The sequence below is a fragment of the Nesoenas mayeri genome (genome assembly GCF_963082525.1).
Source record: "Nesoenas mayeri genome assembly, chromosome: 7".
NCBI lineage: Eukaryota > Metazoa > Chordata > Aves > Columbiformes > Columbidae > Nesoenas > Nesoenas mayeri.
In genome coordinates this window covers 20,247,721-20,319,809 of record NC_137551.1, presented here as the reverse complement: position 1 = coordinate 20,319,809, position 72,089 = coordinate 20,247,721, and the positions used below count along the sequence as shown (strand labels likewise).

Genomic DNA, 72,089 nt, shown 5'->3' with positions numbered 1-72,089 from the left:
CTCTCGAGGGGGAAGGTAAGGGGCCCGCCGAGCCGGCCGGCGGCAGAAGCGGGCGGGGGCCGCCGGGCAGGCGGGCGGCGGCGGGGTGTGGATGTGTGCGGGAGGGGGAATCATGTGTCATAACAAGTTGTTGAACGTGACATTGCTCTTGAACTGCGCCGCGGCGGCGGCGGGGAGCGGGGCCGCCAGGGGCAGGGGCCGCCGAATAACTTTCTCCGCGAATTCTCCGCTAAGGAGGGAGGCGGAGGCGGCTGCGGCGCGGGCAGGGCGGCGGTGCTGGCGGCCGCGGGGACGGCGGAGTGCGCTCGGGAGAGGCTGATGCTGTTCGCGATGCTCGCTGCTTCCTGAAGGGGACGGCGCGCAGCGCGGCTGGTGACGGGCGCTTCGTGTCTGGCTGCTGCGGGAGCCGTTTCCACCCCGGGGAGGATTTTTCTAGCAAGGCGCCGGGGCGGCTAGTTAGCGATGTTCTGTTCTGGTCCTGCCGGCAGTTATCCCCGGCTAATGTTCCGTGGCAGTTTGGCTCGCTTCCGTCGCGATTAGCTTGGCTTATTATGTAAGATGTCACCGGCGGAGGAGAGGCACAACTCCTCATTGTGGCGGGAGGGCGGGGGAGGCTGGGGACACCGGTCCGCCGTGCCTTCCCGCACCAGGTACCGGAGCAGAGGGAGCAGCCCGGCCCGAGCAGGGCGGGGAGCTCACCTCGCAGCCCGCCGGTCAAACACGGCAGTTCATTTTACACGTGGCTTGGGTGTGTTTCCCAAACCTTGCCTTTGAGCAGAAACATAACCTGTTCTCGTTCCTCTCTACATGTCTGATTTCTTATATTCTCAAAGAAAAAAAAAATAATAAAAAAAAAAAGAAATCATCACGAAGTTTAAGAACTTGATTTTTGCTTCCTTTATGTGCATGTTCAGTATGTTAATGTGATCTGGAGACGATTGAATGAATCATCAGTTCCATGGAATAAAAGCAAGTGAATCATCACATACACACACACACAACTGTGGGGGAGTATAGTTATTGCTGTAGATAGTGAAAGGTTAGTGTCAATTTCTGGTACGCAATAGGATGTAAGAAATATAGACAGCGATCAGAAACCCACTAGGCTTCCTGGGGCTAGTTTGTGAGCTGTGAAAGTTTTGCAACACTCAATTTCTGTTTTCCTGGCTCAGTGGTTGAATGGTAACATTCTTCTGTATCAATTTGATACCCTTTATTTTAGTCAAATGCTTAAAAGGGGAATGATAATGTTAAAATTTAAGTAACTCAGTTATTCAAAGTGTATTAATTTACAATAAAATTTTAACAAAAAACCTGCAATGGTATCACACTATGCCCATACCCTGAAGCCAGAGACAGATCCTAGATGCTTTTAATATGAGATTTGTTTTGTTTATTTTTGTTAAACAAAAATAGTTAGTCTGTGTTATAGTAAAAATATATAACTACATGTTTGGAAAACAAACCAAGCTAGTTTATTTAATAAACACATTAGCGCTGTACCTAGGTAGACTTCCGTTGCTGATCCTCTTGCCTGTTGCTGTTTTAAATGGAATTGAGGCTGAGTCCTGTATGTAGTTTTTCTTTCAACTTCGACTTGATTCCAAAGTGGAATTTCCATCCTCCATGTTTTCCTGACACATCTGTCTCTTCCTGCACAGAGGCAGAATTATGAATTTTACAAGATTTTTTTTTTTTTTTGTCAGCATACCTGCCACTGTTGAGAAATTAAATCACTGTTTACAACAGGAAGGCAGTGCTTTACACATACTAGCACTTGGTTTTACAATATAAAAGTATGTGTGGATCTTTGCATATCTCACTGGTAAACTATTCTTTGTCCTTTGGCATCAGGTATCCTTTATCTTGCTGCCTGTGTTTTGTATCTCTAGTCATTCTCCAAACAGGAATAGAGAAATAAATCAGTCATGGAAAAGGGTTAGTTTGGGTATTTGTTAGTGTTGGGAGAAAGGGCATGTTACCATTTTTGCTTGTTTAGAACTGAGTGCAGTGGCACTTCAAAACCAGTTTTATAGCATTAATTACAGATTGGAATAACTAAGTGTGGGAACAATGTATTACTTCAGGGTTCACTGTGTGTCTTCTAACACCTCACTATTGGAAGGTTCTAAAGTCAACCAAGTTAAGACTGCATGTGACTGTGAACACATTGTGATAGAAATTCTCTTAAGTTAGGGATATTGAGTGGCCAAGTTAACAAACCGGAAAAAATGCTGCTTTATTTGTGCATTTAAATCAACAGTCAAATAGCATTGATGTGTTTTTATTTAGTTTCCTTACCAAAAAGATAGAACATACAGTGTGTATGGCATTCTATGCACCCAGACCTCAGCTGAAAGCAGTAACACAAATAATACTGAAAGTGGGGTCGCCACTGCTCCAGCTATTTTCTCCCACTCTATATGCACTCTGGGCTTCAAAGTAGGAGTGAAAAATTGTAGGTTTCACTTTTAAGCCTGCAGAATGTGCAAAATAAAGTGAGATAAAATGAATAGATTTAAGGTTGCTTCTGTGCAGCTCCATTTTTAGTATTGATAAGCAGATTACTGTAGGATGCACAGCAGAACTTTTAGAACAGTGGAGGACAATGCAGATAAAAGTGGAATGTCTGAACTTTGTATCTTATTTTTTGCTGTGTTGAGATACATAGGCTCTGTTCTTAGCATGATAAATTTATGAATAAACATCAAATCTTACACTGCCTTTTATCAAAAAGAAAAAAAGGAGGTGAAGTTATAATGTTTATTTGAAATGAATAAATAGTGCTTTGTTAAAAAATTTGTAATCACCTGCTTTTTAGAGTCTGTGCTCTGAAATACTGGTGCCAACAGCACTTTCATATGTTCTTCCAGGTATCTCAACTGAAACGAATAGTTAACTTCCCAATGGAAAAAAAAAAAAAAAATAATAGATTCCTTCCTTTTGACAGGTTTTGCTTTAAAGACCCATTCCAGACAGATGCAGCAGTCCCAAGCAAAGTTCTGAACTATTCCTGTAGAAAGACATACTGTTCATGTCAGAAAGAATCCTTTCTTCAACTGCTGAAAACTTTGCACAAAGTACTCATTGGCCTGAGGCTTGTTTGCTCCCAAATCCTCAGTTAAAAGTATTTGTTGCAGTTGTCTGGGAAGTTTAATTTCTATTACTGGTCTCAATAAATTTTCTGTTAAGAAAATAGTTAGAAAAAGTTCATACTATACCAAAGTATATTGCTTTGTATATTAGAGTTGTAGCTAATCTGTTCTTGGATGTTGGTGGGTAGTGCCTCAGACATGTCCTACAATGAAGCTTATTCCACTCATTGTGTTTTTACGTTTTTCCAGTAAATGCAGTGTCATGAAAAGTACCAGCTTGACAGACTTGGAGACTTCTGAGATCAAAGCCCTTAATGAGCAGAGCAGTTGTAGCACTGGCAGCAAGCTCCACCCATGCAATGACTAGACTGTGTATATCTGGCTGTGTGTGTCCACGTGGGAAATATCTGTGTTACTGTCTCTATCTTAATTATTGCTTATAAAATAAAAATTATCCACTGCTAAGTGTAGGACACTCCTAAAATTAAAGATCTATAGTGTTACTTGAGCACTGTGATCTCAATAGCCGTCACTATTAGTTCTTACACGTGAAACAAATAATTTTGACTGGTTACCTAAAGCTGAAACCACTTATCCCGTTATTAATAGTTCAATTCGTGCATGTCTCAGCGGGTTTCCTATCTGGCTAAACTGTTCATTTGCAACTATGCATTGGTCATTTCTTTCCTATAATGGAATTATTTTCTTCCTTTGTTTGTCATTGTTTTATATGTGTTTTGAGGTTTGGCTGAAATAAAAGAAAAAAAACACACACAAAAAAACCCCAAACAAAACAAAAAAAAAACAACAAACAAACAAAACAAAAAAACCCCTGCTTATTTGCCATAATAATCCTATTTTCATAAAGCACCTAACTAGCAAAAGTTGGGAAGACTTACTTTCTCAGAAGAGGTTAAAGATGAGAGTAGAAGTTATTAGGAGGATCTTCACTTCCTTAAGACACTGTCATATTGCTGACTGATGCATTGCAAAGAGGGAGGCACCAGGCTTTGAGTTGCTGCAATCTGTTATGGTTTGAGAACTTGTTTCCTATGCTGAGTCTTCACTGGCAGATGAGTTTGCCCATTGTTTTAAAGAGTGTACCATGTGGGCATGGAGCAGGGACTGCTGAAGAACCAGGTCTCCATACCTAAATGGGATGCTTTTGGTGACCCCTTGTGCACATCGTCAGTATTGGTTCTTCCACAAGGAGGAAACTCGCTTTGTACTCATAGCACTTCTACACAAAGCAAATTCTTCTTAAAAAAACCCCTTCCTACACACTGAATCACTCATGTAGATGTACCAAGAAATAGGGTTGGGACCTAAATGGTGAAGCTGTGTTTTTTCCCTCATTCATGGGTATGATTCGTTCTATGCATATTAGTGATGGCAGCATTACAAAATTATTTTCAAACAAAGATACATTGTTTCTGGCAACTTTCTGGCAGTTATCTGCTTTCTCAGAAAACTAGGTCTCTGTGCTTGTGGATAGCAGATAACTGAAATCAGTGAGTACAATCTGATACCAGCAGGGAGGCTTGTAGTTTGTAATTGCCATAGAATTGCTTGCAACCCATTTATTTTTCCCATCTTCCAAACTCCACCCTGCACACTTGTTTAGTTCACCTGTTACAGCTTAGTTTTTGTATAATGAGCTCTTGGGGAACACATTGTCATTCATTCTGTATTTATAAAATCTGCAGCGCTTCAGTATCCTGACTGATTTGGCTTCTGGTCTCTATGGAAATAAGTAATAAATAAGAGCTTTCATTTTAGATGTTTTTGCCTGAATCTTTACTGTGTTTCTATGCCAGTGCAAAGAAAACAAAACAATTCTTCTGCAGTTTTAATAGAAGTTTGTCCAAAACCCAACACTATAAGTAAAATATGACTCCAGATAGACAACAGTATGAATGAAAGAGAATAACAAATCTAGATTCACATTTTTGTGACTCATGTGAAGCTCCTGTGAGGGAGACCATGAATACCAACAAAAGAGCAAAATTAAGCCCTAAGAAAAATAATACTTCAGTTTTGTTTTAACATAGTTCAGCAGGAAAAACATCACAGGAATTCTCAAATGTGATGAACTTCTGTAAGAGACAGGTTGGTTGTAATTTTCTGAGAATGTTTTGTTCTTTCTTTTAAATAAATAAACGAATAAATAAATAAATAAATAAATAAATATTTTCTTCTGTAGCCAAAACACTCTGTGGCACCCTGAGTAGAGATTCTGGACTTGGAATCATACAGTTCTTTTTCTACCTGAGCGTAGTTCCTTTCACAGTGATGTGGAGTTAGAGACAGTTTACACGGATTATTGAGAGGCAAGATTGCTACAATTGACTTCCTCCACGAGTAACCAAATGCGGTTATAACGTGATGACAGGGAGGCAGTTTATCTTCACCCTGTGAGGATGATTTCACATTGGCACTCTATCAGAGTGTAGGAAATATATGGATTTTCAGTGTAGTGTTATTTGGTACATTTATATTAATTTCTCTTTGCAATGGTCTTCAAAAGCATTAATGTTCATGGATTACTTTTTCAGGACTAATATAGTTGTTATGTAGCAATTTCAGTCAGTACTAATGAATTCTATTTTACCGAAACAAGAAAATACCCAACTTAGTTTGCAAGAGCTGTGAACCAGTAGTTGTATGATCATATAGATGATGAGAGAGTAAAATGTGTTTCCCAGTGGCTGCAGCTGACAAATTAATTTGCAGAAGTAGAATAGCTGAGATTTCTCTCTAGAACTATAAAATGAAACATTTTAATATGCATTAACATTTACATTTTTTTAAGAGTTTGTACCATCATATAAGAAATCAAGGTATTTTAATATGTATTAATACAGGTAGTATGTGTGTATGGGAACACACTGGGATTAATTCTTGTTTTCATCTGCCTATAGACATTTCATTTTTGTTTTCAGTCATTTTAAAATGGTGATAATTTATGTAAATAAAAGCTTTTAAAAAGAAGCCCTAAGACAAGAACATAAAATGTATTCTGCCCCAGTTAGTTTGTAGCTTTCACTGAGTGTCCTAACCCATGAAAAAGTTCCTGTTATGTAACAGTCTTAATTTCCAGTCTTGGCATTCTTCTAATCCCTGCATTTTTCATAGTTTGTGAATTTGTGATGCAGAAAGGAAGTACCTGCAGATTGAAATTACTTCTATGGTCATAATTCCTATTTTAGCTTTGTCAGTACAGTGATAGCACTTATGGGCCTTGATCAGTAGCAGGGCTTGATTCATAAAAGCAGCTCTCTAAGTCTTAACATTGAGTCTCCTCAGCAATCGCTGACGTAATTATACAGTATAACACTGATGATGTGACCTATAACAAGATATTAATTTTCTGATTTGAAGCTCTACATAGAAGAAAGAAAAGGCACTGGAGTTCCTTTTGGTAGCAGAAGATTTCACGTTGTGCTTCCTAGTTCTGGTTCTTCTTTTTAGTGATACTGGAAAGATATCACCTTATTAATTATGAGTGGAAAATCTGTGTATTGTATTGTATTATTCCTTTTTGTGTGTGTGTGATGTAAAATGTCTCAGTGTTATCTGTTTATGTAAGTTTCTTAGACAGAATTTTTCAGATGACTTTTTGCATTGTGTTATATCTATTAAAATCTTTGTGTACTAACAAAGCACATTAAAGTAATAGAATCCAAAAATTAAATAGGCTGGTACAAAAGTAATTGCGGATTTGGACCATGAATTTTAAATCATTATAACTAGGCTCAAACACGTTTTTATTAATCAAAATAGGAACAATTACAATCATCACATTTTTTGCCAACATAAGTTTGTTTGTTGATATAGCATAAAAATCTGTGCTTTGGGATTCAGTGAAATCTTGGGAAGTATTTTCTGCATCCTGCTGGTTGTGGAAGCACTTACCCCGCAAAAAGTTGTCAAGATGCTTGAGGAAGTGGTAGTTGTTTGGCAAGTGGTCAGGAGAATATGGTAGATGAGGCAAAACTTCATAGCCCAGTTTGTTCAACTTTTGAAGGGTTGGTTGTGCGATATGCAGTTGGGCATTGTTGTGGAGAAGAATTGAGCCCTTTTGGTTGACAAATGCCGGCTGCAGACCTTGCAGTTTTCAGTGCATTGCATTGGTTTGCTGAGCAGACTTCTCAGATGGAATGGTTTCAGATTCAGAAAGCTGGAGTGGATCAGACCGGCAGCAGACAACCAAACAGTGACCATGACCTTTTTTTGTGCAAGTTTGGCTTTGGGAAGCGCTTTGGAGGTTCTTCTCAGTCCAGCCGCTGAGCTGGTCATCACCAGTTGTTGCACACAATCCACTTTTTGTCGCACGTCACAATGCAATCAAGAAATGGTTTGTTGTTGTTGTATAGAGTAAGAAAAGATGACACTTCAAAAATGATGAATTTTTGGATTTTCAGTCAGCTCATAAGGCACCCACTAATCAAGCTTTTTCACCTTTCCAATTTGCTTCAAATGCCAAACTACCGTAGAATGGTCGATGTTGAGTTCTTTGGCAACTTCTTGTGTAGTTGTAAGAGGATCAGCTTCGATGATTGCTCTCAATAGGTCTTTGTCAACTCCTGGTATCCGGCAACTATGCTGCTCATCTTCAAGGCTCTCGTCTCCTTTGCAGAACTTCTTGGACCACCACTCCACTGTACGTTCATTAGCAGTTCCTGGGCTAAAAGCGCTGTTGATGTTGTGAGTTGTCTCCACTGTTTTATGACCCATTTTGAACTTTAATAAGAAAATTGCTCAAATTTGCTTTTTGTCTAACATGATTTCCATAGTCCAAAATAAATATAAAATAAATAGCAAGTAATGTCAGTAGCAAGAAACATAAAACAAGAAAAGCTCATTAAAATTATGTATAACATAACCACATTTATTTAAGAATGTATTCCAATATCAAAGGGCAAATTTCAACAATGCAAAACCAGTGATTCCTTTTGCACAAACCTAATATTAAGAAGATAGATTTCAGGGCTAGTTACTACTGATCAGACCTGACAGACAGATAAATTCTCTCTACCACAAAAAAGTAGTTGATCTTGAGATAAAAGTCTTGAGTGATTCTTAGAGAAGCACCACCAGTAATTAAAGCAAGTGCAATTATATTTATTTCCTCCCTCAAGAAGAATAATAATGGAATATGTAAGAAACCAGGCTCTTGATTAATTTCATAATGAAAACACAGTTCTTTTTTCAGATGGAAGATCAGCTCTTAAATAGCAAATGTGTGGATTGAATGAAGTTAAAGATGTTTCTTTCATTCATGGTTTTATAAAATTGTTATTTACTTCTTTGAAGAATCATCAGTACTAGCTGCTGAGAGAAAAGATCCTTTATATGATATAAATGATATTTTGACTAAGTACTCTTGGTTGATTCTGGCTGTAGAATTTTCCTGCATGCAAAGTAATTTTGAAGAGCTGCTTAATCAAACCAATATTTTTCAGCTTTCCATCTTAACTCTTTTGATATATCATAAATAAAGTAAATTTTCATACTTTCATGCTAAATATGTATTTACCAAAATTTGCAAATGTTTTGTGTGGACAATGATCACAGAATGCAAATGGATTTATTTGAAATAGAGTACTCGGTGACAGTTGGTGCCTCACACAGGCAAGTGTTTAAAATCTGCTATTGATATGTAACTTTTGTGAATTCATTGCTGAAAATATAGAACGTAAATTTATGTGGGATTAGTCGACAATTCAAAATTTCCATTAATTGCAGAGGAGCTTTCCCAGTGAATTCCGTATGAAGCTGGATGAAACCAATCACAAACTTGTAACAGAGGCACTTTTCTATAACATCTGTTTTCTCAAGGTATAATAGCTCTTATTACATCAACTAATACAATAGGGAAAACCACATGAACTCTTGGGCATACAATCCCTTCTTCAGGTCTCAAACAACAGCAGCGAACCTTGAACCAAGGATTTGGTTTCATAAGGCATCTGTAGGCACTACTACTGAACAGGGGAAGTACTGCTACTGTCTCTAATGCTAACTGAGCCCTGGCAGTCATTGAACCCCAAAATAAATTCAGTTTAGCTTACCCAGCAAGAACCTAATAAAACCCAGTTTTCTGCTGGGCCACTGTGTTAAATGGACAAGCTCCAGAGTGGTGCTTTCCTTTTCTGGTACAACTGGTCCATTAGATCGGCTCTGCTGTTCAGTTAACTGTACATTTAGGACAAGTTGGGAATAGCTGCTTTGAGTTTATTGTAATTATGGCAATCAAATAGGTAATTTGTGGGAAATAGTGTGGTTACCATCTGTAAAGCAAAGGGAATATTATTATAGGGAGAAATTGTGAGTTAGTGCTCCATCACAGGCATAAAGGAAATGGGTCATTACCACCAGAAGACTGAAGGCTTTAGCTGGAGTGTCATCATGCGGTAGAGACAGTATCACCACTAAGTCTCTCATTTTTCATATCTACAAGATCTGTGAATCCTTGTTTCCAGGTTTGACTTAGTGATCAGGACTGAGAAGAGAGAGGTGAAATCTTCTGGTGAAAAATGTTGTCATGGAATTCATTCTGGCACCTAGACATCCTGCTACTATGTGTGCAATTACACTGACAAAAGAACAGTATGAATAGAACAGTGCGCATTAAGAAAGCAGTTTGCTAATATTTGTGTAAGATAATCTCTGGTCTTCCTTTCTTGGATAGTTACTCGGCTGCTGCACTAGAAATGGGTTTGGGTCACATGGAGTTACTGGAGCAAGTTTGATGTTCGCTGGTTGTGGAGTAGTAGGTGCAGACTCTGCATCTGACTTCTTTCTTGGCAGCAGAGAACCTTCCTTGCTCTCCCCTCCTAACTGTCCTATACCTAGATTTCTCAAGCATCTCTAATATATAAAGAATATTTGCAAAGGTCTGCTGAACATTGGGCCTTTGGATTTACAGTTTCCATCTCCATGGGTGGGGGAGTTAATATGTGATAACATTGATAGGCAATGTGCTGGCAAAATAAATTTCCTATATTTCTTACCAGTGATGATAGCAGTTTACTATGTCATTTTTACTGTATATTTTCCAAGGAAGTGTCTTGGGTCTCGCGAATCCAAGGTAGAATCCATAAAAATAAAAATAATTTAGAATTTAGCCTTAGCTGATGAAAACTGCTGTAACTTAAACTTCAGTTGATCTATTTGACTTCATGCCAATATTTAACATGGCTGTAGATAGAGGAAAGCCTAACCACAAGTACTGCTTGTACTTACCATAGTTAAGTTACCATAGACCTTGTCTTGAATTGCTTATAAAATTGTCGGGTTTTAAATAATTCCAAGAACAAGGTTAGGGAAAAGTTGTCATTTTGCCCAGTCAAACCATTTTTTGTAACCTTATCATTAAGCCATGACTTCAAATTTGACTTCATTATTGCCCTTGTATTATGAATGTATTTTTTCTTGTTATTTTGAAAAAAAAGAAGTGTTTGATCTAAGTATAAGCCTTTGAGGAAAAAAAATCTAAGTTTATGTATGTTCTTAGAAGAGGCTGGTGCGAGTTTGGCAGCAGCATTTTCCAAAGACAGCATCTGCAGCCACGTAGTTGAGCAGCAGTTTCCCTGTCATTGTCCTCCTTGAATCCTGATGTGCACCCTGATATAAGTATTAAAAAGGAAGAGATTAGCTCTGCTTTGACTGTTAGAGTCACAGATATAATGAAGGATAAAGAAGAGGTGACTGCTCTGCAGAGGAGTGAGAATTGCAAGTGTCTTTTGTTTGCAAGTAGCAGAGCTTAAAAGGAAGTCAGAAAATCCTCAGGGAGAGTCTGGGCACAGGGAAATGCAGAGATGGATGCTGAGTGATCTGGAGGGGTTCCCTGCTCGGGGCGGGGGGCGGGGGGGATAGGGGTCCAACACCAGTAAAAGGCATACTTCCTAAACCTTTTTTTTTTTTTTTTCTTTTTTTCCTTCTCCTTCCTTTCTCTACTATAAGCAAACAGCAGAGAGAACAACAGGCAAAGAACATCTCTTCCCCTCAGTGCTTGCTGGTTTGGTATTGATTCAGTTTGTTCATACATGTGAGGTCTGTTTGGCAGGTGCAGAATTCAGACTGCTGACACCTCACACTGCATGGATTTATACTGACTGAAGTAGGATTCCAGTATCTTGGGCACAGTTAAGTATAGAAATTAGACTGTTCTAATGTAGCTATTTTAAGGCTAAATGGCTAAAATGTTAGGACATTTCTTATTTTAGGCTGTTGGGTTGACCATAATTTATCCACTGTAGTGCTCTTCAGTTCGATTCTTAAAAGCCTTTCTTCCCATCAGCCCCTTATTCATTGCACAGTTATAAAGTGTTTGGGGATTTATCAGTAGAAGTTGTCTGCAGTAGGGTGTAGAAAGGGTGCAGAGCAATGCAGGAAGACAAAGAATGGTCTCAGGTTAGGAGAACTGAACACTGCCTTGGAGGACTGTTTCTGCTCATCGTGGATGTGACATGACTATTTTATGCTGAGCAGGTAATATAGGTCAGGAGTTCACAGGTGGCCATTGATTTTTTAACATTTGTGAGACACATGTAGCCAAATTTGCTGGTGTTCTGACATCACCAGTACAGCTAAAATGATGTGAAACTGAGCTGTTTACTGTTAAGAGTCCTGAGCATTCTGAAAAGTTGAATCTTAAAACTTGCATCAGCTATATGGAACTAAAGAGTACTTGGGACAGCTTGGACCTAGACTTCTATGTCTCCTTCTTCTGTATCTGTAAATTATGGCTAGCAGTGTTGTCTTGTTGAATAGGTTATGGAAAAGATTTTTTTTTTACTATTTGGGGAGCATTGAAATACTACAGGAATGAGTGAGTATGTATGTGTATGATATCAAACACCTAGGGTAACATTTTTTAAGAAAAGAATAACTGCCTTTTATACTAGATTGCTTGGTAGAAAATATATATTAATAGTATTAATATATAACTGATGTTATAGTTCATGTATATAAAGGCACAGATTTTTTTCTTCAACTCTTTTGAAGACTGTAACTTTTACTGAAGTTGTACTAATCTTGGAAGGCCCTATCTAGATATGGAGTTTTGTTGAGTTTGGTTTCATGGAGGTGTATGAGAGATTGTTTTTGCCTAAGGTTGTATATTTAGACAAAGAAATGTAGTAGACAAATTGGGCTCAGGGAGAGGCACTAGTCATACAGGTGTATTTGTCTGTAACGTACTTGGGTGTGCTGCTTGGAGGTACAAAGGTGCTATTTTCTTTCTTAAACTTACATTGGGGACATCTATGTGATTTTAAGCAGATATAAACTCCTGCTGTCTGTGCTTGAAGAAACTGAGAAGATATGTGCCTGTGGTTAGTGCAATATCAAGACACAGTGTATTAGCTGTGCCTCAGTGCCATGGTAACACCAGAATACGGTTTCTAGTCAGCTTACAGCACAGACATATCTCACTGCTAGTAGACCCAGCCTGCAACTTTTCTTGTCATTAAAACAAACAAGATTCATTAAAAATACTTTACTAAAACAAACAAACTGTTATTTCAGAAGCTGTGACAGTGATCTTATGGATGTGTTCTGAATGTGGTATTTGTGGGAAGAGACAGGCAGAGTTTAGGAAAGAACAAGTGTAACTGTAGAAAAATAAGCCCACAATTCTTAAAGCTGGACAATGCAGAACCTTCTCTTCTTTCATACCTCAGTGAGTGGGATGGTCCTGATCCTGCTTATTGGAGTGGGTGAGATTTACTTTGTCCTCAGCAGTAAACTGCACATTCATTGAAAGTGGTAATTGACAGTTAAATGTTGATTCTCATGCTTTCCTACCAGTAAGTAAACCATAAACATTGCCGAGCATCCTGTATTGTTGTGGTATTACTCGAAAAGTGAGTAGTAAAATGTTAGCATTAGTGATTTTGACTAGTCAGTCAGATGTCTGACAGGAGTTGCATCTCATGTCAGTTTCGCTGCTAAACTATACTATCTTTTCTTTTTAATCACTCCTTTCTATGTATCTTGTGGGCTGCACAAGTTTTAGGTAGTGGCTAAAAAACTTGATACTCCATGATGGCTCATTTTAACATGTTATCACGAGCAATACTCAGCTGGAAGTCACCAGGTCTGCATGCATCAGTGCCTGGACCTGTAGCAAACAGATCACCAAAAGCAGCAATTCCATAGAAGCTACAGAGCTAAACAGGCCAAGGAAATCCAACTGCTCACTGTGCAGTTGCTGCTCTTGTTTCACCATGTACCAAAATTAGTCACTGTAGTATACCCATAAACACAGTGTAGAGCACGAGCTCCAGAACTTTTTTGAGTGCTACCAACATAAAAAAACCCCTGTATGATAGTATAGTTACTTTAGCAGATTGTACTTTTTTGGGGATTGGGGGGGAACATGCACAGATGCAGGAGGAGATGTTTAGGCTGTATGGAGGAAAGGCCATAGATCTTTGCAGGGTATGAGTTCAAAGTACCTACATAATTAGGAGGTCCCTGCAGGAGTGAACTGCATTAGAATTATCTGTACAAGATATGAGTGGGCTTAACAACTAAGAGTCTTTTTCAAAATTTTCCTGTGAGCAAATAGGTGCTAAATATTTTCAGTTTGGGGGACTGAAGTTGCTGTCTATGTAAACATATGTTTTCAGTATTTTGGTTTTTAGGTCCTATCCTTGTGCTCTTCTCTGCAACACTTCTGTTTCTGAGTTAGCGAGGTTCTGTATTCAGGGTTTTATTATTTCATTATCTCTCTTTTTTTTTTTTTTTCGTTTCCTTCCTTTGCATGTTCCTGCTTATCTCACAAGCACAAAGAACTGATTGAAACTCCAGGTAGAAGATAAATTTCAGAATAAGAAGAAACTTGTGTACACTGAAAAGAAATCACAGAAGGATTGTGGAGAAGAATCTGGAGTACAAGTTCTGGTATGAAATTCTAAATATTTTCTTTGGAATTCAGGTGACTGCTCTAGAAGATAAACCTCACTTAGTATAGAGTATAGCATGTAAAGTAGTTCCATTGAGTCTGTGCTGGCCAGACAAAGATCACTTCTTACCAGAAAAACTGGGTTTAAATAGGTTCAGACTAGCATAGTTCCTACTCTGTTGTATGGCGTTATCTACTCAGATATTTTTCATGCTTTATCCAAATGTTGAAGTGTCTTATATGTAAGAAAACGTGTTTATATGAAAACCAGCCACAAAGTCAGGACAACTTTCTAGTACTAGATTTTTTTTGCTACTGTTCAGAATGTTTTGAGTATATTTTTTTTCTTCCTTATAATATCAGAAGGAAACCATATGTAAATACTTGAGATGCATTCTTCCATTTGCACAATGTGAAGTCAAAAGGCAATTCATTTTCTTACTACTGAAGATGCTGAAATCTTTCGCACGTTTAAAAAACACTGTATCAGTATTCACCCAGAGAATACCTTGGTCTGTTTCTGACTCCATATTTCCACTGATGGTACTGGCAAACGTTTCTGCTAATTTAAGGAGCCACGATTTGAATCCTTTATACTTATTGTGGAAATCTGAATTTAGACCTCTGAATTTGCACAAAGCAAGCAAGAAAAGGTATTTCCCTTGAAATCAGATTATGTTTAAAACCCAAGAAAGCTTATTAAAATTTGGAAAACATGAACTGCTTTTTTCATGTCTGTAGCATTACATTTGCATTTTTTTGTCTAGTAATTATTTCCAGAATTTGGCGATGTAAAAGCTCATCAGGTTAAAACCAGGTATACTTGCATTACAAGTTGACTGGCTGGAATCTGTCACCTAATCCAAGAGAAATAGCTTAATTATTTTTAGTCTTTTATAGATGGACTTACAGGTACTATTTCAAAAGTTTTCTCTTTGTAAGTGCCAGTCAGAAGACTGGAAAGTTGCCCCATATGTTTTCTAGGCCCATATCCTAGGTACTGTTATATAGAAACACCCATTTAGTACCCACTGAACTGAAATTCAGGTTATGATTTCGCTGTCGCTAAGTACCAACTTTGGCTGGTATAAAATGCTGCAGGTAGAAGTTTGTTAGTTCTGTGTTCAGGGTGACCAGAAGAAAGGACAGGGACCAGAGAGAGGAGAAACTCTTGTAATGTAATGTAATACAAAAGTATTTTAACGAGGTAACACAAAACCTCGAATAAGGACCAGTACATCAGCAGAAATGAAATGGAGATAAAATCTGGCAATATTCTTAAGGCAATATAATAATGATTTCCCTACAATAGACATTTGATTAAAATGTTAGACTAGAGTACAGCTTAACTGTGAATCAAAAAAGCATCACAAAGGAGAAGGAAGCCAAAGAATGCATATGGGGAGGGCTGGACATTCATATCCTTCCTCACTTGAAACTGCAGAAATAAGTATGTGGTGTTTAGGTGTTCATGATGGAAATAGCAAAAAACAACCCATGGGGGTATTTCTAAAATCAATATATTCCATGTAAATGTAATTAAGCTCCCTGACATAAGATAAGTTCAAATAGAAGTTTAATACATTTCCATGGGCATATTCTGGAGTCCTCAAAGATCTGAGATAATAAAATGGAAGGACAGGATAAATAGCAAAAGAGAAATCACAACATAGAAGCTGTTTGTATGTTCTGTTTCCATAGTGCCTTATTCTTCCCTTCTAAAGCACAGACTTCTGAAAGAGTTTTGAAGGGTCATAGTATCATCAGCTGCCAGTGTCAAGGGGAGACAAAAGAATGAAGGTAGTCTTGGATGAATGGGCAAAGGGAATATCTAGCAGTTGTCAAATTACATTGCTCTGTTTTTGTTAATGCTGTGATCACTACTCTAATACCGAACTTGGTTCTCGTAATTGCACTTCAAGGAGGATGCAGACAAATTGAAAACGGAACCTCGCTAACTCAGAAACAGAAGAGTTGCAGAGAAGAGCACAAGGATAGGACCTAAAAACCAAAATATTGAAAAGAAGGATACAGGACTTGGGACACATGCTTTATCATGAAAGACCAGAGACACAGCTTAGTAAAAGTAAAGCTAATGTGGCACTTCAAGCCAGTAACCAAGCCATCTCTTAATATTATTTTTGGTAAACTAAAGGGAAACATTTGAGATAAAGTAACTGATACTCAAAACCAGATCCTTCAGTCTTAAAGATTAAAAGAAAATCAAATGACTGTAGCTTAGCAAATGAGGTAATAAAAACCAGACTAATTCAGACCACAATTAAGGATTTATTATTATTCTTACTGTTTTACTAATTGGAACTACTAATAATTGTGGTAGAATCCTTGGCGCTGGTAATTTTGAAAATTAAGAAGGATGATTTAGTCAAAGTAATCCATTGAACTTCAGGTGGGAATTAGTACAAATATGTCCTATGGTTTGTGGTGTGTGGGGTTTTTGTTTGTTTGCTTTTAGTGCAGCTCAGACTAGATGATCACTCTGGTCTTTTTTGACTTATTATGTATTACAGTAAAGGTTGTGCAGTCAGTCTTTACTGTAAGATTTGGATTTTTAATTATGCCCAGCTGTGGCAGAGAATGTTCTGCATGCAATTACCTCAAATTCTCCAGAATTCAGCTTGCTAATTCAGTAAAAGCGGAAGAGGAGGCACGTATATCAAGGAAGTAAGATGTATTAGACAGATTAGATGTTTTCAAGTGTGGTTTGTCAGCACTTTATAAAGGTGTGACAGGGTCCCTTGTGAAATACCTGGCTATTTAAATTTTAAGTGACCTTGTAGCTTCTTTTGTGGTCCGTAGTATTCAAAATGTGCACGGGAAGTAAAGCAACAGCTAGCCCTGTAGCTCTGCAAAAGATAGCCCTTGGGTACAAGGGAGAGCTATGTACTGTCCTTGCATAACATCTTGGGCTTAAAGTAGGTTAGATATCTGCTTAGTTTTTTGTAAAAATACTGTTCCCTATTTGTTCTGTATTAAACCCTTCTCCATTTATATTTTTATGTTCTTTAATAATAAACATAGAAAAGATGTGTTGTTTTAACAACTGATAAAAGCAAACTAGCTAAAGTGAAGAACGGTCCAAGATCAGTGTTCCAGAAGAGTTCTTTCTGAAAGAAGAACGCCAGACTTGAGTGTATGTCTCAGATTTATTTTGCAAGTAATAAGGTTAGAGAAAATAAATATTGTGTGAAAGTGTATGCCTTAGCTCCCATAAGGTAACAAAAGGGTGTATGTTGTGTAAGTAGAAGTAACAGATGCTTGGGAATCCTAAATTCTCAGAATTCCAATCTTTCAGGCTTCTTCTCTTCATTTTGGCAGATTTTTTCATACCACTGCTAGAAAATGAATATTTTATTAAATTTGATAAACATCTTTGTCAATAACCACATTCTTTAAGTCATCTTTGTACTATATTCCAGTGCTGTGCAAGAACAAGCTTTGCCTCAGATGTACAGTAATCTTTAAGCCCCTGTAAGAGATACTCAGTTTAAGAACTAGATTACACTAGTTCTGCCTTACATAGTGTTTTTCATATGTGTGACTGTGATGCAGTGTTTATTTTAAGAGTCAAAAGCTACAGGTTCAAATCCCCCTGAAGTCAATATGGAATATTGCTTGCAACAACTTTTAACTTATAGCCTGTAAATTTTTATTTCTATTTTATCCTTAAAATTTCTGTATGAAAATCTACTGCTAAGAGGTTTTTTATTTTTGATGTAATACAGCATTTTCATGCTCAGAGAGAGGCCATTAAGAATATTCAGTAATACAAATGGTGCTTTACTATGAATGCAGTAAAAGTAAGAAGTATCCATGAGATGTCACTCAAAAATACTATCATTTGTATCTAGTAAATTACCATTTTTTTTAAAAAAAAAAGTTAATATCTTGATATAAATATGTATCTGTTATGAGATCCTGTCATTATTCTATATGGCTTCTTACACAGTGTTTATTGCCATATAAATGAAACCTTTCCCAGCAGTGTGTTAAACAATATGCGTAACATCTGTCACATGTTTTTAACACATCCTCTCCCTCCCTAAACTCCCCTCTTTTCCATTTTTATGGCTGAGCATGACATTATGTGGCATGGAATGTCTCTTTGGTTAGTTCAGGTCATCTGCCTGGTTGTGTCCTCTTGCAACATATTGGGCACCCCTCAATTTTCATTATGGTGGGTAGTGAGAAAGAGAGAAGGCGTTGATGCTGTGCAAACACTGTTCAGCAATAGCCAGAACATTAGTCTGTTACCAGCATTGTTCTGGTCACAAATCTAACACACAGCACCATATCAGCTGCTATGGAGAAAGTTAACTCTAGCCTAGTCAGGCACAGTATAGTTATTTAGCAGGATGACCTAGGAAGAATTTGAGACTTAAACTATAAAAAGCAATAGATAGCATCTGAATAACAAAATATTTGTCAGGAACGAAGTAGACAGTCTTTTATAGATAACCTTAGTGCTTTTGAACACATCGTTTCTATGATGGGGGGCATGATGAATATTTCTAACATTTACAAAGAAATCTACACATCAAAGATATTCAGGGTGTATATTTAAGCAGAGTGTCCCACTGAAGTTGTTCAAGATTTGAATGAATTGAAAACCAAGAGTTTAGGTTTGTCTTGGACACAAATTTCTACTTAGGTCAGTAAGTGCTCTGTTTCATTCCTTTTACTGCAGAAAGCAGACTACTTATACGGTTCTGTACATTGCGTAATGCTCAACTTTCTCAAACAAGAGTGTTTATTTTCTTGTGCAGGAGTCTTTTGGATGTTTTGCCTAAATGTCTTATGTTTCCACCCACTCCTGTCTAACATAATGCATTTCTTTTATAGAGAAATTGAGATCTGAAAGATCACATTTGGCATTAGTCTCTAGTGAAACTGAAATTTTGCTGGAATCTATTGAGAGTTTTGCAGGTTTACTAGCACTGCTGTTTTGGGAATAGAGCAAAAAGGTTGCTGTTATTTTTGTTGACATGGAGTCTGTAGGGATGTAAGCAGTCTAGCATTCCTCATGTGGGCAGTTTCCTTTCCATAACAATGTTTGAATATTGCACTGAAACCTTATTCTTTCTGTATCTCTGCTAACATGTCATTAGTGACATGAGTCACTGACTCCACTGTGAAGTAAAGAGTTCGCTTGAATGCTTATGAAGTGTCAAACTACTTCAGACAGAGTAGAAGGTATTTCCAGTATCTAACCATCCTGGGTTTGGGAGGTGTGAGGAAGGGACTAGAAAAAATAATGAAATTTGGCATTTTTATATGAGCAGTTTCTGCCTGTGCAGTGGTCATCACAACCTAACCAAAGAAAACGAAACATCCATGGGATTATAATGCAATCTTTGTGGATTCAAGACTAAGAAGTGTAATAGAGCAGTAGACCACAAGTCCACTTTAGTTCTTAGTAGTGTTCACATGCTTCTAGAACATTTTTATTAGATAATGTAGTGCTGGAATTTTCTCACCTAGGAATGCTTACAGGAGTTAGGATGAGTGACACTTTGCTCTCCCACTTATCAATGCACTAGGGACACCAGCAGTATCCTTTATTTGACATCTTCCCTCCTAGTTATTGGGAGACTGCAGTACTTGTGCATGTGTGGAATTAAGAGTAGTTTACAAATACACTTCTAACCATGCTGCAAAGAAGGGGCAGAGCAGTGGATGTTGTCTACCTTGACTTCAGCAAGGCTTTTGACACTGTCCCTCACAAACTCCTCATAGGCAAGCTCAAGAAGTGCAGGCTGGATGAATGCATGGTGAGATGGATCATGAACTGACTGGATGGCAGAGCTCAGAGGGTTGTGATCAATGGTGCAGAGTCTGATTGGAGGCCTGTAGTTAGTGAGGTTCCCCAGGGGTCAGTGCTTGGTCCAGTCCTGTCCAACCTTTTCATCAGTGACCTGGATGAAGAGACTGAGTGCACCCTCAGCAAGTTTGTTGATAATACCAAACTGGGAGGAAGGACTGACACACCAGAAGGCTGTGCTGCCATCCAGTGAGACCTGGACAGGCTGGAGGACTGGGCAGAGAAGAATGTGATGAAGTTTAACAAGGGCAGGTGTAGGGTCCTATACCTGGGGAGGACCGGGCACTAGTAGAGGTTAGAGGTAGACCTGCTGGAAAGTAGCACTGCAGAGAAGGGCTTCGGAGTTCTGGTCGACAACAGGTTCACCATGAGTCAGGGGAAAGGGACCTGGGGGTCGTGGTGGACAGCAGGATGACCATGAGCCAGCACTGTGCCCTTATGGCCAAGAAAGCTGATGGCATCCCGGGCTGTATTAGAAGGGATGTGGTGTTCCTGCTCTGGCAGGGGGATTGGACTAGATGATCTTTCAAGGTCCCTTCCAATCCCTAACATTCTGTGATTCTGTGAACAATGTGCCCTTGTGGCCAAGAAGGCCAACATTACCCTGGGGTGCATTAAGAAGAGTGTGACCAGCAGGTCGAGGGAGGTTGTCCTCCCCCACTACTCTGCCCTAGTGAGGCTGGATCTGGAGTACTGCATCCTGTCCTGGGCTCCCCAGTTTAAGAAGGATAAGGAACTGCTGGAGGGAGTCCAGCGGTGGGCCACAAAGATGATTACGGGCCTAGAGCACCTTTCTTATGAAGACAGACTGAGAGAGCTGGAGAAGAGAAGGCTGAGAGGGGATCTCATCAATGTTTATAAATATCTAAAGGATGGGTGTCCATAGGATGGGACCAGACTCCTTTCAGTGGTGCCCAGTGATAGGATGAGGGGCAATGGGCACAGACTGAAGCACAGGAGGTTCCATCTGAATATGAGGAAAAACTTCTTTACTCTGAGGGTGCCAGAGCACTGGAACAGGCTGCCCAGAGAGGTTGTGGAGTCTCCTCTGAAGACAGTCAAGACCTGCCTGGACACATTCCTGTGCAATCTACTCTAGGTGAACCTGCTTTAGCAAGGGGGTTGGACTAGATGATCTCCAGAGGTCCCTTCCAAGCCTAACCATTCTATGATTCTGTGAATGCAATGATGGAGATGTTCTCTTTAAATGTCACTGCAGAATATAATATGTGTGTGTGCTTGAATCTGTAATAACATTATTTTATTTGCAACCAAAAATACTTTCAGTTAATTACAAATACAAAGTGAGACAGTATTTCTGTTTCAGTGATTGTTCATATTAACTGCTGCTTTGGAAATGAGCATAACTGCATTTTTATTTCCTTTTTAATAATGAATGTGTAGCTGTAAAACACTCTATCAGTACTAGATGTGTATTAACCAACAACCTCTTCATCACAGCAGAGGTAAAAGTACATTTAATTACATCATAGAGACATAAAAATAACTTGTTTCAGGAAGTCATGGAGTTATCGTCTGAAACTAGGCTGTGGAAACACTGATATTCACATTCATGAGATGTCTGTTAATATGAAAAGGAAAGATGAGTTGATGTGTTTAGTTCTTTGTCATCTTAAGTGGTCATTTACTCTTGCTTAAAACTGAATGCAAAAATGCAATTGAGACACAACATCCTGTTTCATTCCCGTTTTGCAAGTGTGTAAAATTACATATCTATAAATACACAGACACATACTATATAAGGTATGAAATTCTGAAGAATCCAGCTTTTTATCTTCAAGCATTTTAGTTTGCAAAATGTTATACTTTCCTCCATATGCTGAAAATGTGAGACTTACCTTTTAATTCCTTATAAATCCTGTTCTAAAACTAACTGCAGATATCTTGATTAGAGCTAGTATCAACAGCAATATGAGGTAGTATGTAGGTTAAGTGTTCAATATGGCAATTTTTTTCAAAATAAAATCTCTCACCTCAGATATTAGGTGTCTGGTTTAAATGCATGTCAAGTGAACATTCAGATGAAGAATAAAGTTGTGATTAACACATTGTATTGGAATTTGAGAGCTGGAAGTTTAATTCCTAGGCAGTCATGTCTCTCTGTGTTACTGACATCAGAAATTTGTTAGGAAACCAGCTAGAAATATTTTACTCTTTGTGTAAAACATGCTCAGTAATGTATTCTTTTCTTCACACACTTTAGATTGGAGGCTTCTTAGACCAGATGTACTCTCAAAGGGTGTGTTTCCACTGCAGCTGAAGGTGTATTAGCTGAATTGGATATATTTGTGCCAAGTGTAATCTAGTCAGCTTTATTAAATAGCAATCAAAATAGAGTCAGGTGTTTCAGTAAATGGGACCCAGCTTGCCCTGGACCCTTGTGTGGCTAGGGTATGCTGTTGTATATTCTATATGTTCACTTCCATAATTACTGGAGTCAGCTACATTAAAAGTAGATCTGCTTTTCTCTTTCAAAAAATGTATTTTGATCAGCTTTTGTTTTAGTTCTTAACCAAATTAAACCTTTAGATTTTCTTCTGATTTGTTCTCCTGTAGAAGCAAGCTTTTTCCATGTCAAGTTTTTAGACATGTCCAGAGAAATGGGAATGGACATAGAGCTGCTGTGTAATATATACTGATCTGTAATGATCTTTAGGAAAACCCAGTAGCTTTTGTTTAGTTTACACTGTGGTGCTTACAACAATGGATCCCATAGGACAATGAAGACAAGGAGGCAACAGAGCAATTGCATGCTTGAGTGTATCCCTGGTATCCATGCCGCACACTTACCAGGGATCAACGTTATGGCTGTGAGACAAGAGCCCAGTATTCACCATGGCATACACCTCTGCTACAGTTCAGACTTAACTGGAATTACTAACGCTTTCAGTTCACAGGTAGCCTAGAACTGCATGTAGTGAGCATATTCCAAACCTATCGAGTAATTCTGGTTAGTATTTCACAGAATCCCAGAATCACTGAAGTTGGAAAGGATCTCTGGAGATCACTTCATCCACCGCCTCTGCTGAAAGCAAGATTGACTAGAGCAGATTGCTCAGGACCTTATCTGGTTGGGTTTTGAAAATCTCTGAGGGTGGAGACTCTGCAGCTGCTCTGGGCAAACAATTCCAGTGTTCAACTAACTTTACAGTAAAAACTTTTTTTTTTTTCCTAATGTTTAAATGTTTCCTGCATTTCAATACGTGTTCATTGCCTCTTGTCCTTTCACTGGGCACCGAGAAGACTCTTGCTCAGTGTTCTTTATGCCTCCCTCCATTCTCCATCAAGAATGTATAGACAATGACCAAGATCTCCCCTAACCCTTCTTTCCTGCAGGCCAAACACTCCCAACTCTCTGTCTGTCCTCATGTGATAGATGTGCCAATCCCCAAGTCATCTTTGTCGCCCTTCACTAGACTTCCTCCAATATGTCCATGTCTCTTTTAGTGGGGAATCCATAATTAGACACAGCATTCCAGATGTGTCTCATCACCTCTCTTGACCTGCTGATAATGCTCTTCATAATGCAGCCCAGGTGGCTGTTGGTCTTCTTTACTGCAAGAATGCGTTGGTGACTCATGTTTAGTTTCATGTCCATCAGGACACCCAGGTCCTCTACTATGAACCTGCTTTCAAGCCTGCCAGTCCCCAAGGATATACTGGTGTGGGGGCTACTCCTTGCAAATGCAGGACTTTGCATTTTCCTTTGCTGATCTTCATAAGAATCCCATAGATCCATTTCTCAAGCCCTTTGTGGTCCCTGTGAGTGGTGGCACAATAATCTGGTGTATTAACTTCTCCTCTCTGTTTTGCATCATCTGAAAAATTGCAGAGTATGCACTCTGTCCCATCACCAAGTCATTAGTGATGACGTTGAGCAGTTATCACCCCACTATCAACCCGTAGGGTACTTCAGTAGTGACTAAGTTCCAGCTGGACTTTGTGTTGCTGATCACAACCTTTTGAGACTGGCAGTTCAGCCAGTTTTCAGGCCACCTCATTGTCTGTATAGTCCAGCCCCTCTATTCAAAGCAGGCTCAATTAGACAAGTTGCCAAGGATGGAGTTCTCTGTTGATAAGTCTCTTGCTCTGTCTTATTTACTTCCCCCATCAGGTATTTATTTACATGGATAAGAACCCCCCTGAGTAAGGCTAAACAACCTCAGTTTTTTTCAGCCTCTTCTCATATGACAGATGCTCCAGTACCTTAATCATCTTAGTGGCTCTTCAGGCACTTGGTATCATAAAATCATAAGCAGAGGGATAAAATTATGTGGTAGAGTAGCAGTTACATTTATTTCACTCTTTATTGTCAATATTTGCATCTTGTCTGATTAATGTTACTGTATTCTGTAGCTTTGAAGAAGATACACTTATCAAAGAAGTAGGGATCTTCATCATCTTTTGTCTATGCTAAATAATATACGGTATTCTTGTAAGTGGTTACAAGTTTGTTATTCTTTGGGCACTAAGTACCATTTAAATTGGCTCCTGTTTCCATCAGTGCCACTGGTTTGGACAATAACGTCTCTAAGAGGTCATGTTCATAGTGAGGATTTTTTTTTTTTTTGTAAAATTAATAATATTTGCCTTGTTACTAAATAAAAATCATATTTCTAAAGATTTGGACAGGTGGTCCTAGACTCCAAACAAACTATGTTGCTACTTTTCTCCTTCATCAAAAAAGTGACTGTATGTAATCTATTTGCAGCAGAACTGTATACTTTCCATTTTTCTTCTCTGTAACAATCTTTGGTATGTGGCTTTGTTAGCACCACATCAATTGTACCAAAAATTGTAGTTTTCAGGAACGTTATTGAGTCTCTCTGTACTAAAATTCATTACTTTGTCCTTATTGAAGAGGGACACTAACATAAAATAAGATTACTAGGAAGCAGTTTCAATACCTCACCTTGAGGGTTTTCAACTGTTTTTGCATTTTTTATACTATTCACTGTTTTGTGGGTTTTGTTGCTGTTGTTTTTTGGTTTTGTGGTTTGGTGGTTTTGTTGGTTTTTTTTTTGTAAAGGGGGTGGGGTATGAATTGCTTCACTGATACAAATGCAGAGACCAACAGATGCAATGAATAAATTTGTACAATAGATTTAAAATATATCAGATAAAAATGTAAATTGGTAGTCTGTATTTGAAGGTATCTCTTTTTGATGTATTTTGTAACAATGGTTCCTCTCATGATTTTGGTAAGTCACTGCTTAGTGGAAGACATAGCCCCAAAATACATATTTTAGTTGCTGACTGATGAAGGGTTATGATGGCACCAGTGTTTCTGACAAGTTTAAAAGACAGAAAGATAAAACACTAGACAGCATTCCAGATTTCTCAGCAGGAAAATGTAAATCTCCTTAATTTTATTCCTACTGAGCTGTGGTAACTAAGGTCTTGTATTTAAATGTGGATTATAAAATAGACAGCATGATGATGATAGGAGCAGACTATGTGTTATATGTATGAACAAGTTCTCATAAGCCAAATACCTTGTCAAAAATTCATATTCCCATCTAAGCATTCGTGATAAAGGGAAATATTTTTAAGAGTATTATGCCTTTTATTCTTAAAGGCCTAGCAAGGATATTAGATTAGAGAATGGAGTGAGACTTGCCATGTCAATTGACAGGTGAAGCCTTCTAGCTTTAAGCCTCTAGAACCTAAACTTAAGATAGCACTGAAGAAAATAGTCAACATCTAAAAAAACTCTGCAAAGTGTATACAGGTTGTAGTAATGTAGAAAGGTCAGATATTGTAGGATATCCTTATAATAGTTTATCATTTACTTCAGAAAAACATCATTGAAATGTATTTAACAGGCAGCTCAGTTCATTACCAGTGGTGAAAAACTTTGAAAGTGAACAGTTTTTTTGTTTGTTTTGTTATTTTTTAAAATGTGTTGATACTGTTAAAAAAGGCAGCTGGCAACTTCAAGCTAAGGTATTATATCTGAAATAAATCTCATATCTTAGCATCTCTTAGTGTTTGATGTGATTATAGGATTCAGAACTCTTGCAATACAGATTAGTTAGAAATAGCAGTGAGGCATGAAACAATAGTAAAGAATGATGCATGCTCTCTGCTGATTTTATACACCTTTGTAAAATATAAGGAGGTAATTGTTACATATATATGTACACTCCTACCTGGACTTACATACTAAGCTTGATGCAAGTTGATAGTCAAGCACTTTAATCAGTTGGACTGTAAACTTGCATGGGCTGTGGGCACAGACAGTGAAGCATGAATGCTCGTGTTTATGGAATGGGGGCCTACACAGGAAATATAAACAGAGTTCACTTGCCATTTAAGTATAGATATCCCTGCAGGAGAATGTAGTGAATTTAGCAAGAATCTGATTCTTGCTCAATGGCAACTTTTTGAAGAGGAAATAAAGATCTGGTTTTATAAAGACAAAGCAAGAATATTAATAGAATGATCCAATTTGTGCATTTTCAGTAAGTGCCATTAGATATTTAAGGGCCCAAACAGACATTATTTTGTTTTTCTCAAACAACTGCATCTCTAGAAGGGTTTTGGCTATACTATTGTGCCTAAGAACCAATTTCTTAGACTCAAAAGCATGTAAACTCCTGAAGAACTGTCTACATTTCTTACCATAATTTTTTTCTACAAAAGTAGTTCATGATCCTGTCTAGTTGATGAGACTGGACAAATTAGTAATGTGAGCATGAACTTCCGCAGACAGTACAGCTTTTTGAAAGAAGGATTGTGTATATTCTGTATTCTGGGAGGCACTCAACCCAGCTCTTGTACAGACCCTAAAAAGAGAGTCCAAACTGCCGTAGCATACTCAGCTAAAAGCCATATGATCTCATCAGCACCGTGCTGAACCCAGACTTCCAAGCATTACAAAAAGGAAGCTCAAGATGCAAGGATGGTAAACATAGTCTCACAGATTTTGGTTGATTTTGTGCTCAATCTGATTAAATGCACATCAACCCAGAGTAGGCTGTTTACATGCAGGCAGAGTCTGAAGGCCATGATTTTGTAATTGCAAAAAAAATTCAAACTTTTTTTTGCATACTTGAGAACTGGTTTATACATATTTTCTTTAGAAAACTTGGTGATGATAATGTGAGATACAGGCACTGCATATGCAAACTTTTATGATTTACTGCCGTCATGGGACTGAAGTTGGGAAACCAGCACTGTCAACTTCCTAAGCTAATGTGACTGCTGAATTGGCATGTGATGCCAAGTTATGGGCTGAGGAGCAACTGCTCACTTGAGAATAGCTGCTGGCCAGAATCCTGAGCTTGTCTCTCCCTAAAGCTGGCATAATATTCAAATGAAGATTCAGTTAAAAGTATCAGTTTTGCTTAATCTGCTTCCATTAGCATATTGGATAAAAACTATTACTATTTCAAGATAATGCTTTCAGTAAAATGTTACCTGGAGTAACTCTAATTTGTTAATGTGAACTGTTATGTCCAAAATACATAAAGAACTTTTTTTGCTTAATCTTAGGGAAAAGCAGAGATAATGTCTTTTACTTAACTCAGTAAGCCAAATTCAGCTGTGACAATGGTCATATGATTGAATGGACTGGATCACATGGAACATGCTGCTCCACAGAGTTTGACTTTCTATGTATGCTAAATTGCTGACAAAATCAACCCTATGAGGATGTGAAACTAAGGTTGGAGTACCTTGGTCTGCCCTTTATTTTCTCTCAATTTATCCAGAAAAACATTCAATATTTATTTTACAAGTTAAAAATGAAATTCACAAGTATCTGTGTTAGGTTTCCTCCAATGAAGCCTACTGTTTTAATTGGCAGACAACGTGTTGGTTCCAATGAGTGAGAGTCTTCCCATGCAGTTCAAATGAAATGGAGTCCATCCAACATTGTGTTAAGTTAAAGATGTTATTCTTGAAAGAGCTGGAAGGAGAACTTCTGTTGAAAATCAATTGAAGTAGTTAACTCCCAAAGACATTGTGAATGTCTTGAATTTGTCTTGTAAAAGATGAAACTATTTGGTTGCTACATTTCTATTTCCTTTCAAGCCTCTTTGTTTGCTGGTCCTGGGCATCAGTAGATTTCTTGAGGATTGCTTTTGCCGAGCTTATTGGAGTTTTAAATTTGTTTTGACTTAAGATCTAGTAGCAAGTCTTGTTTTTAATTTGCAGTGCAAGTAGATTGCATAATTGTGAAGCTGTTTGACATGTGTGATACAATTAGATTTGCATTCCTGCCAGTTTTCAACTGTAAGAAACAAAATCTGTTAGTAACAATTTTAGCAGGAGTCATTGGAGGGTTCTTACAGTTTTCCATTTCCCAGAGACTGTAAGATGACATTCTTCTAAAAGTATTTGAACACTTCACATTATTGTCTAGCTGAGCTGTATATGTTGACGTATGTGACTTTGATATTTTCAGGGAAAAAAAGAGTAAAAGAAAAATATATATACATATATAATATAAAATACATAATATATAGCATATAATATGCAGAATGGAAGAAGCAATATAATGCTGACAGAAACAAGGATAAGGTAATTGGATTATAGGAAATAGCCATTAGGATGTCTTGTGGAAAAGCATATACTTAATTTTCATTGAGACATGATTAGAAAATTTGAAACCTATGATTATACTGGTATAGAGAGGTACCTTTCCCCTGGAAGTATCCATACATAGAGTCGGCAGATCCTGGAAATCCATGGAGGAGACATAGTCTTGCCCACACAGACAACTGCTATATTCAGGCTGGCCTATGCATGTTACACCACTTGAATTTGACAATGTCGCTCTGATTGTCACTAATTGATTTTTCTTTTTTCCCCATGGTGCAGTAGCAGGGAGACTTGAAAGAACACTAATTCCCAAGTAGATTTTCATTGGAAAAAGCCACAGAATAAGCAAGTGACATTATTGTAGAGAGCAGAGTAAAAGGAAACTGAACTGGCGGAAGCATATAATCAGATAGCAATAGAGGTAAAGTAGCCAAGAGATCCTAAATAATAGAAAAGGCAACACAGGTGTGATTTCCATGAGTTCAGAGAAAGTCTAATGAACTATGCAGTGGAAGTGAGATAACTGGCAAGAGACCAAAAAAGTAATTCAGAAGATGCAAGATCTTTGTGGTGCATGGAGTGCAGCTGATTTAGAACCAAGGTGGGCTGTTTCAAATTATGCATCTTCTTTTAGCTGTTACCAAAATGTGTGACTGTTACTTGCTCTAAGTACTTATACAGAATTGCTATAAATTTATATAAAACATAGGACTGCAAGAGACTATTTGGTCATTCTCCGTGGTTTCCCACAATTGCAGGTAAACATGAAATTATGCCTATTGCATGTCAACGGACAGAACATCATGAACCACAGAACATCTTTTTCAATACCCTATAAGAAACTAAAGGTGATGTAGTACAGGAGACCAAAGTGCATAGAAACTATAGTTTGCTGTAAGACAAAACCAGAGGAGGTTGAGGATACCACCAGTATTTTAGTTGTCTACAGTTCATAACCCCACTGCATATCATCATTTTGAAACTGAGCACAGAGGCAAATGGATTCTCGGAAGCCTCTTGATTGCAGGTCGTGTATCCTTCCTGCTGTTGTTCCACTGCCCGTGAGCAACATCTGGTGGTTCAAAGGCAAACCCCTCTCTCTCCACCTTGTCACCAAAAATCAATCACATCTGAAAAGAATAAAAAATATTGTTGTGGCACAATGCAAGGCTCTATACCATAATGATGAACCGCCTTTGAAGCCAAAATAATGTCAATAAGGTCATTTTCAGAGGAAGAATCAGTTCGGCTACATGGCAGCTTATAGTGTACCTTTACTGTGCTTAAAAACAAACAAACGAAAACCCGAACAAACAAAAAAACCCAAATAAAACAAAAAACAGAAAGCAACAGCTGATTACAGTTCATACAGCTGGACACTACAGTAACTGAACCAGGAATCTGGCCAGTGATATTTAAAAGTTTTTCCCACTTTCTCTGGGAAGTTTCTACAGATTGCTTTTTAAAATTCGCAGTACCCCAGACGCCTGTAACTACAGTTCTTAAATCTGTTATTCACAGGGAGATAGCCAAGCTGATCATGAGATCTTCCCACAGTGTGTTTAATAGTCAGATAATAATATGTTTAAAGCCAGGTGTTTTTTCACTTCAACCTCTGCATACAAGCGGCTAAAGTTAAATTGTCTCTTTCATGCAAGTCACAATTTCTAGTCAATTTTATTTCACAGTTGTGGTTTTTTTTTTTTCTTGTGGTGAAAATCTCCCTCTCCCACTGTTACGGCCTTGCTCCTTACTTGTTTTCTGTGTTTCTGTAGCTGGGAAGAGACAGCATGTGCTTTGGCTGATCAGTATTTTAGTGTGCCAAGGAAATACTTAAAAATACAGATCTGCTCATCTTTCCCTTGGTAAAGCCACTAATTTGATTTCTTCTCCCTTACTAGCAGCAAATTCTTGTAAAACCCATAGGAACTTTACGATTTCTCTTTTTAAAATTTGCTTGGAATTAGTTCAACAAAGTTGGAATGCTTTGTGACACAAATTTACCTTACTCTTGAATCTATCTTGAATGCATTTGTCTTGTTTACTTATTGGCATAATAATACAGATATTAGCATTTTGCAACCTGCTTTGCTACTTCAGCCTATAAAAGAAGAGTAAGCATAAAGAAAGAAATGCTGTATATATCCCAGATGTGCTATTATGCGCTAATATACAGCATCTTATATAGAGCTCACTAGAGATGAAGAAAAGCTCTTACAGTAGAAAATCAAAACTTAATTGCTGATCATTTTAACAAATTAGAGATGGGGATAAGAATGGCCTAATTCCTATAATTTCCTATCAAATCAAAGACAGTCTTCACACGGAGCAGAGTAATATTGTTTATACAATACGTGATCCCAATATAAGGGCAAAGATATTGACAATGACAGTAAGAATTAAGTTTACTTGCAGCTAGTAAATTATTAATATATGTAGGAAAGTACACAAGATGCAGCAAGGAAAGTTTCAACTAGACCTAAGGAAAAACATCCCCAATAAGGATTTCCAAGGGTCAAGGCAGGTTGTCTAGAGAGGCTGTAGAACTGCCATCCTTGGATATAGTCAAACTTTATTTGGATGAAGCCCTGAGCAATCTGATTTAACTTTAATGTTAGACCTGCTTCGAGCAGATGTATTGGACTAGATGGTTTCCAAAGGTCTCATCCAAGCCAATTAGTGTTTGGTTCTATTCTAGATACTGTTCTAGTGGATAGGGAATTTAACAGTGGAAGTAAAAGACCCAAAAGTGGTTATATTTCATCTGTTTTTCATACCTGAGTAAATATGCAGTAATTTCAAGTAAGTTGCCAGCAGTTTGAGGGAGGTGATCTTCCTCTCTATTCAGTACTGATGGGGCAACAGCTGGAGTGCTGTGTCCAGTTCTGAGCTTCTCAGTACAAGAAAGATAGGAAGCAAGTCCAGCACAAGGCCACAGAGATGGTTAGGGGACTGAAGCATCGTTCATATGAGGAGAAGCTGAGAGTGTGGGGACTGCTCAGCTGGGAGAAACGTAGGATTGGGGGGATCTTATCAGCATGAATAAATACTTGATGGGAGGGAATGAAGATGAAGATGTCACTGTTTTCAGTAGTGCCCACTGATAGAACAAGATGTAACAGGTACAAATTGAAACACATAAAACCCCATCTGATCACAAGAAAACATTTACTTACTGCGAGGGTGGTCAAAGCTGGAACAGGTTGCCCAGAAAGGTGATGTGGTTCCCACCTGTGGGGATATTCAAAACCCAACTGGACACCATCCTGGACAACCTGCTCCTGCTGACCCTGCTTGAGCAGAGAGGTCAGACTAGATGATCTCAGGAGATCTCTTATAACCTAAGCAATTCTGTGAAGTTTTCAGGATTTTAAAAGTCATATAGTGGCATTTCCATCAGATGTCTAGAGACTCAGTATTCAGTGAAGGTGAGTGCTGTGGTTCCCTCTAAGTATCACACAGATTGCTACACAATACCTGTTCAGAAAAGTAGGTATTTTTTTCATGATCCCCCCAGTTCAGATATTTCTCGGTAATTCTTCCATCTGCAAAATACAAGTAACTCTTAGGATAACTGGAGGGCAACTGGTGACTTGGCTAGAAACAGACTCCAGTGCAGCTCTAGAGCAGGAGTGTCAAACTCAATTTAACCGGGGGCCACATCAGCCTCGCAGTTGCCTTCAAAGGGCCGAATGTAATTTTAGGACTGTATAAATGTAACTACTCCTACATAGGATGTAAGGTTGTACTCTTGTGGATCTACTTGTAGAATTAAAATTATTCACTCATTTCAAATGTTACTGAGAACTTGGCTGTATTGAGCAATGTTTATTTTCAGTCTGGAATTTACCTGAGAACTGACATAAAACATTGGTATTTTTTGAAAATGTTGGAACTGTATTAATGAGTAAAATTAATGAAATGCTTGGAGTTCCCAAGTTCTTGTGCATCCTGGCTGTTCCTTTAAAAAGATCCATTTTATTCATATCAAATGTAAAGAATTACACTGTCTCACATTAGGATGATCCAGTAGTTTTTCCGGGATTTCAACAAACTACTCCTCTATTTTGATAATGCTTAGAAAGTAGCCTTTATTTTCTGTATGTTAGACAAGCTCATCTATGTAAAAAATGACTTAGTTTTTTTAAAAAACTTTTTTTAAAAAAAACTTAGGTTTTTTTTTAAAAACTAAGTACTGTGTTAGAGGACACTGAGAACTGCTGTGTATGAGTCAGTTGACAGGAAAGTCATAAGTTTAAGAAACAAGGAAAAATGAGAGCAGCTCTTCGAGTTGGACTATAATCACCCTCTCTGCAATACCATGTTTGCTGTCACTAATACATGATATTTACTCTAAATCAGTTTATTTTGTTAATTCTGTTTCATAATATGAAAATGACCATCTTGTTTGATTCAAACACTATTCCGCTCTTACGTTTTAACTGCTACAAGTAGACCAAAATGCTCACACTCTATATTTTTAAATAAACCTGTTGTATGCAATGCTAGGAGATAACTACCTTTGAAATTATAATTAATTCTTAAGCATTTATTAACATAATTAGCTTCCTCGTGATATAAAGTAGGAGTAAGGATCTTTGTTATACTACTTTGATCTAATCATGCAATGAGAGCTGCTTCTGCACTGCCTATTTGTTCTATTTGATGGTCTTGAGAGGTGCTGAATGCCTCAACTTTCATCATATTCAGTGAGAGTTAAGGGCACTCAGCATCTCATATATACAGCTTGGTACCAGCAGGAGCGAGCTTCTACACTGCGGAGAGACAAGGCAAGAATTTGTCATGTACGCTGTCACCTACCTGGTGGTCCTTAAAAGAAGGGCTTCCGCTTGATGCAATCTATATCAGCTGTGTGTGTTGGCAAGTATCACAACTGCTGTGCAATTACCACTGTATGGGTTACACAGCATAAAAAATTATGTAACTGTGTGTTTTTAATGTGCTTGGATAGAACACTGTGTATCCATTATTGTGTAAACATGAGCCTAGCTTATAAATTTGTTTAGAAAATGTTGAGGGTTTGTTTTGTTTTGTTTTTTTCAATAGGGACACTCGATAAACTATGCTTTGAAATCTCACTTAGAATCCACTGTATTTTTAAAACAAATTTTACCAGTCATTTTGAAACACCCAGAAGAACAACAGCAGCTGCTTGTTTTAAATGCGTATATATGTATAAGCTTAATAACACTGTATCAGGCTTAGTCCACATTCAAGCAGGGCCACTCTCATGCTCACTCTGAAAAATGTCAACTTCTGCTAAACTGACAGAATGTGACTAATTAAAATATTCCAATTAGATATATATGTAGTCTATGTTTTCTACTTTGTTAGAGTTTGGCATTCTCTAATCTTTTATTTGGCAGTGTGTATTTTATGGTATAATAACGGAAACAACGGCTAATAATAGAAACCCAAAACCATCAAAACACAACCTTTTGTTAAACTGTACTACTTGCTGCTTCAAAAGATTTTTAGTATTATAAACTTTTGTTCATGTTGTGGAGAAACAATCTCATACAAGATGAACGTTTTATCAGGAAAATTAGGCACGTTCTGTTGAATTACTCTATGTCAGGTTTATCGTGTATTCACCACTGCCTTGTAAATTCTTCAATGCACCTGACTCAGTTTGGCAATTGAATTCATATAAATTGAGATCTACTGGAGGGTAAATATTCCAGGAGCAGGAATGGATGGCAGATGCAGTCCAAAGTTATTAACGCCTTCTGCTGTTGCAGCAGGATTAAAAGGAGACTGCACTAGCAGGCCAATGCGAGTCTTTATTTCAAATGCAGAATGGAAAAGCAAAGACCTAGCACAGTCACAGGTAATGTGATGGTATTGCAGCTAATACAGGAAATGCTTCCTTGTATTTTTGTTATTGTGAAAAGGAGTGTAGAAAAAACGTTTTAGAAATAGTGCAACAGAAAAATACCATTAAGGCAGATTTAGTTTTATGGATAATTTCTAGGTAATACAGTGTACTTCTAAGAACAGGGCAGCAAGCAGCAGATGTGTTGAACCATGGAGACAGCTTTAACTTGTGTTTATCATTCTCTGGCTAGTTGGTCCTTGTTAGAGGGATGCACAACTGTTTACAGCATTTGGGCCTAACTTAGTCCAGTGGTTTAGTATTTGCTTTTAAAAGCTTTGGGGGATGAGGGAGGGCAAGGATTGGAAAAAAAGAGTTTCAGTTTCAACCTTCCACAGGCAGAAGCGTTAAGTTATTTTAAGAAACAGAGTTAAGGGCTTAAGCCGGGCGAGTAACGCGCCGCTGAGAATAGGCTGGGGGGCGCAGGTTGCGCTGCGACCGCTCCTGCGCTTACCTGCGCCCGGCAGCGCCTCCGCTCCCGCCTGCCCCCCGCTCTACCTCCACGGCCCCGGACCCCCGTCCCCTCTGCTCTGCCTGCTGCCCAGGCAGCGGGGCCGCCCAGGGGCGCCCGGCGGCTCCCGCTCCGGAGCGGCACTGCGGGCTGTGGCGCAGTAGGGCTCGGCCGGGGAGCAGCGCCTGCGCGCCCGTCCCGCCCGCCCTGGGACCGGCCGCGGCAGCCTGGCGGGGAGGGAAGGAGGGAGGGCTCGGAGGGGGCGGGCGGCGCACGCCGTTTCCCTTTCTCTTTCGCTGGGCGGCTGCCCGCCTGAGGCCGCTGGGCTGCGCCAGGTACGGTAGGGGGTCAAGGCGAGGCGGGGGGGGACCAGGACGCGCCGCAGGTGCTGTTGCGGGCAGATCCCGGCCGCCGCCGAGCTGCGCCGCCCGTTGCCCTCTCCGGCCGGCGGGCTCCCGCGGGGCTGCGCGGCGCTGGGGCCGGGGAGGGCTCCGCCCCGCGGGGGCCCGCCGAGGCCTGCGGAACGCGGCGCGCCTCGGGGGAGCGGCCAGCGGGGCGCTCGCGGAGCCACCGGGGCTGGGCAGCGGCCCCTGCACCTGTCACCGCTGCCCCGCGGCGCCCGGCAGCCCGTCCCACTGGCGGCCGGAGCCTGTCGGGGGCAGCGGCGCTGCCTCGGACCTCGGCTGCCGAGTGCTGTTATGTAAATAATAGCCCGGGTGCCCCCGCCAAGTTAATGGCGACACTTGTCCTCTGGGGCATCGTCACCGGTGGTGTGCTACCAGGTTTACACACCTCTCTCTTTCCACGTGTGTTACAGGTAGGAAAATGACTTGCCTGGTGCTGGAATTATGAGCCATGTCCCTGTGAGACCTCCAGAATTAAGAGCCAATGCCTGGAGAAGTCCAGCTGCACAGAGCAGCGCCGCAGCTCTTGTGAACCACGGGCATCGACACCTCTCAAACTTGCTCCTCTGGCCCCAAGCACTCTGCCAGCATTTCCTGCCCCACGAATGGCTACTCAGAGGAAGCACTTGGTGAAAGATTTCAATCCTCATATCACCTGCTATATTTGTAAAGGCTACCTGATCAAGCCAACTACAGTAACTGAATGCCTCCATACCTGTAAGTAATCCTTTGCAAAATGTCCCTCCTTCATAAGTTACACTTCCTTGAAGCATTACGTGTTTGAAGTGTTGCATGAAATGCTATACAGTTTCTGGTGGGGTTTCCTACACACTGGTCTGCCATTTGGGTCATCCTGAGGGCACGTCAACTCTGCTTAACACCTTGTGGAGTAAAGGTCCTCCATTTTTTTCCCGGAAGCTAGAGCTGAGTGTGGAGGCTCTAGCACAAAACGTGTCACTGTGGCCTGGCTGATCTCAAATAAGATCATTAGGTCAGGTGTGGTATTTCGATAATATAACTATGCTTTTGAAACTTAAGCCAGTGGATTAGTTGGCAATGTGCATGATGGATACACCAGTTTGGTCGCTACTGGTGTACATATCTCTGTAATTTGTTCCATGACACAATGCATAGAAATACTTTAAAGTTGGCAAAATATTTATTTAGGGAGGAGATTTCTTTGAATGAAACTGACTCAGGGAAAATTATTCAGGTTGTCTTTTGCTCCTGATACTTCTAAAATATCAGTGTGTATGCATTATATTAAGCATATAAATGGTCCTATCAGACTCAGACATCATATTTCCACAAGCTATATTACTTACATACTTGATTTTTTTTACATTTATTCCTGAATAGAAGATGGTATGCCAAATTCTCAAAGTCCAAGCAAATTTCCAAATGAAACTTGAATTATTCTAAAAGAAGACTAAGGGAAAATATGCTTTGCAGTATATTTCTCATTTTTAAACCTTTACTAAAAAGCAATTAAAAGCCTTGTCTTAGTATATCCTGCTATTTCTGCATGGTATTGTTGCAGACTTTACTGTCTTCATTATTAAGTTTTACTTTATGGCGTTATGTCCCAGTATATCAAGAATATAGAAATTAAAACATATCATTCCTATATGTTGTTCATAGTACAAAGATAATATTGTTTACCATTATAATAATAATATTTTTAGTTTAGTTTTTTAGAAATAATGTTGAACTGACTTTTTCCAAGTCTAATATCAGCTAAGGATTATGTGTTTTGTGATACTATTCTTCTGTTTTGGGTTACTTGGTAAAGGAATTTAAGTTCAGGAAAAGAGAAGTTAAGCAAAGTGTCCTTATAAGAGCTTGGAATAACACAGGAGTGAGAGAAGTATATTAGCTACTATTAAATTATCTTTCCCTTTAAAGAAGATAGAAAAATTCCAACGTTAGTTAATTTCTTTATGGTTGAAGTGTAATGAACAGTAGTAACTTTTTAAAGGTTGAGGTGAGGGGAAAAAAAGTTGCATCAGAAATCAGATGAGACTTAGGAGAAATATTTTTATTACACTGTCTTTCTGTTTAGATAATTTATTTGTTTACTTTCACTCCCACTACAGAATGATAATTACAGAAGGAGCATTTTTTTTCTCAGAATCTTCAGTTTGTTTTGTTCACTTGTAGATTATGAGCTCTTCACTGAGACCTCCCTGTTACTGCCTAGTCCCCAAATTAATTTTACTGAGTTTCCATACAGTTGCATAGGTCTCCTCACAGAAAAGCTGCCACAAAATGCAGTTATTTTAACTGTCTATTGGTATGTGTCTTGTGCTACTAATTGCTGTAATTCAAAATAGTGTTGCAGAAGTGATAAAAATCTTTAGATATTAATGGTTTAAGAAGCAGCATAAATTCATTAGATTCTCAGAATACAATGTGTTACTCTGGATAAGATGGAAGGCATATGTTGACATAGATGTTCTCTAGTGATCACAGAGGAACTAATACGATCAATAGTAACCAAATCAGTGCTTAATTCACATAATCTGTGTTGCTGAAAATGCTAAGTAGTAAAGTTCTGCTCTGAGAAATGTGTACCTTTTTAATAAGAGATATTTCTGATGACATTTTTGGAAATTTTGGACAGACAACTCCACCATTTACTGGGAAGAATAAGTGCAACTTGGGCAATAGCAGTACAAACTTTCCTGTCTCTGTTGGGTAGGAAATGCTTCTATTACTGCAAAATAATTAATCTGCAATTTCAGTACTTTGTTTTCTCTATTGCTACTTGCAACAGAATGGTTTTGTCTTACAGACTGAGACCTTTTTTCTAGCCTGTTACACCATTGTCAAGGATGTTTAAGAATTACTGGTCAAAGCAGGCTAGCTGTGAGAGAAAGGGTATGTCCCGTTATCTGTCTCCTGAGTTGCTCTGTTGTTTAGTACCATGTGCACTTACAAAACTTGGGAAATGAACTTTCCTTGGGAACATTCTTTAGTGTTCTAAAAAATATCAGACTGTTGACACAGTCATAGAAATGGTTGGAAGGGACATCTGGACACTGTCTAGACCAACTTCATGTACGAGGCAGGTTAGTTGTCAACACTATACCAGGTCGAGCTATTGCTCTGTATAGTTGAGTTGTGAATCTCCAAGTGTGGAGTCTCCACAGCCTCTCTCAATAATGATTTCTAGTGCTAAGCTGTTTACCTACTGAAGAAGTATTTCCGAGTGTCCTACCAAACAACAACTTGTGATCATTGCCCCTTGTTACACTGTTTGCCACGACCAAGAAGAGCTGTGCTCCGTCACTGCCGTAACAGCTGTTCAAATGCTATAGGCTGTTATTAGATCACATATTAGCCTCAACCATGATTTGCTTTTGTTATATCAATATTGCCTATTCCTGATTACATTTTTGTCTGTTGTGTACTTGGAAATTGTTTCCAAAGGATCTGAAGAGATCTGCCATCTTTTCAGGGGGTTGGGGGAGACTGTTTAGCTATAGTTCCCTGGGTCATCCTTCCAATTCTTCTTAAAGGTGGGCATGACATACTACCCTTTTCCAGTCATCAGGCATGTCCCATAATCACCATGATTATGGTGCAAAGCTTTCAGCTTAGCGAATCCTACCTATCCTAGAGATTTGAATACATCCAGCTTTTCTCTGTAGGTGCTAACTAACTGCTCCCCGGCTGCTGGTCATCCGTCTCCTTCCCAAATCATGCTGCTATGCCTGGAGATCTGGGATCAGGCTCTGCCTGTAGACACTAAGGCGAAAAAGATGTTGAAGACTTCAAACCTTTCTATATAACCTGTTCCTTAAGTTGTTTCCCTCATTCGTTAACAGCCTCACATTTTGTCTGAACTTCCTTCATCGACTAGCATACTTGCAGAATGTCCTTACGTCCCTCATCAATTGTAGCTATGGCTGGGCTTTGTTTGGCCTTCCAGGTTTTGTCCCTAAGTGCCAGAGCAATAATTTTATCATTTTGTTTCCTATACTTTTTTTCACTTATAATGTGCTCTCTTTTTGCATATTAATTAAGAAGCTTGTGCACTAAGCAGTTCTTGTGCACTAAGCAGTTTTTCTGACAAAATTCCCTGTACAATGAGCTGGTTAGCTTTTGAGGTCTGAATACATTTTCTTTAAAATAATCCAGACAGCTCACCTAAGTACCTTTCTTTCTAATGATAGCCTCCCTGAGAAATCTGACTAGCAGCTGCTTAAACCAGCTGAAGTCCCATCTCCTGAAATTCAGAACCCTAACACTGCTGTTTCAATTTGTATCCTTCCTTGAGATCCTGGACTCAGTCATCTTTTGGTCACTGCAAGGCAACCTGCCATCTGCAGCTCTATTGATCACCGTTTTTTCCCGGTTTATGAATAGCAAATCAAGTGGTACCTTCCTCTAGTTGGTCTCTCTAGCATTTGCAATAAGAAATTGACAACCGATGCAATCTGGGAACTTTTAGAAATGCCCTTCTGTGGAAGAAAAAGACCAGATATGGAATTTTTAATATCAGACCAAGAACCTTGCAAGCAGAGTGTTTTTCAGATGTTACTATACAGTCCAAAAATGTATGCTTTCACCAGGAGATCCCAAAAGAACTTAACTGCAGCAAAACTTCCCACCCTCAGACAAGCAAGCGGCGCTGCGTTTGTGCTCCTTCTTCAGTCAATAGCATGCAGCAGGTCTTAAAGGTTAGCAGACCTGTCTTCTGTTTCAAAAATAAGCAAATAAGATTTTAACCCAGAAATCCTTTCTTAGTCACCACTTGCTGAAATTATCTCTCCCTTTTAACAGCAAGCATTCCAGACTGACTGTGTGTCAGTAATGGTAATTAACAATCAAGTAGTCTCACATGTATAGTTTCTGAGAAGGGTGGTTAGGTACATAAAACTTTTCTGTCCTGTTTTTATGCACTTTCCCTAAAAGTAAGTGCTTTTAAAGCAGGTTTAAGGTTGCTAATGAAATACTTCATTAAACATACCAAACAACTTGTTACATCTCTGTGCCGTCACTGAGATGGGTTTGATGTTCCACTGGCTGTGCATATGCTGTGCCTCTCCTTTGCTCAAAGAGTGTTTGAGAGAGGAGATCCTTGGAAGAATTCAAAGGATGAATTCTGACAAGGAATTTGTCCCACAAGTAACTAAGTAAACTTTCTTCTGTAGAATATTTTGCTTAAAAACACGATATGAAGTTTTATTTAGGTACCTTGTTAATAAGCACTTAAAAATTGACCTAAGAAGAGTCTTCTCATGAAAGATTATGTGTGTAGATACACATAAAATGACATACAGCACTTGTATCTGTATTTTTCAGCTGATTACAGAGATCTGGAAGTGTGCGTGGACCAGATATCTATGTATCAGAAAACATAGAATTGTGTAGTATGTTATAGTTGCCAGCCAACTTGCATATGTCACACAAGTACTTTTATCAGCTGTAGTAAATCAACTTATGTGAATTTAACTTTTATTGTGGCTTATCCAAAGTGTCATAGTGTAACCATGAAATTCGGGTCTTCCTTCCACTGGCGTGTGTAGCACATACCTCAAAATTCTGCAAGCTGTGTACATGTTGGTTAAGCTGTTCTCTCTTGTCTGTTTGCTATGACACTGTGGCCTACAGTAAAGTGGAACCACCTCATTTTGTTAATCTGTACCAAAAGTGTTAAAGTTTATCTGTAATTTAATTGTGTTTCAAGATTCCTTTTTTTCCTACCTTTTTCACGTAATACTTAGACTTCATCCCATTCTCTGAAACTTCAAAGTGATGGGCTTTGAAAAATGTTCGGTATTTTATATTGAGAATAACAGAGGATGATTATACCTATCATATCTTAAAATACTGCTTGATGATCCTACTCCTACTAGGAGTATCACATATCAGTTCATTATTCTTGAATGCTAGAATTTATATGTATTTTTTACTTTTACTTTGCTATTAGTAAATCACGTTTAGTTTTGACAGGCAAATCCACATAGCACCATAGCTTTACATGAGAAAAAGCAAAGTAGCTTTAGGTTACTACAGTACTGATTTACAATTTCAAGAGGGTTTTCATGGTATAAGATGACCTCATGATTTGAGCTGGCTACACAAAGACTTTATCCAGATGTTTTATCTGTACGTATTCTACTTAAAGACCTATCTTACATGCCAGATTAATCTCTTAATTAATCATTAAACTCCTGTTTCCCCCAGAATAAGACAGGGTTTTATATTAATTTGTGCTCCAAAACTTTTTACATATATAGCTGCCTGGACACTATTTAAATTTACTTTTTTTATGAACTGTAACTAGGGCTTCTTTTCAGAGTAGGGCTTATATTTCGAGCATCCTTGAAAATTCAGAAAAATCAAGCTAGGGCTTATTTGCAAGGTAGATCCTATTTTCAGGGGAACAGGGTCTTTTTCTTGGAGAACGCATGGCTTCCAAGGTTGCCATCTTCTCTCAAAAAAAGGTATGAAGAAAGCACATAAATATATTCAGATGGAGGAATTCAGTTTATTTCCATAGATTAATTTATATTGTAAGTATTTATCCAAGTTATGTTACTGTGGATTTTAGCAGGCTTTATGTTTAGAAGTGTTTTGTATTTGGGAGGTTTTGAGGAGTCAGTCATCTGACTAAATAAGTTCGCTAGTTATCCATCCTGTGGGATAGAGTTCTTCTGAACAGAGTTCACTGAACAGCAAATGAAAGCCATAGCTCAGATGACCTCTTAATTGATAGTGATATGCATTGTAATCACTGGAAAACATTAAAAATATTTCAAACAGAAGACTATATGGAGACATAGTGGCTAAGCTGCATTTAAATTTATATATTCAAGCAACCCAGAGATTTTTAGGAAGAAGGTAGCTCTAGAAAAGGAAATATTGCCAAGAATGGAAGTAGTTAACATGGCTGAAAATCATATCTTCACCCTTTATTAATGGAGAAGATCTCCTCTTTCTATTTATGAAAAAAAAATGCCGACAATCGGAATCTGCCCTGCACCCAGCACTGCTAGAGCCACTTGGCTTGGGGAGAGCTCTCGCCAAAACCAACCAGCGAGCTCTGGTGTCTGTCTGTCAGACTGAAAGTGGAAACTTCATTGTAATTTCTACCAAAGCTATGAAGTTAATGTCCTTAAGTTAGTGTTTCAAAGCAGTTGGAAATACACCTTCACGGAGGTTTAATGCGTGTGCATTATCAGCATCAGCTGATTTGTAGTAACTTGTCTGCGCACACTATGGCAAAGATAAATATAGGTTTTGCTTGTTAGGTGACATTTGTTAAAGGAATTTCAATATTCTTTAAAGATTGCCATATAATTAGGATTTACCAGCTTTTTGGAGGTACTCTTAGTTCTTTAGGTAATTGATGAAAGAAATTACAGTGTTTCAGCAGAACGTATATTGCAATTGCAGCAGTCCATTTATTTTTTCAGTCCATTTACTGATGAATTTGCAGTTCTCATTTCAGTTTAGCTGAAGTGATAATAAACAGAAGATAGAGTTTATCCCCATCCAGAATGTTATAACACAATAATAATAGTGGGCATATTTGTTCTTATCATCTTAGCTTCCATTTTCTCATTAATGGCAGTAAAATCTACAGTCTGCAATTAATCATTTGGAAGCAACACTAATGTAGCACCTTGTCTAGTTCAATTTCAGTTTATTGGATTTTAAATTCATGTTGTTGTTATGTGGTTCTTATACCTGCCATAGTCATGATCCTGATTTTTCGTTATAAGATTCAAGTATTAAATGTTTACAGTAAGTTCTGTCTTTGTTTTTGAAGGAGCTTTGTCAAAAGGGAAACAGCCACTTTGAACCTGTGTACAATTTCTGTGAATTTATCTCTTAAAAGTGTATTTACAATAGTATTTTCAGTTACCAGCAATGCTGTTGGAAAGAAAATAATGCGCCTAAGTAATTTTCAAATAATCTGAAGTGATGATTGACTCTGCTGGGCCAGAGCCCCCCAGCATGCCCTTTCTCAGAATCTGCTCTTTACATGTGCTACATGGTATGGGCTTTGCATTTTATGATGCTGGGAGAATTTTAAGTAGTAAAAATATTGCATACTTTAAAGCATCGCTTGTCTAACCCGTTCTGCTGAACTCGGTGTCTTTGCAGAACAGAACTAGCTATGGCTTTGAGGAACAATGAGTGGATAAGATACAGAGTATTTGTTTGTTTTAAAATAACACACTTTTATCTTTGATGCATGAAGTAGTTTGCTGATATCATTAGGTCATTTTCAAGCAATATTATTTAGATCTTAGTCTGAGTTACTTTTTTTCTCTCCTTTGTTTTTGTCCCTCAGTTTGTAAGACTTGTATTGTTCAACACTTTGAAGACAGCAATGACTGTCCCAGGTGTGGCAACCAAGTGCATGAGACCAATCCACTAGAAATGTTAAGGTAAGGTGATATTGCACAACATTTGTTGAAATGGAAGAACAAAAAGTAATAATTAAAAAAAAAATCTTAATATCTTTATCCTGAAAGGGAATTAATTCTTTTACTTATTTGTATAATACATATTTAAACAGTTCTTGGCCGTACATTCTGTCAGTTTTTCATTTCCCAATACATTGTAAGCTGAGGTTTTTTCATATATAATAAAAGGAGGGAATATGTATATTATATATATATATATATAAAAGTTATATATAAATATATATATAAAATATATAATAAAATAAGGGAAAGACACAGAAAGGCTGGGTATATTGTACAAATAAAAATAAATTAATAAATACCTCTGTTAAACAAATAAATAAACCAAATAGCTTTTATTCTTTACATGAAATTAAATTACAGAGTTTCTTTTTTAAAAATTATTTAGGTCATTCCAAACTGCATGCAGCTTTTTTTTCTTCTTAGTGTAGAAAATGAATCATGCAGATAACTGAATGTTTTCCAGGGCATAGATCTACCAATCTGAATTGAAATCTGCTGTCAGATTAAAGAAAAGACACTCATGAAAGAAAGTTTTGATACTGAAAATGCCCTTTCTTTAGAGTTTGTACTTTTTGTATTGCAATAACACATCTTTGTTTAAGCAATTTTTTTTCTGGAAATTCTGGATTCTCTTTTAGTAATGTTATGTTGAAACAAAGGTAGTGGCCATCTGGCAAGTATAGTACAGAGAGATCAAAAAATGTCATCGTAAGTGGAAGAATTTCATGCTTTCCTAAAAGGACGAAGCCAGTCCCTGCCCTCACTCCCAACACTCCCTCCACCCGCCAAACCTCCCCACTGTTACTAGTTTGTAATGCTGATGTGAATTTAGGAAGAAATATTTTTACATCAATGTTAAAAGAAATATTTACATCTGGCATTTACTAGGGATTGTAGTATTTCCTAATGTCATTGTGTTTGCTGCAGTTTGCCATATTTTGCCTTGATTTTTGTAATGGAGACGTGTGCATAGCAATTCCCATGCTTCAGCTATTAATATATACCAAGAGGATAGAGAGTAAATTCTGCAACTGTAAAGGCAGTTATTAAGTTAAGTCTTTGTTGTCTGAATGTTTATTGCAAGGGGGGAGGCTAAAAGGGTTTATGTAGATGTTTCTCTTAAATACTTTTCTGATCTGTCAGTGTCTGAGGTGCTATGTCAGCTGGAACAGAACCTTCTATGCAGAGTGCATCAGGCTCCTAATAAGCTGGAAAAAAAAAAGGCATTTTAGAAATATGTTTTATTCTGACAGGACTATTTCATAGGAGCTGAAAAATGCATTTTTTGAAACATTTAGTAGATGTTTAGTAAAATAATAATATGCTTTAAGGAGGAATTGATAGAAGGTTGAGAAAGGTTGAGACCATAAGCCAGAAATGTGGGAAGAGCTGTTTTCTTTGCAATTATTTCCTGAAACTCCTTTTAGAGTAGTTGGGTTTATTTGCCAACAAATTGCATATAACTACTAGTTTGCTGCTTGTATTTTATGAAACAGTTTTAAACATTTGCTAACCTAATAATCAGAAGAGCATATGAGCAGTGTAATGGAACTATCTTTTTTGGATGTTGCTGACATAAGTTAGTAGATCTTATATTCTGACTGTAGAGACCAGTTCAATCATTGCTCAAGAATGCAGTCATTTTCTCAGAATGGTCTTGAACACTCTGGGTAGTATTTTAAACTGAGATCTTTGAGAGAAACTTTATAAACTACTTTATAGACTCAATTCTTAATAACTTCATAATTATCTGAAGTTTTTTTAGATGTATCTTTTAGTTGTCAGCACTTAGAATCTGTTGGAACTATAAGCCTAAGTCTGAAATTCAACATGGAGCTCGCAAATGAAAATCCAGGAAGAGCGTTAAATTCTAGAATTCCCTTTCCTGGTTGAGCAGAATTCTGCGTCAACAATATTCATTTGGGTCTGAGGTGGTTATACCGTGAAGGCAGGGTTCTTGTTGGTAGCACGCTTCTTTGGATGCAAGTTTTCCTGAGTGATAACCTTCATTTGCTTTACACCAGATAATTAGCAACTATCAGAGAACAGCTTTGATCTTATAACTCATTCAATATTGTAGAAGAGGTCAAAAACCAAACTATACAAAGCTGACGTAAATGCTTGGTTCTTCTTTCTACGCGTTCTGGTTTGGAGGTTGGAAGATGTATGGGTGGCAGGAGGTGTGTCTCGCATCCAAATGTTCTTTTTTCAGCGTTAGCAGGGAGTATATTAGACTGAGACCAACTTTGGAGTTAAATGATGCGAGTCACAGAAATAGTGATCTTTGTTAGAGTTCTCATAGATGTGGATAATAGATACACTGTAACATGCATCTAAAACTGAGAATCTTTTTATAATTTCCTGGATCTTTTCCCTGTAGTTTAAGTCTAGTTTCCCTGTACTTAAAGATCAGATAAGTGTTATTGTTTCTGCATTTTTAAAGTATTAATCTGTATTTATACTTCATAAGGACAAAATAGCTCTTTTTGTTTGGCTTTTGAAAGAAAATGAAGTCATTGACTAGAGCATGAAGCCAGTTCTTGCTGTTAGCATTGTCAGTTTGCTAAGTACACAGTTTTTCTTGCTCTGTTAGCATGACCAGTGACTTTTCTTTTGGACCACTGAAGACAAATTAGGAAGCAACAAGTGGGAATTAAAAAAAAAAAAGTAGAAAAAAAGGCATGTATTACACCTTCCTGAGGAATGATTAGTGGGATTTTGAATTAAAGTAGTGATGTTCTTTTTTGAAGTCCTCATGTATTTTCTCTGAATGAGTAATTCATGAAGATTGGAGCTTGCTTACAATGTGAAATTAATTTCATTTGCAAGGCAGGTTCCCAAGATCCCAGTGATGTGAGAACTTCATAAAAAGCAGTACCATCTAGTTGCATTAGATATTGAGAGACTAGAAGAGATAGCATACCATTTGGAAAGCTAGACCTATATTGTCATCTATCAGAAGATAAGTGCTCTGATATCCAATGATTTTGCTTTTCTTCTCATTGGTGAGAAAGAACTCTGAGTGTTGCTTTGATTTAGGGAAGGTCTGTTTCACCTGTCTTTGTTGTTTTTTGTTCTTGTTTTGGTTTTTGATAGATAACAGGCAATTAGACTCAAAACAAGCTTATTGGCTAATAAGTCTAATTGTAAACTTTTAATTACAAATACAATTTCTGTAAAGAATAGAACCTGGAATGTTCATGTATTTATTATAAGCATATAATTGTTATCAATTAAAATGGCTTTTATTCATTCCTCAGCATTAAAATCATTGAGCCTTCTGCCTCCTTTGCCACTGCTAGTGAGCAAAAGATGGGGAACAGTCATATATTTTGTAATGGGCCTATAGTGTATTATCAATAACATGTACAAATACATGTACGTATGTATGCTAATACATATACATAGATACATCATTATTGAGATTAAAAATTAAGGCAATTTTTATATATACTTCATTTATCTGGCTGCATTACTGAATACTTTGTTTTGTCGTGGGTTATTGTTGAGACTGTGGACAGTGGGAGTTACAAGAGAAGATGTGGAGAGCAGAGAAGAGAAAGGAAAAGGAAACAGAGTGAGAGGCAGAGGAAACCAAAGGATAAGTGAGACAGGGGGAGGAACTGGAAAGTGGATGAGAAATTAAATGCATAGGAGAGTAGGTAAAATTCAGAGAAAGGGGAAAAAATATTTTAGCTTCAACAACAAAGATAAATGCTGTGTGTCCTCTAGAAGGGACCGTAATAGCTATTTCTGGCATTAATACTAGGATATCAGACGACATGCCTGTGCTTTGTACTGTTGTCTGGTAGACAAACTCACGGCACATTTAAATAGTTTAGATGATTTAGGTTGGGTACTGAGAACTGTCTGGCCAGAGCAGCATGGGTGCTCTGTGGTCTTCTTTATCCTGCCAAGATTGGTTTGCCTGTATTGTAATAAGTAGGGAATAGTCTGTTCAGTTTTTTATAACAGTCTTATTACCAAAGCACTTGAACATGTAATGTGATAATGGAGTTTATAATTTTAATGCTTACTACACATGACCTGGACCTTAAAATTGGATACTACTTTTCCAGTTTGTTCTTTTTAGTAACTCAAGTGCTTGCATGTAACAAATTAAACCAATGAAAATTTTAGGGTATATTTTTTTTCTCTTTTGCTTAATTTTTGTCTTTATACTCTAAAAAATGAATTCTGTGGTTATTTCTAAAATAAATCAATTTAAGAGTTGGCTGAGGTAAAGTTTAATGCTGTTGTCTCTCAAGCTAAAATCAATTGGGTTTTACATGATGTAGTATTTACCAAAAATATGCAATTCATTTTATTATTCAAAAGTTTTTGTTGTTTAAAGGCTAAAAATATTCAAAGTGCCAGTTTCTACCTAATGTGAATTTTTTTTTTTTCCCTTTGAAAGGCTTGATAACACCTTAGAGGAAATTATATTTAAGCTGGTTCCTGGACTTCGAGAACGTAAGTCTCTGATTTGGTTTCGGGTACCTTTTTGGTTTGATGGAGGGAACATGCCTATTTCTAATTATACACGGATAGTATTGATTTAAAAATTCATGTTACTGTTCTTTGATATTCACTAGAGGAACTGCAGCGAGAGATTGAATTTTGGAAGAAAAACAAACCTCAAGAAAATGGACAAGGTGATGATTTTTTTTTCCCTCTCTTAATCTGAATGTTAAGTAGCACTACTTGTTAAGTCCTATTTCTTCAAACACTTATGCACGTACATTGATTTTACATCATTCCAAGATACTACAGAAACTCATAACAAACCTGTGTAAATGTAGTCTGGGCATTCATTTACTGCTGCTTATCCATTAACCAGTTGTTTTACAAACACTGGCTATTTTACCATTGTTTTTATTTGCATTTCCCTAAGCTCTCACATTCAACCGTCATGCAATTTTCTACTTGACTTCTTGATTTTCTTAATACAGTGAGATGCTATACTACTTGAGTTTTTTACAGATTATTTTCTATTACTGAATTTGACCAGCTGTTAAGTAGGAGGATGTCAAGAATTAGTTATGGCAAGTAGTAAAACCATTTTCCACACATACTAAACAATTGTTTTATATAGATTCCAATGTTGGTTTTTTTTTTTTGGTAGTTGACCGATGAACTTTGACAACTCACTATTGAGGTGCTAAGTGAAGTGACATCCAACTGTTTTTGTGCCCCTTTAATTTGACATCAAGGTTTTGATAGCATAGCTTATTGGATTTGGGTAATTTTTAGAATTTTGAAAGGCTCTGCTAAGCTTAGGGAATAGGTATTTTTAGTAAAGGATCACTGTCAAGTAAATGTCTTGGAATACTCTTCTGCACTTAGTTGATTATAATATCTTCTTTTCAACTTCATAACATTTCATTTTCTTTCTTACTAGTTTTGTTGATTTTCATTACAAAGGACAAGGTTCTTTTCTCTGTTACATGATTAAGTTAAGAACTCCAGGGCAGTTTATAAGAATTAACATTCATTTACTACAACATACAGTATAGTATATACCTATGTAGTTTTTAAAATAATTAGATAATATTTTTCTGAAATATAGACATTTGTTGACTGCTTAGAAAATGATTTGCTGCCATATATGTAGATAGGAAAAAAAAACATATAATTTGCAAATTTGTAGAATGTGATTTACTTTTAACCAATTTATTCTTCTGGTTCTTACCTTCCTTCTGTAATTTTGTAGTAAACCTAGTGGAGATCAGTTACTGAGTGACTGGATTGTTTTGTGAATCAGAGGAAGGCTCTAATTCTCAAAATGCATTTTAAGTAGCTATAGATGTATCCAGCTCTGTTAGTGACTGTATCATTTGGCTATGGAAATTTGGCTCTACAAACCATTTGAAAGTTGTGATAACTCATTGAGACAAATTATGAACATATAAATTGTTTTCTGCCATAAACAAGTATTTAGTATTTAGTATTTCCCTTAGCAAAAATTATTTGGTGAGAAGAATTTCAGTAAGAAGGGACTGTTTCAGTTGTCAGTACCATGCCAGTCTAGTTTAAAAGAGTCTGTCATTTATGTGCTGTACCACAGGTCATGGCACAGTTCCCTACCTTGGCATCTAAGATCTGTAAAAATAAATCCCAGGACTTAAAATTTTCACGTAGCAGAAGAAAAACAACCAAAAACCAACCAAAATTCACACAGCATGTCTCAGGCCTTGGTGACTCCACTTAGGAGGGTGGTTGCTAGTGAGAATTCATGGATGATGGTGGGAAACATGCAGTGGTACAGAGAAAAAAAGCTTTACTGGTCCTCTCCAGTCTGAACTGGAGAAGCAAGAGGGCAAATAGCTTTACACTGACTGACTCTGTGGCGATCAGTTTGATGTTGAATAGCTGAGAAAAGCATAGGAAGTAAATTCCAAGGTTTGCAAGGAAGATGAGAAAAAGAATTAGACACCGATTTACACCTACAGGATAGAGGAGCAGAGTTGGATGAGATGTTGGTTTGTTTGTCCTGTTCTCTGTTCCTGATTTGATGCTTTTGACTTGGAGAACAGAGTCCATTTTGGTGAGTTTATTTTTTTTATTTTTTTTTTTAAGCTTCTGTCATGTTGAACTTTAATAACATGCCTCAGTGGACCATTGATTGATTTCTGGAGGCTGCTTGTAGAAACAACATCTACAAGGATTTTTTAGTAACTAGTCTGGTGCTATTTACATGAAGGAGCATTTGAATTTCTATTAAACTACCTTGAAAGATGTGACTTTTTTGTGTCTGTACCTGCTTCTGGAATGATTTTATGATTGGGAATTTGTTCTTCTATATAGTTCTGAAGTTGGTTTGCCTCTCAAGACTTTTCAAACTCCATAACTAAATTTTCCTCTGTTACTCAGCAGTAATAACTGTTGAGAGTTGTGGATGTGTTTGCATTGCCAAAGAATCTGTGAATCATAGGCAGACACTTCTCAGGTAAATGCTTGTGCTAGGTAGACTGCACCTGCTTGATTGAAAGAGTTTGCTTCCTGGACTTTCACAAAAAGAAAAAATATAATCTGTGGTTTTATACTGTGAATTCTGTTCATAGCAAGATGATAGGAACAAAACAGATGTATGATACACATTCAGTTAACTTGTCAATAGCTAGTGGGGACTTCTGGACAAATTAATTCTAAAATACTTCAAAATTGTAGGAAAGAAGAGCAATAAATATAGTTTAAAACTCATCTTGAATACATCAGTTGAATAAAATGAGCTAATTACTGTGTCTAGGAACTTAGGCATAGCTTGATAATTGTTAGAGTTTTCTTTCTCTCTTCTCATTTTAACTCTTCTAAATGACTTGGGAAATTTGTGGTAAGTGTGGGAAAACAGCAGGATTTGATCTGAAAGTTCCTCATGAAATGCAAAAGTAGCCTATTCGAGTTACTTGTGATAATGTTTTATTCCAACAGAGAGCAACCTTTGTTTTAAGTCCATTTAAATAAGTTGGGCGTACAGAAAAAAATCATTACAACAAATGTATATAAATAGGCTTATTGTATACTGTATTCCAAACCTGTAAAAATTACTCCATTTTATGGTTCATTGTATGGGTATTATTTGCATACATTGTGACCTTATGTAGATGTACTTGCTAGTTTTATGATTCAAGTGTTCATCTATGCTAAATCTTTGAAAACAGTAAGAAATGATTTTCCAAAGAGTTAGACTTTTAAACAAGGAATCAATAGAACATGTAACACCATCAGTGAAGAGAGATATCATGGTATATGTGATTGTGTAGGATATATTTTTTTTATTTTTAAAGGGGAATAAGGAAGTATATGGCTTTACAGTTATAAAATCCTTCTGGAGAGAGACACATGGAGTTTTTACAATGACATTATTTAGACCAGGTCAAAAGTAGATGAAAGTTAAATTTTATCTTCTCTTAGTTTATTTTATGGTAACACTTCAGGAACTTATCTCCACTGGTTTATTATGATAGATGGTTAATATGACTTCAGCACCCATGTTACTTTGATATACAAGTGTTGGGATTAGTTATTCCACTTTTTATTTGAAAGCAATATTTTTAGTAGTGAACTACCACTCCATAGAGTAGGTTTGCATGGTTGGGTGATCTTGATGCATGTGCAGCTGAAGGGTTTTAATCACCGGACACAAACAGAAGTAGACAGCCATAACCATTAGTGGTCCATCAGTCTAGTTATTTTCTCTTGCATAGAAGTCTGTTGTCTGCATATATTACATTAAAATTTCAGTAGTAAAACTTTTTTTCCAGATATTTATAAATGGATTAATTTACGAGTGCGCTGAATTAAAATTGTGTAAAGTTAATTTGAAGGAAAAATATGCTCTTGAAAAGGAAGTATCACTTTAAATACGTTTGTTGCTGTGAATTTTCATTATTTCACACTTAAGTAATATGATCTTCATATTTTACAGATGAAAGCCCAAAAGCTGATAAACCCAAAGTAGATGAGGAGTGTGATGAAAATGAAGATGACAAAGACTATCACAGGAGTGACCCACAGATTGCTATCTACCTCGACTGTTTACGCAACAATGGGCAGTCAGGAGACAATGTAGTCAAAGTGAGTAGTCAAGATAATCTATGCAGTTGTTGTTGGCAGAATAGCATTTTACAGGAACCAAATAATTTTGTAACAACTAACAATAAACTTTAACATGGTGACCTTCCTCCACTTCTATGCTTATTTACTCCTTTTGTTTGAAACATTTCAATGCATCTTGGAATTTTGTAAAAAAAAAAAAAATATGGTTCCTTACAGAAATCTATCTGTGACAACGGATATTTCTTTTATTGGATTATAGTTTTGTAGTCTGCAGCCTTGATGGTATATAACTGCATTACACAACAGATTACAGCGTACCGCAGAGGTGCTTTAAAAACTATCTGTAGGTGAGCTGCCTCACACCTCGTGGATTGCTGTCTTACCATGCCAGTATGAAGCTGCTTTTCAGATACGTTGTGTGCTGAATGATCGGGATTCAGGTCTTCTAAGCTCTAAACCTTATCTGACACTGATGCCCTTGCACACGTGCCTTGGGGCTCATCTGTGCTCTTGGGTAGTTCGCTTCCATCTGTAAAACAAGTAGGGTAGTTAATACTTGCTGTTTTAAGAATCAGGGATGTGTTTGGTTTCTGTTAATGAAGGGAAGATTACCTAGTAACGTTGAGGCTAGAAAAAATATTTAGAAATGCACCTAGATTGTAATTATGTTTTATTAAATTACAAATACAAGAATTAAAAGAAATTTTTAAAAATACGTAACAAAACACAGTATATTTTCTTTGTACTATGTTACCTGTATAATTTTGGAAATTCTTACACAGTGAGAAAGTTTTGATTTGTAAAGAAGCTAATGTATTTGTTGTCACTGTCTGCTAGATACAGTAAGAAATCTGTATCTCCATCACCATGTAGGCATCTCAGGTTTCCAGATTTCCTGTAGAATCAAGTCTGTTAGGTTCTGGATCACAGAATCTGTGATAATACAGGGTGTTTCAAAAAGGTGGACCCAATTTGAAATCACTATATCTTTGAAATAGGGTCTATCTTTTCGAAACACCCAGTAGAGATGTCTCAGGTTTGTAGCTTCTCTGTGTTTTACCTAGATTATTTGAGGATGTTTTTACTTCCTTTTGCATTCAGAGTCTGAAGAAATTCTAAAAAATTTAACACCTCTTTGACTCCTAATATTACTAACACAGACACTTAGATTATTTAAGTTTTTCTAGGGGTTTTGGTTTCTTTTTTTTTTTCCTCTCTTCTGTATCTTTTGGAAATTTCTTTAGAACCAGAGATGGGTTAGGTTAACTCGTTTATTATGTAAATTTTGCAAAAAAAGTGAGCAAAAAGGAACCTATTGTGTCATTATGAATTAGAAGAAAGTGCAGTAACATTGGTTACTGGTTGAAAAAAATATCATTTGCAGCTGTTCTTGCACTAAAGATTGCTTACATGCTCCAAAATTTCTAACATGTTTTTTCTGATTTGTTACTGTTGCTTTAGGGTTTAATGAAGAAATTTATCCGCTGTTCTACTCGAGTGACCGTGGGAACTATCAAAAAGTTTCTCAGCTTAAAATTAAAACTTCCAAGTTCTTATGAGGTACATTTGAAAGAACAATGCTTGTATTTTTGTTTTCTTGCAAAGTATTAGGTTTTTATGAAATGTAATCATATTTGAACTTGAGGAATGTTTTTTTAGCCCAAGCACTAAGTAGTGCTCAATATTCCAAGTTATATTGTCTGCCCTTTAATGAGAAGTGATCATTTCATCACAGTGACTAAAGTTGCTGATCAAAGACTCATGCAGTTCTAGCAACTTCAGTTTGTTGCTCACCTGTGAAGGAACAGGTACATTAGGTTTTGATATTTTTGTGTAAAAAATAAATGCTTTCTCTTTCCATGTGACTCATAAAAAACTCATTTAATACAGTTTTGGGCTAGTAGCTTCTGAAGAAAAGGAGAGATCAACTAGATATACACCAAATTACTCTGCAGTTTCATTTTCTTTAGATATAAGAAACTATCCAGTAATTATGAAGTGAGGAGTAATACCATTTAAATCTTTCAAAATGTAGATACGTATTTGTACTTTCTGTGGAATTTGATGGAGAGACGGTCTTAGCTCCATGAGTGATTTGATCTTGGGTAAGGCCATTCCCTAGGAGGACTTCCTAACACGAGAGAAGTTGAGATACAGGATGGAGTTGGGAAGTGTGAGACTTCTGCCTCCCCTTCTTCCCAGGGCTACAGGAGTTTCGACCTCAGCACAGACCATTTCTTCAGCCCATTCTCTTAAGGAGTCAATGACTCCGTGAGCTGCTTTCAGCACAAACGGCAGCATCCCAGCTTTCATCAGAGCAGGGGCTGAGTTAGGTTAGGACACAGGTTATTGCAGAGCTGTACACAGGAGTTTGTCACAGTACCATGACATGCTGATCAGCCATTCTGTTGTCATTTGGTTTTGTTAATTATGTCAATCTCTCTCTAGTGCCTTGATGGCTTGTGTTACGTAGTATCCACTTACTTTTTCCCTCTAAAACCCAGAAAAGCATTATAGCTATAATAATGAAAGAAATTTTCAGTAGAGAGTAGAAGATGCTACAATACAGTTTAAACCAGTCATTTTTCACAGCAAGATCATTACTTTTTTTTTTTAATTTTGCCTTCAGTTAATGAAGAATCATGTTTGTATACTCAGAAATGCATTTTCCTTGTACTTGATAAAGTAATTTTAAAATTACTTCATAATTTATTTTTTTAAAAAAAGAAAATTACAGTACTTCTGTTTTGGTTTTTGGGGTTTGAAAGAGTGCTGACAGAGCAGGAAGGCCTTCAAAATACAACACAAGGGCTTCTCTTCAAACAGATAAGGTGTACTATTGATAAATACGGGGAGTGATTGTCTACTAGAGATTTCCTGCCTAGTTTAGCAGACTTTCTTCTGTCCACACCTTGATTGAAAACACAAAAGTGAAAAAATAAAGTGGAATACTACTACTAAAAATAGCAGTAGAGTTTTTTGTCCATATGTTGTATTTATCCAGGTTTGGTATACGTGTCTGATGGAATTGCTGATAATGATAGTAGTTGGTAGAGTACATTTAGACATTAAGATTTTGCATCCCTTTGTCTTACTGTTTGCTCTGTTATATTTTAAGCTGGATGTACTATGCAATGGAGAAATCATGGGGAAGGATCATACTATGGAATTCATCTATATGACAAGATGGAGACTAAGAGGCGAAAACGTAAATGCTGTTACATTTTTAATAAATGATGTTTTGGTGTATTTATTACAGAGAGTATACATGCTTTCAGAGGTTTGTCCAAAATATATTCTGTGACCCTTCAAAATACCCTTATTTAAAAATGCATTTTACATGTTTTTTGGATTTCTTATGAAAAACTCTATGAGTGAAACCTTGCAGCACATATATTGTGTAGATTCTCAAACTTAAAAAGAGCAGGTGTACAAAGTTTATATGCAAGTTCTGCTCTGAGCTTTAAGTCAAGTGTCTGAAAAGTCAAGAACCTATTCTTTTTATGCAAAATTGCTTTTAGTGACATTCTGAGTTACAGTAGTTGGGAAATCTGCATCCAGCAGTTCTTTATTAAGAATCTGTTCTATTCAGTCAGTAAACTGAAAGTGACACTGAATAATTACTATAGAAATGTAATTGTTTTATTATTGTTTCTGTTAATACTACACCCATGGTTTTTAGATGAGCTGTATAATACTAACATACAGATAACACAGCTAAATGGATTTTCCTTGCTGCATGAGCATGTTTCAGAATTCCAATATTTAACTTATTAAAAGACATTTGTTTAGGGTCTGATATTCAGTATGATTTAGGAGCCCTTATATTGCCTTGTATATATATTCTTTTGTTTTGTTTTGTTGTAAGTCATATCCCCATTTCTTCTTTCTTTTATACATTCGTGTGTGGCCGTTGGTTGTTCTTCACTCTTTATTGCTTTGTAGTATATGTAGATTTGTGGTCTTTGTCTACCAGTGGAGGCTATGTTGGAGTGCAGCAAAGGATAAGCACTTAATGTATGTTAATGCACTGATCAGTAGAAAATTCCAAACTTTCTGTGCTCTTTTTTTTTTTTAAGTTTCATATTTCTTGGAATAAAAAGCACTGGGGCACGGACAGAGAAGACAGAGGATTAAGCACACTGTGGAGTTAATAATTTAGAAGTTTCTTGAAGTTTTGCCTTATTCTGAAGGAGAGGGGGAAGGGTAGATTTTGGTAGGAATTGGGGAGTTAATATATATAGGCAAGTATTCATCAAATTTGAAAGTAATTTGCAGTGAAATTTGATGATTGCTGAAATCTCAATGTTGTACCAATAAGGGAGCTTTAAGTAATATTTTTTCCAATACTGCCTTGCAACCAGTGGGTGTTTGGCTTGTCATCCTATATTTTTGTTAGCATTGGCTGTACTATTAGGAAATGTTGAGGCAACAGCTTTAGTGATAATGAAATTCTTTCATGATGTTTGATCCTGCAGACCTTGCCTACAAATGGACTTTTGGCAGTTGCATTGGTCTGGAAGCAACAGTAACTATCATCTTGACAAAAAGGACATTATTTGTGCTGGTTAAAATTGTTCAAAAATCTCAGAACTACCGTTTTTAACATTAGGTAGACATAAGAGTTGACAACTCTTGATTAAATTTTTAAGTTGTGTTTACATGCATGTAGTATAGTCAGGTGTGTGCTCATCTTTTCCTTTATGAAGTCAGACATGACAACTAAAACCTGTAAAATGTACATTGTGCTGATAAGAAATCCAGTAACATCTGGGCTTCTGTGATTTGTTTTCCTTGACTGTTTTGAATCTTGTTATAACACTGAGGTTGTGATGGTAATTAATTAACAATCTCTCCTTTTGGATGAAGATCAAGTAAATCTGTTACCTCCATCTTTGGTGCTATTCACCATGAGCTATTACTGCCATGCCCATGGGCCTTACAAGAGGTAGAGTAGTAAAGGAAAAACATCCGTGTATTCATTAGAGAAGTCTTTCCTGTTTTAAATAAGTTAATTTATTTTAAGCTTTACATTTGAAAATGAAATAAATAAATAAATAAACAGTAAATGTGTATGTCCAGCTGTGGATGCCTCTTATCTGATCAGAAAATCATCTCCTTCGCAGTTTCGGTGTCAGAACTGCTCATCTTCGCAAGTCTGCTCACAGGATGGCACTTTTTATCAGGTAAGAGGCACTCACGACTGTACATACTACAGTCATTAAGGTCCTGGTAGTACTTCAATCGTGATCTAAGTTGTGGCATTTTTATAATTCCTCACTACAAAGAGCTAAAACTCCATGAGCAAGGCCAAAGTGTTTTCATTCATTCAAAGGCTTTATTGAATGAATAAATATAATTCATTCAAAAGGTTTATGGGTTTCTTTTACTTTACATTAGGCTATTTGTCTTTTTGATAGAGAGGTCTAATTCTGTAGGCTGGTTCTTGCATCAGTCTGGAAAGATGATCTACCTCTTCCCATCTCATCCTGACTAGTACTGTTGGGCAGACACTGACAAGGGATCAAAACTGAAGAGTGTGAATCAAAAGAGACTACATGGGTTTCATCTCTTTATGGCAATTCATATATTCTTTTTAATGGAGTAAAGAAATTTGTCTTTTTTTCTAATACTGTACTCCTTTTATATATTTTAAAATTAGGAATGGAATAATGCCTCATCTATAGAATGTAACAAACCGAAACATCCAGAACCTGCAAACTGCAGTTGATTTCTAAATTTCTTTCATCAAAGTGGTTCATACCTATAGGAAACAATATTTCCGTTTCCTCACTGGGAATTTTGGTTTTAATTACTTTTTAAAAGAAACTTTGGAAGTTTGAAATAATATTTTTGCTTGAGCAAAAAGTTAATGATAGAGGGTCACTCCCCACCATGGATGGGAGTGACCTACTGAAGTCACGCCCACTTTGATAATTAGAATTGTTCCAGTACAGTGCATTTTATTTATACACTTGGTTTGTAATTCTCTTTGCAAAAATGCTGAGCCTCTCTGGTTTACATGGCAGTTTCAGTGAGGTGACTGCTCTGTCTCTGCCTGTGTGCACTTCCAATTAGAGTACTTTTAGAGACAATGTATATAACCAAAGTGAAAAATGTGAAATATGGTAGTCATATCCTATGCAAAAAAATCAGAGACCAAATAATTTATGATACTGCAAATATGTGTTGGTTAATTGCACATACAGACTACACATGGTGTTCCCTGTCTTCTCTCCTAAATACTCCTGCTGTTGTTGGGTTTATATTTTGATTTCACTGCACTACTTTTTGTAAATCCCCAGCAAGTATGATCACATTTAGTTCTAGTGATCATTTCATTACCGTGGTATGGAAAGTGTATTAACTTATATAGGTCTCTGCAGTGGTATCTTTCTTTTTTGGTCACAGACGTTCATCTGTATTGCATTTGAAGGATGTGGTAAAATATTTCTGGTTTTAGGAACAGCTTCTGTAGTAATTCTTTATAATTCCAAATTTGTAATAAAAACAGACTTCAACTAGCTGTGTTCATCTCCCCTGTGGTGGAAAGGTAGTTAGGCACATACAGTTGCTGACACAATAAGATTTTCCTGATTTTTATGCTATCCAGTATCCTAATGAAGTTAAGAGGAAAATATCAGACTTTACATAATGAATAAATAAGACACTCAGTAAAACAGAACTTCCAACAACAACTGCCCAGGTGTTCCATGGCACTTTCTGGAAACCCACCCACTCTTGCCCCCTGTTCCACAAGAATTTTGTCCAATTCAGGGATCGAAGCAGTTGATTTTCCATTTTTTTTTTCTAGTAAAAACTAATAAAAATGTATCACTAGATCTGAAGTTGAGGAGTTTGGATTTGGGGGAGAAGTTAGCCCTCACCTCTCTGAAAATCAGCTGACAGCAATTTAATGTCTTTTTCTTTTTTTTTTCATTCTTTTCAATACCAGAGTAGCCTGGCTCCCATTAACTAGTGCTGACTACTAGTATAGCTATGGAGCCTCCCTACATAGAAGAGTAAAACCAAGTACATAATCTGTAAATGGACTTTATTTTAGAAAGTATAAAATTTCAAGATTGTTTTTCCTCAAACACAGCAACACAGAAATAAGAGGAATTGTTTGAGCGCACAAAGTATATATGTCATAAATCATGTAAATAAAGAAATACATAAAAGCAGATACAGGGATTTTACATTAATGATGAATAACTACAACTAGCTGACTTGGAGATTAAATGTAGATTTGGAGTAAAGATATGGATTTAACTGTTGAAATGGATTCATGTAAATAGAACTAATTGGCATATACTTATGTCTTAGGGATAAGATCTGGCTATTCTTAAAACAATCTGTACTTGCATTTTCTTTGTAAATTTTATGAATGACATCTTCATGTTTTCTTGTCTGTTTTTGTTGTTGTTTTTCTCTTGCTTTTGTTTTTAGTCTTACCCTATGGTACTTCAGTATCGACCTAGAATTGACTTCGGTTAGACCAAAGGGCCAGCTCCCACTGAGATGAATCCTGCACTATTTGTTTACCCATCGACAGATTGCACAATGAATGGATGTGCCTGGATTAGGGGGACACAACCAGATTTTCAGCATGCAAATAAGGACATTGTCTTTCTTAAAACTGTCAGTTGCATCTCTGTTGTTTCTATTAGAGCAAGCCAAGTGCCATTCTGCTACTGAAATGTGCATAAGATATTTGTGTATCTTACGAGTGTGCTGCAAATCATAGCCAAAATCATGAAGTGTACAGTCAAAATTCAAAAACTATGGAATATTTTTGCTTGCGTGTTAGAAAAATTTCCTGGTCCTAATATTGATTACACTAGCAAAATGGCAGAGTGCTCATTCCATGTGGTGTTGCAGATTCACACACTATTTTACCGAATATTGTTGTTTAAATCATAGAGTACTGTACAAATAACTAGGATTATACCTTGAAAATATTTTGTATAGAAAATATATTTAGAAAAGTGGTCATTGGGCCACTACCTTTTTCTGATAAGCTTCTCATGGGTCCAGGTATAGCTCACTCATGAGTGTGCAACAGTCCTTTTGCAGTGAATGAAGATTACTTACCCTTAACAAGAGATGTAGAATATGGTCATTCAAAGCAGCGATTTTAAATCTTCTAAATAGATTCTGCTAATATTGCTTACAAGCATCGCAGCCTTTGTGATTGCACTTTTCTATGGTTTCCCTGAAGATGGGAACTTGGGGTACTAGCTATTGTTGGAAAACAGCTTCTGGTCAGATTACATTTCTTCTAATAAAGTCTTCATAATAATGAAGTTTAAAATAATGTAAACGGAACAAATAAATTTCACTATAAGTTTACAACCAAGGCAAAATTTTACATAATTGTTGCCTTTCAATTAAAAAATGCGCAAAAAACATTTCCTTTTAAGATTGATTGGAGGTGTAAAATATGCTAAGACAAAAAGAATATATATCTTTAATTAGATTATATATCTCTTGTGACTATCTGGAGTTTAGAATCCATTATAGGAATTTTCATTAATTAAAGTCACATAATAAAATTATTTCCATAAAATTATAGGTAATGCAATACTGAAGATAAGCAGTCTGACCAAAATAATTGTTCAGGTCCTTTTCCCTAAGACCTGGTAGTGCTGGATAAAAAGTGATTGTTGCCTTAGGTATTGCAGATGTAATGGTTCTAGTATAGAATGTTTATTGAGGTTTCTGGTAATGTTGCAGGGAGTGTAGTAATGCATATGTTTTCTGTAGTCTTCCATTGTCTTTGCTCTGCTTAGAAGTCGGTTGAGTTTTTCATTTCAGTTTTTGTGAGGATAGTTATAGTTCAGTACCTTTATGTAATTTCTACTTAATACATGCCTAGTATTGTAGATAACTATTTACTTTCTTACGCCTTCTGCATACAGCAAAAAGGAACCAAATCAACTTTTCAGAAGCTACCTATAGTGTGAACTAAACATATTTAGATAAGACAAAGTAAAAGTTCTATCTTGGGATCAAGTACGAAAGATAGATGCAAGATTCCTTTGTAAATTTTTGTCCATGTACATTGGTATGTTTCTGTAGGAGAAATAAGCATGTTGTGGATTAAATCTGGCCCCTTTAATGTTAGTAGGAGTTCCAACATTGATGACTTGAGGAATCTAATACAGTTGGGTTGACTTCTATAATTGCACTCCAAAGCCCATATGACGTACAGAAATAAAGGTGCTGTCAGTAGCAGTCTGTTTAGGAAACCTGCCATTGCAGGTCAAGGTTGCACATATTGTGCAGATGCCAGTGAACCTGGGGAAGCAAAGCATTCAGGAACCTGCTGCTCCTTTCGTTAGGCACAGTGTGCTGACTGGTACAGGTGCTGGTTTGCCCATGCGGTAGATGGGAAGGGGTGCACGTGCTGGCTGCAGGAAGCGCTTGTCCTTTTGCCCACCCAGTTCGTGATGTGCTACTTGACAGAAACAAGAAGACACTCCACATAAGGAGGGCTCTTCTCTGCAGAGACTCTAGTGAAAAATAGTTTCTTTGTGTATATATTAATACAAGGCCTCCTCAAGGAGCAGCTTGGAGAGCAGAGCATGCATTCTAATTGCCAATCGTTGTTCTCTTTAGTATATGCAGTTGTTTTGTATGGTAGAAATAGGATATGAATTGTAAATACTTAGATGCACATACAAATGACACCTTACAGTTTTTATATATTTCACATGTTTTTATACCAGAATTTTCACTGTAGATTCACTTGAGATAAAATGCCTGTTTCAGTTTATCACAAAACTAATGGTAGTACTCTTAAGCATAATTTCTTCTTGGTTCAGGGGACAATTTTTTTCTCAACAATTGCACTTGCCATTTTGACAAGTTTGAACTTTTTTTAAAAAGAGAAGAATACATCATTTTTAATCCATTTTCAGTTACTTTGCACAGAAGTTTGCATCCACCTGACAGGACCCCTGAAACAGGAGTGCTTTGTATTTGCTTCTGAATGACAACTAATAGAAGATTTGACTGTTTAATGACTTCCTGTATTCACAATTCAGAGAACCATGAATTCTCTTGATCAAAGTTGGACATTGGTTTAATTCATGGTATTTTCTTGATGCAACTTGAAGCTAGATTACAGAAGGCAAATCTTAATTTTAAGCATGGGAGATACTGACAGATATGATTTAATGTTCCCAGAGGAGAATCATGGCATTAAATGCATATGATCTACCACCTACACTTCATGCATTTCTGATTTGATGGCACGGTGCCAGAGTGCTGTTATAGATTAATAGCTCTTGTAGCAGAGAAGTGCCAGTGAAATACATATCTTAACTGGGCAGCTTGTCTTACACAGGCATTGCCTTTTTCACAGGAAATTTATCTTATGTATGATATGTATGTGCCATGTGTCTACAGATATGCATATTTAATTCATTTGTGCCAATTAAGAATATCTGAACAGCATAGGAATATCAGAATGCATGTACTGATTCCTGTGTGCCAAAGATGGGATGAAGTGTAATGAGTACCTAAGCATTCCACTAAAACTGGGCCATATGCCATCCTAGAGCAGGTTACTGTATACAGTCTTTCTGAGCATTTCCATGACAAAGTGTTACCACTGCATGGTTGTAAAGAGCAGGCATAAAAAATAAGGGTTGCTGCCACTGTGTTTCTGTGGCTTTCCCATATTGGCAGTACCTAGCTGCAGAGGAATAAGACCTAAAAAATTTCACAATACTACCTAATCTTGCTGTTTCTTATTTAGCACATTTGGTGCTTTTTTTTTTTCTCCTGAAAGTGAAAAACTTGTATCTGCTTTTAACTCTAGTGTAACTCATTAATGAAAAGCATAGGCAAATTTTTGCTGAGCATAGCTGTATGCTGCATTTGTCTAGGAACAAACTGTAAGCCAGAACTTACAAGCGAGATCCTATAACAGCTCTAAACAATATGGAATTAGATGTTTAATCAAGAAGTGTATCTTCCATCATGCATTACTGTACTGCTTGTAGCTAAGGGCCTAGTCACATAAACATATTTTTTTATTTGGATGAAATACCAAATTAGATTATTACAATAATCTAAATGACTCATCACTATAGTAGGTACTGTTCACATGAAAGCTTCTGGAATTTGGGTATATTGTGCATACTCAGCCAGCCTGCAGTTATTATGCAAAAAAAAAATTCTAAAAGTATTATTTTGACTTTACTTAAAATGTTATATAAAGCAAAGTGCCTGATTATTAATACAGAATACCTTTTAAGCCCATTATTAGCATTTGGCAGGGTAATATTTGCTTCTGTATTTTATCCATGGTCCTAGTATTTTCAGCAGGGCTTTTTCATAAACATGCTGTATTGAGAAGCTTTCTTTCATAGGAAACAAGCTGAAAATGAAATATGTTGTTAGATGATTTCAAATTGAAAAGACCTATCTCAGTATGAAAATAATTAATTTTATGTTGAAATTATTTCATTTTCCGCCTGAGGAACCCTTGAATTCTGAAGCTTGGTCTTTTTTCTCCTTAGGCTCCAACAATTTGACTTTAATTTTCTCTTCTGCAGTTACTGAAAATGGTTCTAGTTTATCTGTAAGAGAAATGAGATTAATCACATTACCTTTAGATACAAGTTAGGCTCTTGTTCTCCACTGCAGAAAAAGTGATGGTCCAGAGTTCCATCTTATCTCCCCCATGTATAATTGTTAGACATGACTTTGTGAGAGAAGTAAACAATTTTTCCTTTTCTGCTGTTTTCTAAAATAGGCCAGAGTTTAGTCCTATAATTGAGCCAATCATTGAGTTGTATTATTCGATTTTTAGGTTTTTTACATTTTCATGTCACTGAAGATGCCAAGAGGCATTCACCCCCCAGAAAAAATATTCTTGGAAGGACTTGCACCAAAATGAATAGCATCCAGCTCAGCCAGGTAGAACATGTGGTAGAAATACTAGAGAACAGACAGTTGTTCAAAGCCAGGCTTAAGTCTCAAATAGATTGAACCCTGTTTATAGAGGGGCTACATAAAATACTGGTCAATTGCATGGACTCATCCAACTCATTTTTAATCCTGGAAAAGACCAAAGGCAGTAAAGACTTAAATGCCTATCCACAGCAAATAGATATACCCAGAATTGCTTAAATCAAGAGCTTGGTCCAGTTTCTTCACTTAACCTAGAAAGGTTGAAGACATCTATTTGATTTCATCATGCCTGTATCTTGCAGGATATTCCCCTCTTGTTTTACTTCGTGTTGTTGTTTTATTATTTGTCTCAGTTAAAATGTTTGTTCAGGCACCCTATATCATGTAATTCTGGGTTCTTACACATCCTTTGCACATTCTCATACCCCACCCCAATTCATGCCTAACATGTAGGAACATTGAGGAGTTACAAAGGAGAAATTGCACATGAGGGATCAGCTCATAGGTTGGGTTTATCAGGCAGTTCTCTTGGATTTCAGCAAATTTTTCAGAGTTGTGCATTTTGAACCAATTGGAACAAGGTAATACTTCCACAAGGTGTTCAGCTAAAGATACTTGTTTGAAGAAGGATTGAAGCCTACCGGGGCATGTTCCAGGATGAATTCCAAGACACAGGGGCATTGATTCACCCTAAAGGAAATGTGAAAATCTTCCAACTGCTCATTTACTACTAGTTTTGTCACATATGGGCAGTCTGGTCTTCAGACCTCAGCTGACACATCCTTTTACAGGAATGTCCTCCAAAAGATGATCTTGTAATACATATTTCTTCATATGCAGATCTACCTGTTGATGTATTTTTTTTTTTCTTTTTAAAACTACTGTCTACACCATTTGTAGATTAGATTAAAACATCAGATTCCAGAATAGGAAGTTGATTAATTGACGAATTCCTGACAGATTCTTCCATCAAGGGTATGTGCCATAAATCATCTTTTGAATTCAGGTAGCTTGCTACTACAGTTGAGTAAGGACGTTGTTTCATTCTCTAGTAAGTGATTTAGATGCATACAGTTCTGGAGTGTGGCAGTGCAAGGGAGGAGCTCTGCAGACAGGTGGGAAGACCCAGTTCTGTGGGCTCAGGATGGAGGAGACATTCGGGAGTTGAAGATGTTTACAAGTGGAAGTTTTTGTAATTACATTAATTTTAACCAAAGAGAGGCATTAGTTAGACTCTGCATCTTTATCTGAGCCATTAGGCGTACTTTTCTTTGAAGTAGCTTTTACGTATATTTTTAGCAAATCCTTCTAACTAGGTTTAATAATGTGTCAGTTGACAGGATGAGGTGAACAGAAGTAGTTACTGTGTATTTTCCTTTTTCCTCATGATAATGAGTGGAAAGCAAAGTAAAAGTTGAGAGTAGGTTGCTATACAATATACAGAATTGCACCAAGAGTGAAGCATTTGTTCTGCTAGTTAACACACTGAGGTTTGTATTACAAATGAAGTTATAGTAAAGATATTTATTATCAAAGTGTGAGGCACATACGGTACAATGATATTCTACTCCTAAAATTCTGGTTTGTATTATATTGAGTATAGCAGACATTGTTGCTGTTGTCTCCTGATTCTGATGCGGTAAAAAGAAAATTGTTCCCTTTTTACTGAAAAATGTGACATACTAATTGCTTTAAAATTACTCTTTGTTGTCAGATATTTAGTTTGTTCATTAAAAAAAAAAAAAAAAAAAAGAAAAAAAAAGAAAAAAAAAAGAACTATTTTTATGGATAATCTGATTGCCTAATAGTTTTAAGGGACCTATTTAATACCAAAGGTAAAGCCACCCAGAAACTGCCTTGGACTAAGGCAGTGACACTTTTCTGGAGTACAGTAGTCAAGAGTTACACCTGAAATCAGTCAAGCAGAACTTAACTAGTGGTAGCTGTCTGGGTCACCAAACCAAACGATTAGGCACACGTAGCAAATACAAAGCAAAACAGAAAAGGAAAAAAACCACCAGGAGTAGCATAAAGTTTGAGTTAACAGACCTAGAGTAGCTCTTCAAGTCACAGCTCATGTTCTCGAAGAAAAGCACAAAGGCTTGTATTGCTGATGGATCTGCTATACCTGGCCTGTGAACTCATAAAAACTTCAGTGTGCTGTCAGTCCTGTAAACCTTCCAAAGCACAAAATAGTTACCAAGTGACTTCTGGGGTTTATAGTTGTAGCTCAGTGATATTTTGGAGGGTGGAGAGGGCAGACTTGGAGGATAATGAGAAGATATCGAGTATGTTTTACAAATTTTTATAGATATTTTTTTAGTAAATGGCATTGCTGTCCTTGGTGTGAGACTATTGATTAGCAAGAAGTGGATTATTTTATTTGTGCAGTATAAAATAGAAAGAATAAAGAAATCCAAGTATCTTGATTTCCAGGATAGTGATTAACTAAACTGGAAAGTAATAGGACAATTTAATTATTTAGCTGACTGAAATATTTCATTCTAAAACTTTACTGATCATATTTTTTTTTTCTCAAGTACAGACTTCTTAGAATAAACATAAAGCAATGCATCATTTTTTCCCTTATTGCAGACTTAACTCTTGAAAGGAAAATATTTTGTGGTTTTTAAATTTAATGCAAAGCCTGAATTGTTGGATGTTCCAGGCTACTGAATAGATGATGTAGAGTTACTCTCAATGTACTTTTTTTTTTGGGATGGGGGCCTAAGTGTCCTTATAAAAGCTGTGATCCAAGTTATGATAAGAAAGGAGCCTATGGTGAGCAGTAATCATGTTCTAATGCTTCCTTGCATTTGACCAGTAGTTACCAGTTCTTAATATAACAGCCCTCACAGTACTTAGGAGCTCATAGAACATATTGTGATGTTATGTTGCTAATTTGTTTTAAAATGTAAAATGTGTTAAGCTTTTTGTCAAAAGTGATAACATCATATTACAAATAAACCTTTTTGTGGTTGTAAAATATAGCTTTTAAGTCATTCAAATTGAAGTGAAAAAAAAAGAACAGGTCATTGTTAATGACAGTCTATCCTACTATTAAGAATATATGTATTTTTGTAAAGGAAAAGCACTTGTAGATATTTAATCAGTCCAATATCTATCTATGTTAATGTTTTGGAAAAAAAATAAAAAACAAAATGCTGCTTAGAGAATCACTTACATATTTTCATTTTTTGTGCTCAAATGCATTTTCTGTTGATTTATGGAATGTTTTTTCTGTGTGAAGCTGTGTAGTTAGTGCAGCTGGGCTAAATGCATTTCTTAAGTTAATCAGTTGTATCTGTATGATAATACGTTTTCTATCTGGTCAGAAAGTTGATTGAAAATCATTAGACTGGTGGTGCTGTTTTTCATCTTTGATATTAGCTTCATCCATATTTCTACTTCATAATAATTATAAAAAACCAAGAATCTTTTGCAGTGTTTGTGTTTTAAGTGATGGTTTAGGGTATATTTGGTTATTCAGTTGTATCTCATTATACCTATAAATATTTTTGCAAAATAATGACTAAGTTTTACATACAGTATTTAAAAAACACTGTCCCAGATGAAAAAGTTTGCCAGATTAGTCAAGTTTAATATTTGCTTTCCTCCAAAGGAAACTACTGGTGGGTACATGCCTGGAACATGCATCACTCAAGTTTCTGAGCATTTGTACAAATAGTACTTTTAAATTCAGAATAACCCACTTCTTGTAATATTTTTTGGCTATTTGAAACCTCACTCAACTGTATTTGAATTCAACATAGTGAATTAACACAGTTTCAGAGAAAAAAAAAAAGAAAACAGTAAAGCAAATAATTTTATTAAATAGAGTGGCAACCACATTTATTTGTAGTTATTATTGTACATTCCAAAATCTATTATTTCAGTGGCATTCTACAGGCATCTACTCCGTGGGCCTGATGCGGAGTTAAGCTCTTCAGCCTGACCTCAGTGTAGCTACTTTGTTTAAATACCTTTGTCACTGAGAATTAACCCAGACTTCCCACTTCCGCACTGAATTTCCTTTCACAGGTGGTCAGTATTGTTTAAATTTAATCTTACTACATTAACCTACTCCTAAGTAAGTAAGTGTTGCAACATCGAGTGTGTACACTAGCAGTAGAATTCCAGTAGTGTTATAAACTTAGCTGAGGAAATACTTACATAATTGTCAAATTGAGGGAGAATTTCACTCAGAATATGAACATATGTAATGCCACTATCTCATTAATGTGCACACTTCACAAAGATTTGTTAGTGATCAGGTTTTGATGTAGTTTGATATTTGAATATTGTCCATTTTTATAATTTTTGTGAGGAGCTAATTTCTGTATTAGTTCATTGGGGGTTAATATGTCAGGGTCTACAAAGCGGCATTTTAAAAACTTAAATCCATTTGCGCTGTGAGTGCAACACCAGCATTGCAGTCTTATAGTTTCTATAGAACCAAATATGTTGTGTTTTGAAGTATTTAGAAAAACACTGTAAAGTTCACCCAGTTCTACCAAAGGAATGTTTGTTGGTTTGTTTTGTTTTTAATGTGTGCTAAAATCCTTAGAAGCGGAGTGTGGCCCTGGAAAAACGAGAAACCTCTGAGTTAGCGCTAGTGAGCAATTTTTCAATTGGGGAGGGAAATGCTGGTACTAGGGGTTTTCTGGCAAAACTCCGTGGTCCTGCCTCTTGGTACAGAGTGAAGTGTGAAGTGTGCCTCTTTGAAGCTCCATCAACATTTGTAAGCAAGATTTATTTTGGAACAGCTCGTGCAAACTCTGTAAATTGACCTTTGAGAATCTTGTGTATCAATGTATCTGACATGTAATGATCTTTCTAATTATGTAACTACCTGTATGGCTCAGTACCAGTGATGTTAAATTGAGTGCTTCATGCTAATGTCAGTGATGTCCACAGCACCTTTATAACAGCTGATAACAAATGACTATTTGGTCTGACCCGTATGCTGCAAGATGCCTCTAGCCCAGTTGGATTAATTTTATGAAAAATCTAGATGAGCAAGAAGTATAACTAATCTGCTTACTAGCACTGAATTGCTCCTTTCTCAAAGCAATAAATATATTCATGTTGTAACATCTGTTGTGCAGCCTACAATATGAGTTGTTTTGTTGCATTGTTTCTATATAATTTATTTTGTGCAATAAAAAAAATCTATGGTTTTATCTGATTTCTCTCTAGTTTGTAATAATGTTTGAATTAAAACATTTACTAGCTTTATATCTTAGTCATGCAAGCATACTGTCAGCTCACAAAAATGCACGGTAGAGATGGAATGCAGTAATATTTTGCCTCAAAGAAAAATCATAAGGTACTCACATGGCCTAATTTTTTTCTCGTTATTGTTGTAGAGAGGGTTATCATTAATTTTCATGGGTGCAAAGCCTGCCTAACACTAACGTTGAATGTATTTGGCACCCCATTTGTAAAATATAAGCAGATGGATTACACAGTGTGACTGTGTATTTGAGGTTTTTTTTAAAAAGTATGTTTCTTTGCCTAACAACGCCAGAGAGCTTCTGCCACAGTTTTTTTAAAACCTAATTTCACTGCTTTTCATCATGTCAGATTTATTTTTTCCTTTTTGTTCTCTCCCTTTTTGATGTTTTTCTGAGTTAATAGGGTTACAGTAGTATTTATTGTACTGTCCACTTCTGATTACCCTTTATTATGTTGTTGGCGTTTTTTAACTCTAAAGTAATGCAAAATGTGTATGCAAATTGGAAGCTAGAAGATAACATTATAAATGAGCCCTTTGTGTGAACTAGCAGTCTTCATACTATATACTGGGTCATTGCAAACAAAACAATGGTGAGGTGTTATTCAAGAAAACTCATACCTTTTATCTGAGATGCTGCTGTGAAACTTGCAATACCATCACATGAGATCTGAAATGTAGTTCAGATTTGGAGATGACAGAAAGGATTGCAGATTAAACTAAAACGTCCTGAGACAAATAGCATTGTGCAACCTCTTGTAAAAGTCTAGATTCTAGCAGAAGAAGATAACAGTTGCTTGTGAACACAAAATGTGAAGGTATATCTGGTATATTGCAATATGTACATATGATTAAATGAAATGTGTTTTCTGTGGGAGTTGTTAGTAATGTTGCAGTTTCCTGATAGGCAAGGAGCAGTCAGGTGGCACCACTGGCTGCTCTGTAACCTGCACAGCAGAAGCAATTACAGCCTCGCTGTCATTCTTTGAACCCTTCTCATGTTGCATATTTGACCTCCAGATTTGTAAAAGGTCATAGACTAATACTTTCGTTTCTTCTAAAAATGTTCTTGAGACTTAGAGTCATTTGTTGGGATAAAAAAAAATAAAAATGCTACTACATTCTTTATAAAACAGAAATTGAATCATATTTAAGTGTAAAGTTCTGCTCCTAGTTAGGGAGCAATGGTTTCTTAAGCAAGATGTCCATTAAAAATGTTGGTGATTAAGTTATTTTAAAGAATTACTTTGTTTCAGGTAGCTAAAAAGAGAATCATTGTGGGGCAAAAATATGCACAGGACTACTAACAAATGCCTGATCAGTCATAAATCTGAATTATGTTTTATAGAAGGAGGAAGGTAGGTGGTATATAAACAGCTATTTACATCAGGGGCACAGGATATGAATTTCCCTGCTAGAACTGTGATTCAAATTGTTTTCTCTCCTCTTTTATTCCAGAGGAGAATATGCTATGCAACATCATTCTAGGCAAGAGTAATGTTTTTCAAAATAAAAGTGATTTAGTAATCTAGTTTTCATTAAAGAAACAGAAATGTGCTGGCAGTATGTAATATGAGCACCTCGTTCCAGTGGCAGACTTCCAACATCTTCATTTGGATAGAAGACTGCTGCATTCATAATTCATAAAAGCATTGGCATCTATCCCATTAAACTAACACAGGAAGAGAAAACATTCTTATATTCAAAAACACCCTGTCTGCCTTTTCTAAACTATTTATAGGTAAAGTTCTGTCCTTTCCTGCAGTACACAAATAACTACAGTGCATTTATAGATATGGAAAATAATTACAATAATGAACCTATTCTTAAGAAAAGCTGTACTTAACACCAGTTTTGGGGTCATTTTAAATTCCTTGGATTTAATTTCATCCACTAGTGATTGAAGATGCATGACATGTATGTATCAGTGCCCCTGCAGACTTGCAGTCCTGCTGCCAGTAGCCTCTACAGATTTTAATGACCCAGTACATCTGTGGAACTGGCAGGGCTTGTTACTGGCCAGTATTCTTACTTTAATTTTTCTGTTCCTGTCTTTCACCAAGTGGTATGTTTAATCTTGATGACTTCCTAAAGGTGTTTTGTTGCTATGCTTCTCCCTATAAACTACTAGAAGTGATGCAATGTAAATAGACTACTCTATATGCTCATCTTGTCTTTACGCTGCACCCCCCATCAAGATTTCTGAAGATCTTAAGAAGTAGGCTCAGGGAGTTCTCTGCTGCTCCTGTGCTTTGCTAGTTTATGTTAAATTTGTAAACCAGCTTATCACTCATTAAGAGCTCCCAGCAGAAAAATGGCTTTGAACAGCAGATCTAATGGCCTCTTCTGAAACAGGAAATTCATGACTCATGCTAAGAAATAAATGATATACTTGTGGATGTAAGGGGCTACTTGCGTAATTCCACGGGACTCACAAAATTCAACACAGTAACTTGATTCTGGTTCATGGGAACAATTTGACAGTCATCAGCCTTGATATAAAAGAATTTTATCACTGCAAAAAATGTCCCTTGTTCTAGTTTACATCTAAGAAGTGCTAGTGTAGCTGAAAATAATGGATTTCCTAATATTTATTGTAAAACCTACTATATAGCATTGTGTATAGACTATGTCCGAGCTTTTATACTGCATATATTAAATAGTTCCATAGATTTTCTATGGTACAGCATCTAGAATTGACTATCTGGACACCATTCATTTTCCCTAAGTTCTAGAATGTATTTGAGT

At 37.0% G+C, this 72,089-nt stretch overlaps 1 protein-coding gene across 3 annotated transcripts; it reads left to right on the top strand.

Moving 5' to 3' along the window:
• The first annotated feature begins 35,007 nt into the window (after positions 1 to 35,007).
• On the top strand, positions 35,008 to 61,343 carry PCGF5 (polycomb group ring finger 5). Of its 3 annotated transcripts, none has more exons than XM_080348213.1 (10): positions 35,008 to 35,102; positions 35,585 to 35,888; positions 43,483 to 43,579; positions 48,039 to 48,094; positions 48,217 to 48,276; positions 52,050 to 52,198; positions 53,642 to 53,740; positions 55,299 to 55,388; positions 57,307 to 57,366; positions 59,630 to 61,343. In XM_080348213.1, exons 2-10 carry the CDS (start codon positions 35,777 to 35,779, stop codon positions 59,675 to 59,677), a joined length of 771 nt encoding a protein of 256 aa, XP_080204339.1. In that variant the 5' UTR covers positions 35,008 to 35,102; positions 35,585 to 35,776; the 3' UTR covers positions 59,678 to 61,343. The 3 variants fall into 3 exon arrangements, with proteins under 3 accessions (XP_080204339.1, XP_080204341.1, XP_080204340.1); XM_080348214.1 differs by lacking the exon at positions 35,008 to 35,102 and adding an exon at positions 35,351 to 35,467; XM_080348215.1 differs by lacking the exon at positions 57,307 to 57,366.
• The last annotated feature ends 10,746 nt before the right edge of the window (positions 61,344 to 72,089 follow it).

Coding starts and splice junctions, on each gene's coding strand:
- PCGF5 (XM_080348213.1), top strand. CDS start 35,777: ATGGCTACTCAGAGGAAGCACTTGGTGAAAGATTTCAATCCTCATATC. Junction 43,580..48,038: donor AATCCACTAGAAATGTTAAG/GTAAGGTGATAT, acceptor TCCCTTTGAAAG/GCTTGATAACACCTTAGAGG. Junction 53,741..55,298: donor AACTTCCAAGTTCTTATGAG/GTACATTTGAAA, acceptor TTATATTTTAAG/CTGGATGTACTATGCAATGG.